This window comes from Syngnathus typhle, linkage group LG1, assembly GCF_033458585.1.
Source record: "Syngnathus typhle isolate RoL2023-S1 ecotype Sweden linkage group LG1, RoL_Styp_1.0, whole genome shotgun sequence".
NCBI classification, from domain to species: domain Eukaryota; kingdom Metazoa; phylum Chordata; class Actinopteri; order Syngnathiformes; family Syngnathidae; genus Syngnathus; species Syngnathus typhle.
In genome coordinates, this window is record NC_083738.1 from 5086594 (window position 1) to 5158682 (window position 72089).

A 72089-nucleotide genomic window follows, 5' to 3' on the forward strand; every position below is an offset into this window, starting at 1 on the left:
ACTCCCCAGCGCAGTCCTTCAGCGCTCGACCCGGGATGTTGTCAGGGCCCGCCGCCTTACGGATGTTGATAGCGGCAAGCGCCCTCCTCACGCTGTCGGCAGAGAGGCACAGGGGCAGCTCGTGTGAAGGGGGAGTGGCCTTCAGCGGGCAAGTGCTGTTCTGAGCGTCGAAGCGAGCAAAGAAGCGGTTAAGGTCATTGAGCAGACGGATGTCGCCTTCAAAGCTCTGCGGCGCGGGCTTGTAGTCCGTGATGGTCTGAATGCCGTGCCAAAGGCTCCGTGCGTCCCTGCTGTCCTTGAAGTGGGCGGTAAATTTGCAAGAGAACGCCCTCTTCGCTTCCTTGATGCCCCGGGACAGGTCGGCCCTCGCAGTCCTCAAGCCAGCCTCATCTCCCACTCTAAAGGCTTTGTCCCTGGCCCTCAGCAGCCTGAAGACAGCCCCTGTCAGCCATGGCTTCCGGTTAGCCCGAGTGACGATGGATTTTGAGTCACATCATTAATGCACTTCGTGATGTAGGAGGAAACAGAGTCAGTATACTCCTCAATATCTGTCCGATCGTCGCAAGTGGCAGTCCTCCTAAACATGTCCCAGTCAGTAGTGCCAAAGCAGTCACGAAGTGCATCAGAGGCACCCTCAGGCCACACCCGTACCCGCTTGTGAACCGGTCTGGATGCTCTCACCATTTGTCTGTATGCGGGCAAAAGCATAACAGTGATATGGTCAGAAAGTCCAAGATGGGGGAGGGGGGCGGCTTTGAAGGCTCCTTTAAGCGAAGAGTAGACCAGGTCTAGGAAGCTGTCGCCACGTGTCGGAAAATTAACATGCTGGTGAAACCTCGGAAAAACAGACTTCAGGTTAGCATGATTAAAATCCCCAGCGAAGATGGTGAAACCGTCAGGGTGCGCTGTCTGTTGTTCACTGACACCCTGGTACAGTTCACTAAGAGCCGCGATCCTGTCGCCTTCGATGTTGGAAGGCGGGATGTAAAGCACGACTAGCAGAAAATTTCCTTGGCAGGTAAAAAGGACGGCACTTAATGATCACAAACTCCGCCAGTGGCGAGCAGTGCTTGCATACCACTCCAGAGTCCCGGCACCGTTCGTCACGGATGTAGACGCATATTCCACCTCCTCGAGAATTTCCCCCTTGTACAATGGCCCGGTCCGCCCAATAGCACGCTAGCCGCTCCAGATGTACAGCAGAGTCCTGAATGTTGACGGTCAACCAAGTCTCAGTGAACACGAGCACACAGCAGTTACGCACTGTCCGGTTTGAAGATCTCAGCAGGCGAAAGTAATCCATTTTGTTGTCCAGCGATCGAACATTCGCCAGAAGATTGGAAGGCACGGCCGGGCGAGCTGGGTTGGCCGCCAGCCTGGCCCGGACGCCCCCGCGCCTGCCCCTCTTCAGCCTCCTCGCACACCGCTTCCTACACTTCCCAACCGGGGGAGGAATAGCAGACGAGTCCGGCGACGCTTTAGGACGTAGCAGTCCGAGCTCCTTTAATGTCCCCTGCATCAAAGTCCGGAAGTCTATGATATCTACCCCATGTTACTGAAAATCCTCTCAGGCGGATGTAGCCACAATGCAGAGTCCATTTTCATGACATGAGAACGTCTTGGATACACCACACCTGGGGTGGGGGGGTTGAAGCTCTAGTTACAAGGGGCGCTTCCACAAAAGCACATACCTCCAGGATTGAATCCGCTAACGGATTACGACAGCTGCTCAGAAGCCTGGAGACCTACAAGCAAATTATTTTGTTCAGACTATAAAAAATGTAAGTTGTTACCTGCTGACAGTTTCGACTGGTTCTCCAGTCTTCCTAAGACCCGCCATCTGACGTGCTGCTGTCATATCATTTATCCATTGGCCGGTTCAGCAGACCTGTCAGCCTTTGGTGGTCTTTAGAGAAGGGAATCCCAGGTGTGTGATAGGATGTACGCCCCCTCGTCTCTGTTGATGGTCCCGCTTGCTTGCTTCCGCATCTCTATGGCCTCCTTGATCCACCTCTTTAGTTTATTAGATTCTGCTGTTAGGATTATTGCCCTGTCCCAGTCCATGATGTGGTTGTTTCTTCTGCAGTGGTCTGTTATGGCCAATTTTAGATTTTCCTGTTCTGCTTTTACTTTTTGTGTCCGTGTAAATCACCCCGCTGTCTCCTTTTCGCATTCTTTTTGATGTTCCATTTTCCTTATGTTGTATGACCTGCCTGTTTCCCCAATGTATGTTTTGTTGCATGACTTGCATGGTATTTCATAGATAATGTTGGATTTTTGTTCCGGTGTTATTTTATCTTTGGGATGTACGAGTACTTGTTGGAGTTTGCTGTATGGTTTGATGTGTGTATTGATGTGATGCTTTTTCATCGCCCGTTGTATTGGATCAGTTATCCCTCGGATGTATGGCAAGATTACGATGTCTGGTGGTTTGTCAGTCTGTTGTGTGCGTTTTGTTTTCCTTTCCCTTGTCTTGTCCTCTTTGTTTTTGACTTGATGTTTTCCTTTGTTTATGGCCCATCTTGGATACTGGCAGAGTGTGAGTGCTTGTTCAATGTGTCGTTCAGGAATGAGAATGGCAAATGTGAAAAACCACGGAAAAGTAGCGGCGGGGGATATATATATATATATATATATATATACATATTACGTATATTGTTAGCATGTATATATATGTATATATATATATATATATACATATATATACATATATATACGTAATATAACGTAATATACGTAAAAAGAAATAGATTCAATTCAAACTGCCTGTAGCCACCTAAATGATACCAGCCACTGATCAGAAGCTCAACTGAAACTGCTGTGTACAAAAAAAGAACATTTAATGTGGAGCAGCACCAATATGCGTTATATATCTGGGAAGAGGTACAGAAGCCTGCGCTCCCGCACCACCAGACTCTCAAACAGCTTCATACTCCAGGCTGTCAGGATCCTGAACTCGCTTCCCCGTTCTGCTTAGCGTCCTGTACTTTTACTGTCTGTATGCACACTAGCTTTTATTCGTTGTGTTATCTATTTATTTATTATTTATTGTTACTCTTATTATTTATTGTTTGTCCCTTCTTGTTTTTTATATTGCGTCGTTTACTTGTATGTCTATCGTGTAATATGTCTTGTCACCGTGGGATAGGGAAAACGTAATTTCGATCTCTTTGTGTGTCTCGGCATGTGAAGATGTTGACAATAAAGCAGACTTTGACTTTGAATTGCAGAAGGCTTTAAGATATCGGCAAATATCGTATCGTAGTTCTTTGTATCGATATTATATCGTATCGTGACAAAACCCGCGATTTACGCCCCTAATATATACATATATACATATGAGTTTTAATCCCATAACAAAGTGATGGGCGTACTGTCAACGATTCACTCCGTTCAGTAGTAGGGTAGAGGTCTGCCATCTTTGATATCTAACTACGGCAACTACAGTAGGTCCGATTAGAAAAATTAATTGATGCATGCACAAATTTTGAGGTCAGAAATTTGTGTTATCCATCCATCCATCTTCTTCCGCTTATCCGGGGTCGGGTCGCGGGGGCAGCAGCTTCAGGAGGGACTCCCAGACTTCCCTCTCCCCAGCCACTTCATCTAGCTCATCCCGGGGGATCCCAAGGCGTTCCCAGGCCAGCTGAGAGACATAGTCTCTCCAGCGCGTCCTGAGTTGTCCCCGGGGTCTCCTACCGGAAATTTGTGTTAATTAGTTTAAAAAAAAAATACTCACTGATTTATGAATCAAATAATAAAACATTATTCATGTGTCAAAACTTTTCAAAAGATTTCATTCATTAAACTCATTCAAATGCAACACTGGATATAAATGTTAAGCAACCACCACACTGCTGTAAGTGCTTTTTTGTGTGGCTCTAACCCTGCTCAGTTGGAGTTTTACCAATGTGAGATGCACTCTGTGACACCTTTCCTATTGTTTTCTCTCAAGTAGAGAACTGTGTAATACATTTCTCTATTTATGCTCAAACATCTAATATTCCTGAACCAGCATCCTACTCTTACATTTTTTGCTTCTTTCAAAACATGCTGCACATTCATGTGTGAAAAAGACTTGAAATAAAATCTCTCAAACTTAAGTATCCCTCTTGAAGCGCTGAAGCCAGTGAGTCGGGACATTAAAAAAAATGTGAGTGAGCCCTGGAATCATCATCTAGCAGCACAACCACAAAATGTCTCGCAAAACACACAACCGAATGGAGAGATTACACTACCTTTTAGGGACATTAAGGAAAACCAAGTCTGATTCAAGTGATTTAATATTAGTTTCAAATCAAATTGAGTGGTTAGTTATCTCTTGGTTGTGTAAGCGTTATGGTATGTGGTGACACGGAATTGTGTCTAGCGCTTGAAGAAGGCAGAGTGAGGCAACGTACGAGTCCATTTACGACCAGCTAATCCGCTCGATAGCATTTACATTATCAAAAGTCCTAAATTATTTATTATATTAATTCACCCATTTTCCTACAGTATTTTGATTGCAGTTTTCTTCACAGTTTGGCCGGGGGTGTGATTTATACTCTGGAGCGATTTATGTGTGACATTATTAACACGTCATTTCACGTGTTATTTCTACACGTCAAGTCAAGTCAAGTTTATTTGTATAGCCCTAAATCACAAGCAGTCTCAAAGGGCTTCACATAGACAAAAATTGACAATTATTCTCAAAGCATCCCCTGATCTTAAACTCCCAAAAGGGCAAGGAAAAACTCAAAAAAAACCTACCGGGGGAAAATGAGAAACCTTGAGAAGGGACCACAGGTGGAAGGATCCCCCTGTCAGGATCACCAGGTACGATCCTACAAATCCTACGATACACCAAACCACTTGAGGGTGCTCTAATTTCAACACTTCAGTCTGACCTAAGCAACGTAAAAGAGGAAGCACTGCATCTTCTACCTAAACTATATATTCTCCCAAAGATCTGTGTAAATTTCCAGTAGCAACCGAGTCAATTTGCTTTTTGTGAATTACCATTTTACTGACAATCTACACAGACACATGTCCCAACTGGGTAATCCTAACTTTCCTGGGTCTGTGGAATATTGAATACCATCAGTCATCAAACAGTAACGTCAAGCAACACAAAATCGATGGGAGAAGACTAGAGACATAATATGCACAAGGCCAGATTAAGACACAGAGACTAAGTGATAGTGTTGCAGTGAGGAGACACTTCACACAGTAATTATAGAGCAGCATCTGGTAATTAGTAATGTTTCTGTGGCAGAGGACGTCGGCCCCATTTTCACCAGATGAGATTTATAGTGACAATCTCCCTCTGTGCATGGTTTTTAACTGCCTTGAAAGGCTCTCTATTGGAATACCTTTTGGAGCTATTTACTTTTTATGGCAAGGGTAGAGCATTTTGGGGTTTTTATGCATTGTTTTATGATTTGGTTCTTTGGTACAGACAAATAGAGGGTGAGTTGTGTCATAGTTGGTCCTCATTCAAGGGCAACTTTAACACTGGACCAAACATTATCCAGTAAAAAGCATTTTTGTGTGTGTAAAGTTAAAACTGTGGAGCTAAACAACTAATAAAAGAATGTTTTACAGCACAATGTTTAAAACAAGTAACTCATACACTCATACTTCATACACATACTTGAACTTTCAAACACAATTCTGCCATTTAATTTAGTTTTTGAATATGAGCAATATATTCTATTACCACGATTACAAGTGACGCCCAACAATCACAATGCCAAATAAGGGATGTCATATTTTGAGAAGTCAGTCTGACTGCTGTCATACAGTGGATGACCCCAATGTATCGGCAAGGACCTATTAAGCCCACAGCTGTCCCCAGAGATAACTAAAGAATACACTACAGTTAATACATACACAGGTATTGTTATTACTATTACCACTACAGGAATTGTGTGGCAGCTGTTCTCTACTGCGCTGCATTCCCTCCCTGGAAGCCATCAAACCTGCCAACGACGACCAAGAGATTGTTGGAGTTGGGGAAAAATTGAATAGCAAGTTGCTTGACGAGACGATAGACCGGCAGCTAAACCGGCTATCGTTAGCCGAAGTAACTGGGACCACATCGGGTACGTGCTTCCACTGCACGTGTAAAGATGGCTACTATCTGCGAAACAACATCAACTGTGTGGACAAGGTAGACGGGGATGACGGCCTCCAGAAGACTTCATTGTCCGGCGAGGACGCGCACAGGCTGCCCGCGCAGCTTGATGGGGACTTGGTAGCTGAGTCAGCCGCCTTCGGAACGAGGCAAACCAGGGAGAGATACGATGCGTCCGCAGTCACCACCGCTTCCTCTGCGAGAAAGCTCCACGCGGAACTGGACGGGTCCACAGGAAGATACCCAAAACCATGACCCCAGGGATCTACTCCGCCACCAATGCAAAAGTCATTTGGAGAGTTTTCAATAATTCTCTAAACCAGGGGTGTCCAAACCTTTTGCAAGGAGGGCCAGATTTGTTAAAGTGAAGGGCCCTGGGGCCAATAGTTTTTTCGGACATTTTTTAACTCCAAAAATGTCTTGCAAATACATACTGTGATAAAACAAATTTCATTGTCACAATTGTCTTTATTTTTCAAATGACAAAATAACCAAATATAAGCCACTCAGGCAGATGTAAACAACTCTAAAAATACAAATTCTGCCTTTCATTCATATCTGAAGAGTCAGATAACATTGAACAAACTGTATGAAATACCTTAAATTTACATAAGTTTAAACTTATTTTTGCCTCGTAAACATTTTAAACAGGAGTTATAAGTAATGCACAGTTGTCTGTTATTATTAAAACTTAAAACAAGTGAATTTAGCTCTTGTCATTTACAATATCTTTCAGAAAGTAACAGTTTGTGTCACGTCTACAGGTTCATAACATCAACAGTATTAACATGGCCACGTCGTAATATTTAATATTAAGTCATACTTACTTTTGATTTACTTTTGACTTCCAGCCCCGCGTGAAGAATCGCTGTTGTGATGCCAGTTCAGCTTGGAGCTGCTTGTCGTATGTGTTATGTGTTAGCATGTTTAGTCTGATAATGTCTCTTTAGGTTGAAATATTTAAACAAGGCAACCGTCTCTTTACAAATTAGACAAACACAATTGCCTTGATTTTCAGTGAATTTATTTATTTATTTTTATCCTGATAATATGCTGTAATTGTGTCTACCGGATGTGAGTAAACGCTGGCGCGACTTGCTGCCGCTGTTCTACTGTCATTTTTTATGCTGTTTTGTGTCTGTATGGCGACCTTGAGTGCCTTGAAAGGCACCTTATAAATAAAATGTATTATTATTGTCTTTATTATTATGTCCAACCACTCACAGTAAATTTAAGTCCAGAGCCAGAGTGGAGGTGAACCTGTTGAGAGCCAGTTGGAAATTCATTCACTCATAATGAAATGGGAGTTCTACAGCTGGATTGGTGCAACGTCTACTATGATCTAGATTTTGTGTCGTTCCGTTGTGGTAAAGGATATAAGCTGAAAAGCAAATTTCTCTATTCATTGGGCACTCTACCGTCCTACCCTCACCATATATGGACTGAAAGAATAAGCTAAAAATACACGCAGCCGAAATGAGTTTCCTTCAGAGGTTGTCTGAGCTTTCTCTTAGAGATAAAGTTAGAAGATTGGTCATCCAGAACAGTGGTACTCAACCCGTGGGCCGCGGACCGGTACCAGTCCGTGGCTCATTTGGTCCCAAGCCGCACAAGAAAGAATAGACAACTTGCATTATTTCAGTTTTATTTATCTGGGTCTGGACGATCTTTTATTCCTTACTCATTCCCCGCCCACCCCCAACTGTGCACCTGCGTCTGTTGTCTTCCGGGTTAGAGCAACGCTGACGTCTGGACTGTTGACTGCCGCTTCTGTTCCAGACCATGTCCGCTACTTGTTTGTCCGCTACTTGTTTGTCCGCTACTTGTTTGTCCGCTACTTGTTTTGCGTTTTCCCATTTTAAGTGCGCCCGTCTCTTCTTTTATTTTTCTTGTGTTGTCTCTCGTCCACCACGCATCGCCGCAGCTTCGCTCACACCTTTCTGTTCCCGCTCCCTCAGACATCCAGCTACGTTAGCCAGCTAGCCAAACCACCACCGGACCCTCCTGCCTTCCGTCTCTGAGCCTGTGGCCGCTTGCTCTGGACTCGGCAACAGCTTTGACCCAGCTCTCTGGGCACCCGGCCGGCGTCCTCAGGGGGAGCCTCCACTCACTGCAAGCTCACCAGCCGTGGCTCAGCTGTGTGCCACCATGGCACACTGGGGCTTGCTGTTTGTGCAGGTACAGTCGGGATCACCAACACCACCACCCGATTCACTGCTGCTTCCACACATCTCACTGACCACCAGCTTTTAGCTAACCAGTGACTAGCCACTGCTAGCATACTACCTGGACTATTCTCAGTTGCTCTCACGTATCATCTCATCCATGGACTATTACTTCTGCTACTCCGGGGTCCTACTCCACCAACTTCTAGCTCACTCATCTACACTTGTGCTGATCTTCATGGCCTCAACAATAACCACCATCTCCCTGCTGCTGCTGGTTCCACTGCCAGCAAGGGTGGTATCCTTCGCCAGCGCCGCTAAATTCACCGTAGCTCTGGACTGTCTTTGAACCGACACTTCCACGACGGCTCACCCATCCCCACTTTCTGGACTACCTCTCGCCCCCCGTCACTCCCACCTCCCATACTGCCAACCTCAACAACCTACCCCCCCCCCCCCACCCCGCTCCTCCATCCATCTCCTTTGCACTGCTGAACTGTCGCTCCCTCTCCAACAAATCATGTGTTATTTTTTAATTGCTCCTGGACAACAACTTGGATCTGCTCCTTCTCTGTGAAACATGGCAACATTCCCTGGATTTCTTGGCTCCCAACCAAGCCACTCCATCCAACGTCGCCAAACCCCGCCTCTCTGGGCGATGGGATGGTATTGCTGTCCTCCATTAGTCGTCCCTACCCATCACTGAACTGAACCTGAACCTCCCATCTATTTCATACTTTCTCCCTCCCCAGTTCTACTACTGCTGTTCTAATCTACCGTCCGCCAAAGTCACACCCGTCTTTTCTTTCTGAATTCACTGAACTCCTCACCATTGTATCCTCTGTCTCCTCCCGCCTCCGACTCACCAGTGACTTCAGCATCAACATCGACCAGCCAACTGCCCCACTGGCGTCCACACCAAAGGCCACCCCCCCCTTCCTCTTGCCTTTATATCACCATATCACCAGGAGATTATAATCCCATACAAACACTGAGTAAATCCATTGAACAAATCAATGACTGTATGTGCCAGAACTTTCTCCAATTAAACAAAGATAAAACTGAAGTAATTGTTTTTGTAGCGAAAGAGGAACAATTAAAAGACAGCGCTCAGCTTCAATCGGTGATGTCAAAGCCCGCAAACCAAGCTAGAAATCTTGGTGTAGTTATGGACTCAGACCTGAATTTCAACAGTCACATTAAAACCATTACAAAGTCAGCCTACTACCACCTGAAGAACATATCAAGCATTAAAGGCCTTATGTCTCAGCAAGATTTGGAAAAGCTTGTCCATGCTTTTGTTTTCAGTAGACTTGACTATTGTAACGGGGGTTTTATAGGCCTTTCTAAAAAGGCAATTAGACAGCTGCAGCTGATTCAAAATGCTGCCGCTCAAGTTTTCACTGAAACCAAAAAAATATATCATATAACTCCTGATCTGATGTCCTTACACTGGCTTCCTGTCTGCCAAATAATATATTTTAAAATACGTTTACTGGTTTGTAAAGCTCTGAATGGTCTAGGGCCCAAGTATATTTCTGACCTTTATGAACAATCTAGACCTCTCAGATCATCTGGCACAGGTCTGCTCTCTGTTCCCAGAGTCAGAACTAAACAGGGAGAAGCAGCGTTCAGCTTCTGTGATCCAAATATCTGGAACAAACTCAGACATGACATCTCAATCTCAATGTTTTTAAATCAGAGCTGAAGACTTTTTTGTTTGCTGCTGCCTATTGCTGATTTTATTTTTGATTTTACACTGCACTGTAACCCCATTCCTGTTTTATTTAGATTTTTACTGATTTTAATTTTAATCAATTGTCCTTAATTTTTTTATTTTTTTTTTAACTGTGCCCTGATGCTTTTAATGTTTTCTTTTTTTGATGCCTTTCATGTTTTGTGTGAAGCACTTTGTATTGCCTTGTTGCTGAAATGTGTTTTCAAATAGTCTTGCCTTGCCTCGTCTCACCTTGCCACTGTTAGATCATATCTGCATCCTCTTCTCCCCCCCTCTACCGTACCGTCGCCTCATAATCCCACAAAACACGCCATCTCATACCGCAACAGTAAAGACAGTATACCCACTCAAACTTTGCCAGCTCATATCCTCTGCCCTTCCCTCTGACCCCACCCCCTCTTCCCCTGATGACCTCGCCATCATGCTCAACAACATCCTCTCTGACTCCCTTGACTCCCTAGCCCCCTGGAAAACTTCCTCTGTCTCATTCACCAACTCTGCCCCCTGGTACCCCCCGAAACTCCGCTCCATGAAACAAACTGGCCGTCAACTTGCGATGATGAGGAATTCAGACAAAGGCATTGTTGTTCCACTTTATATAGACCACAACTGAATTATTAAAATGTAAAAAGGTACGATTTATAAGCATGATATGTCCATCCTAATTAAGCTCTTGCCCCTGCAACCCAACTTCTGATACTAAGTGGATGAGTTCATGGATGGATGAATGGACGGACAGATGGATGGGTTGGATGGATGGATAGACCTCACTCAAAATTCTAGGCTCTTTTCCACCAAGGTACCTGTACTCAACAGCCCTCTAATACACTCTGCATCTCACCCCAAACTTGATGAGTCCATGCGTGGAGAACATATGCGTTGTAGATACATAATGAGACTGCTTAACAATCCTTTTACTTGACTTGCTCTGATCTTTATTTTTAATAGCTCAGGTTGAGTTACCAGTGATTGATTGTAGCGTAATGACAGTATAACAGCACATCATACACATTAATTGAATTTTAATGAACCAGAAAACCATTAATGGGGTGTTCCAACCAAGTCTAATGCAGCAAATTCAAGCAAGACAATTTTTTTAATATAGAGTATTCTTCCTCCCCTTTATCATTTGCATCCGATTAAACATACATCATTTTTGCATTTTAAACTGAAGCAAAATTCAGTATGTGCCGAATGTTATAAATACGTATATATTGACCTGATTGACATGAAAACTTCTACCTATGAGACAATTTTCTTTTTCAAGTATCTTAAGCCTTAAGATACAACTACTAATTGACTCCCACCGATTAGTGTTTCTTTTTAGGAAAACCATTTATTGTGCTAAAGTATGGAAAAAGATAATTGAATTTAAAATAAAATAATTTCCAAATATTAAGTCAGCAAAGTACAAGGATTTGGCAACTTTTGAAATTCCAGTGAAATGTATTTTACAAATGATCGCTCTCATCAATTGTTAATAACATTAAATATGCATATGTGCTGAAATCGTTAATCATTCGCACCAGCAATCTAAATCTCTCATGGACAGCTACATCTTCAGTATTTCCCACAGACTATGAACACTTATTCATGGAAAGGTCATAAGTAGTTGGAGTCTTTTCTAGCCGAAATAGGGCAAGAGGCAGTGTTGGCGCCTACATTCATAACCGCATGAAATTCAAAACTTCCAATTAACCCGTGACTGTGAAAACGCTGGTGAATGAAGCCGGAAGGGTCACCTGCTTTGTCTCTACTGACTGGGAAATGTTTAAGCAGGCGGTCACTTGCAACGATCGGACAGACGTAGAGGAGTATACTGACTCTTTTTCCTCTTACATCGCGAAGTGCATTGATGATGTGACCCACCCGAAATTCATCGTCACTCGGGCTTACGAAGCCATGGCTGACAGGGGCTGTCCTCAGGCTGCTGAGGGCCAGGGACAAAGCCTCCAGAGCAGGGGATGAGGCTGGCTTGAGGACAGCGAGGGCCGACCTGTCCCAGGGCATCAAGGAGGCGAAAAGGGCGTTCTCTTGCAAGATTACCGGCCACTTCAAGGACAGCAGGGACGCACGGAGCCTTTGGCAGGGCATTCAGACCATCACGGACTACAAGCCCGCACCGCAGAGCTGTGAGGGTGACATATGTCTGCTCAACGATCTTAACCGCTTCTTTGCTCGCTTCGACGCTCAGAACAGAATTTGCCCCGCTCACTCTTTGTTTGATCTTCTGCCCTCTGGGAAGAAGTACAGGAGCCTGTGCTCCCGCACCACTAGACTCACCAACAGCTTCATACTCCAGGCTGTTAGGGTCCTGAACTCTCTCCCCCCTTCTGCGTAGCGTCCTGTACTTTTGCGCTATATTTTGACTGTCTGCTGTATGCACACTTGCTCCATTTTTGCTCTTCTTATTTATTATGTTATTTGTTTATTTATTATTTATTCATCACTCTTATTCATTTATTGTTTGTGCCTTCTTGTTTTTATTTTTTGTGTTGTTTACTTGTATGTATATTGTGTACTATGTCTTGTCACCGTGGAATAGTGGGAACATCATTTTGATTTCTTTGTGTCTTGGCACGTGAAGAAATTGACAATAAAGCAGACTTTGACTTTGATATATATAAAAAAATTCCCCTCTCACCCTCCGCGGGTGGTCTCCCACTCCAAGCTCGGGTCCTCTACCAGAGGCCTGTGAGCTTGAGGGTTCTGCGCAGTATTTTGGCTGTTCCTAGCACTGCACTCTTCTGGACTGAGATGTCTGATGTTGTTCCTGGAATCTGCTGTAGCCACTTCTCCAGTTTGGGGGTCACTGCCCCAAGTGCCCCAATGACCACGGGCACCACCGAGGCCTTCACTTTCCAGGCCTTCTCAAGCTCTTCTTTGAGGCCCTGGTATTTCTCTAGCTTCTCAAGTTCTTTTTTCCTGATGTTGCCATCGCTTGGTATTGCTATATCCACTACAACGGCCTTCTTCTGCTGTTTGTCCACCACCACAATGTCCGGTTGGTTCGCCATCACCATCTTGTCAGTCTGGATCTGGAAGTCCCACAGGATCTTGGCTCGCCCGTTCTCTGCCACCTTAGGGGGTGCTTCCCACTTTGAACTTGGGGCTTCCAGTCCATACTCTGCACAGATGTTCCTGTACACTATGCCAGCCACTTGGTTATGACGTTCCATGTATGCTTTCCCTGCTAACATCTTACACCCTGCTGTTATGTGCTGGACTGTCTCAGGGGCCTCTTTGCACAGCCTACACCTTGGGTCTTGTCTGGTGTGGTAGATCTTGGCCTCTATTGCTCTGGTGTTCAGAGCCTGTTCCTGTGCAGCCATGATGAGTGCCTCTGTGCTGTCCTTCAGTCCAGCTTTTTCCAGCCATTGGTAGGATTTCTTGATGTCAGCCACTTCACTTATCTGCCGATGGTTCATCCCATGTAGGGGTTTGTCCTCCCATGATGGTGTCTCTAGCCACTCTTCCTCTGTTTGCCATTGTCTGAGACATTCACTGAGCACGTCATCCGTTCGGGCCTTTTCCTTGATGTACTCATGGATCTTGGCTGTTTCATCCCGAACAGTGGCTCTCACACTCAGTAGTCCTCGGCCTCCTTCTTTACGGCTAGTGTACAGTCTCAGGGTACTGGACTTAGGGTGGAACCCTCCGTGCATGGTTAGAAGCTTCCGTGTCTTGACATCTGTGGTCTGCGTCTCTTCCTTTGGCCATCTTATTATTCCTGCAGGGTATCTGATGACTGGCAGGGCGTAGCTGTTCATTGCCCGGATCTTGTTCTTGCCATTTAGCTGACTTCTGAGGACTTGCCTTACTCGTTGTAGGTATTTGGCTGTGGCTCCTCTCCTTGTGGCTTCATCGAGGTTGCCATTTGCTTGTGGGTACTTGTAGCTTTCCTCAATGTCTGTTATTGTTCCTTCTGGGAGTGAGACCCCTTCTGTATGGACTACCTTCCCTCTCTTTGTCACCATGCGACCGCACTTCTCTAGTCCGAATGACATTCCAATGTCTGTGCTGTAGATCCTGGTTGTGTGGATCAGTGAATCGATGTCTCGCTCGCTCTTGGCATACAACTTTATGTCATCCATGTATAGGAGGTGACTGATGGTGGCCCCATTTTTGAGTCGGTATCCGTAGCCAGTCTTGTTGATTATTTGGCTGAGGGGGTTCAGACCTATGCAGAACAGCAGTGGGGACAGAGCATCTCCTTTGTATATGCCACATTTGATGGAGACTTGTGCAATTGGCTTGTAATTGGCCTCAAGGGTTGTTTTCCACAGTCCCATCGAGTTTGCAATGAAGGCTCTCAGGTTCCTGTTGATGTTGTACAGTTCCAAGCATTCAGTGATCCACGAGTGTGGCATGGAGTCGTAGGCTTTCTTGTAATCAATCCAGGCAGTGCACAGGTTGGTGTGTCGAGTCTTGCAGTCTCGGGCGACTGTTCCGTCAACCAGCAGCTGGTGTTTGGCTCCTCTGGTATTGCTGCCTATGCCTTTCTGTGTTGTGCTCATGTATTGAGCCATGTGTACACTTATCTTAGCCGCTATGATGCCTGACATGATCTTCCATGTTGTAGGGAGACAGGTTATTGCCCGATAGTTGGATGGGACTGTACCCTTTGTGGGATCCTTCAGGATCAGGATTGTGCGTCTTTCAGTCAACCATTCGGGGTGAGTTCCAACTTTTAGTAGCTGGTTCATTTGTTCTGCTAGGCGCTCATGGAGTGCAGTGGGCTTCTTAATCCAGTAGGCATGGATCATATCTGGCCCGGGTGCTGTCCAGTTCTCCATACCTGAGACTCTCTCTTGGATGTCTGCCACAGTGATGGTAACTGGGTTCTGCTCAGGGTGGTTGCTGTGGTCTTCTCTTAGAGAGACTAGCCATTGTGCCTCACTGTTGTGTGATGTGTCCTTCTCCCATATGCCCTTCCAGTATTGCTCAGTATCCAGCCTTGGTGGGTCTGTTCTGCTGTTGTTACCCTGCCATTGAGAGTACACTTTTCCTGGTTGGGTTGTGAAGAGCCTGTTTATTCGCCTGGCTTCACTTTCTCTTGTGTATCTCTTTAGGCGACTGGACAGGGCTAGGAGCTTCTGTTTGGCAGTCTCCAGTGCTTCAGGTACGGTCATCTGGCTGTACTTCTTGGGTGCTGGTTTCTTCATTGCACCTTTCTGGATCTCTGATAGTTGGCTCACGTCTCTCCGCACTGTCTTGATCTTAGCCTCCAACCTTCTTTTCCATGGTGGGTCTTGTATCTCATGCTTGATATTGCTCTTGTAACCAAGCATCTCCAGGATCACTGTTGCTGAAGTGTATATCAACTCATTGGTTTCAGTGATGGTGGTTGTAGGGATTGCTCTCAGTGCTGCATTCAGATCTTCAACCAGACTTTCTGGTGGTGCTTCACTTAGCTTTGTAGTTGGCGTCGGGGTTGGCCGCTGTTCATCTGAGTCGTGATCTTATCTTTCAGGTCAGTTGCTGTCTTGTTCAGGCTTGCATATCCTCTTGGGGCTGTGTACCCAATTTCTTGGGCAGTTGATGTTGACTCCCCTCTGACCTGGGATTCGGGTTCCCGTTTGTCTTGGCATCTGTGTTGTACCTCGTCAATCTCAAGTTGTGATATCAACTGCCGTTTCTGGATATTGGAGCACTGAGTCACTAGTTGTTTAGTGGTTAGTGTTGAGTGTGGATATCGCTCTTTCCATTCCTCCCACATTCTCTTCATGTACCCCCTCTGTACATATATATATATATATGCAGGACTGTCTCAGAAAGTTTGAATATTGTGATAAAGTTCTTTATTTTCTGTAATGCAATTAAAAAACCATAAATATCATACATTCTGGATTCATTACAAATCAACTGAAATATTGCAAGCCTTTTATTATTTTAATATTTTTAATATTATGGCATACAGTTTAAGAAAACTCAAATATCCTATCCCAAAATATTAGAATATCATGAAAAGTTATTCTAGTAGGGTATTCAACTAATCACTTGAATCGTCTAATGAACTCGAAACACCTGCAAGGGTTTCCTGAGCCTTGAAAAACACTCAGCTTGGTTCAGTAAACTAAATCACAAGTATGGGGAAGACTGCTGATCTGACTGCTATCCAGAGAACCATCATTGACACCCTCCATTAGGAGGGTAAGACACAAAAAGACATTTCTCAAAGAGCAAGCTGTTCACAGAGTGCAGTTTCAAAGCACATCCACAAAAAGTCTGTTGGAAGGGGGAAATGTGGCAGGAAACGCTGCACAACCAAGAGAGATGACCGCAGCCTTAACATAATTGTGAAGAAGAGTCACTTCCAGAATTTGGGGGAGCTTCAAAGACAGTGGACTGAAGCTGGAGTCCAGGTATCAAAAGCCACTGTTCTCAGACGTTTCCGGGAAATGGGCTACAATAGCCGTATTCCTATGGTCAAGCCACTTCTGAACTCAAGACAACGGAAGTAGCGTCTGACTTGCGCTATGGAAAAGTCCTCTTTTCAGACGAAAGCAAGTTTTGTATTTCATTTGGAAGTCAAGGCAACAGAGTCTGAAGAAAAGGCTGGAGAGGAGCAAAATCCAAGTTGCTTGAAATCCAGTGTGAAGTGACCACTAAAAAAAAAACGCCTTTTTAAATAATTTTTTCATTTGCGCATTTATGTCCGATCGCGCAATTGTAGCGCACCGCTGAACGCCCAACCGTAGCGTACCGCCGACCGTGCAACTGTACCGCACTGGTCGCATTATGGTAACAGAGCCGTCACTGAAATTTAGTAAACATTTTTATAGTCCTGATGTACTTTACAAAATATAAGTGGACCTCAGTGCGCAGGGAGCTTAATTTGGTCCGATCGCGCAACCGCAGCACGTCGGGCGCTCACTGTTGCATTGCTTTCAGAGCGTCTTTTTGTTTTAGGATGGCTTTACTGCTCCCACTTGCTTTTTTTGGACTGATAAGTGGGGTGGAGGTGGACTTTTTTTGAAGCGAACTAACTGGTCTTTGAGGGCCAGAATTATTGCTGATTTTCAGATGTTCAAATACTTATTTGCAGCATTAACACAAATAAATTATTTAAAAGTCCTACATTTTGATTTCTGGATTCTTTATTTTTTTATTATTTCTCTCACAGTGGACATGCAGCTAAGATGAACATTTCAGACCCCTCCATGATTTCTGAATGGGAGAAATTGCAAATTGGCAGGGTGTCCAAATATATACTTATTCCGCGCACTTTGACTCAAAAAACATTTATCATATTTGTCCATCCCTCACTTGTTCCCCACTACTGCTGCTGCCCTTGTTCATAGCCTCATCGCCTTTCGTCTGAATTACTGCAACTTTCTCTGGCATGGTCTCTCGCATAAGTCACTTTACAAAACCCAGCTTCTACAGAATTCTGCTACCCACATTGTCACCATATCATATCACTCCTGTCATGCAACAACTCCACTAGCTGCCTGTCCAGAACATATTCAAAACAAAAATACTGATTGCCACCTTGAAGGCAAGTGCTCCCTCCCTTCCATAGCCTTCTGAGCTCCAATATTTTACCATAGCATCCTACTCTCTTAGCTGTTCATCCTCATTTTCCCTTCCGAACATGTTCTCTACTGTAGCATACAGATGATTCAGCAGAGACCCTGAATCCGTTGCCAGCACACAGAGACAAACAACCATCCGTGTACCAAAACCAATCATAATTAATTGTTTTTACTCTGTTGTTTTAGGCTCATGCTTACTGAGATTTTAAATGGAATCTTCATCTTTTTAATTACTGTCAAAACACATGATCTTGATGAATATGCTTTTCTGATGGCATATGTTGACATCAGGGGCATGATACGTAAATGGATAGACACGATAGTACAAAATGTAACTCGAGAACCAAGGTATATCAAGTGTTTCCTCATCTTTCGGGTCGCAAAGATGCCAACTGTAGTCTAATTGATTGATTGATCAATAACAGAAAAGTGGAGAAAAGGAGGTGGAGGTGATATGAGGAGAGGCTGGGAGAACAAGATTGATATTACATTAGTCTGAAAGGATTGCAGCCAGCAAGGGAAGGATTGGAAGACAATGTAGCCGATGATTGATTGACTTGCTAGGAGATGAACTACAAGGTGGGAGTGCCATAACAGACTGATGAGAGAGAGAGAGAGAGAGAGAGAGAGAGAGAGAGAGAGAGTTCTCCTTCTGCCCAGCTTGTGCGATAATGTCTGACCTTGCAGTCCTGAGATCAACTCACGTTTGTGCAAAGAGGGTCATAGAGAAGGGAAAGCCAGTGAAAGCAAGAGAAAGATCAGAGCAAGATAACTGCATAGCTCAGGCTACCTCGCTAATCACATGTGCCAATGTGCCAGTTTGTTCACTAAAGAAACGAGAGTTCTTTGTCACAGCTGTTTACTGTGATCTTAATTTGTTGATGTCACAGCCACACCGTAGAACTGGTGACAACACATATATATGCTTAGATATACAAAACATACACATCAAATACAAAAGTAAAAGTAAAACATACACACCACTTTGGCCTGCCAGTGAACAACTGGGTACTTTACTTAAACTGTTTTAACTTAGTAGCTTCGCGATGACGCATCCTAGGTCAGCCGTTAACTATTGTGCTGTTGCATCACGTCAACTTCACGCTTCATTTCCTCTCGGTTGAAAATGCACAAAATGCAAAGGCCCATTCATTTACTTTTGGGCTTTGGCCGGAGGGCGACACTCCCACAGCGGCGCTCCAACAGGAGCGAAATGACCGCGCTCAATGGCCGATCGGACGGTCGCACAAAACGAAGTGTGCGGCTTGGAGCGGCCGTTGCACGTGGCCGTTGCGATCGGCCATTGCGCGCGACTTTTCCATTGGCCATTGCGCGCGGCAATTTCGATCGGCAATTGCAGTTTCGACCGAGAGGAAGTGTGCGGCTTTGAAGAGGCCGTTGCGCGCAGTCGTTAGGCACTGCCGTTCCGAGTGGCCATTGCGTGTGGCCATTGCACGTGGTCGTTGCGCGCAGCCGTTCCGATCCGACCACGCGGTCCACCAACGCAACTGTAGCGCGCCGGACTCATTATTGTCATAGCGCCGTCGCAGACACTTGTAGAAATATTTCCAAAATTTGGGTTGATCTCCAAGCTGGAGAGGCTGATTTTTCATCATTTCTGTCCCACAGCACCGTTGCAGACACTTAGAAAATATTTCAAATTGGGGTGGAACTCCGTGTGCACGAGACTGATTTTTCGTCATTTCTGCCCGACCGAGGAACAGCAGCGCGACGCCCGAGTGCACCTCCACGTGTTCGTCTTGATTTTTTTCGCCTTCATCGGTCAGACTTTGTGCATCTTCAAAGACGAGGGTAGGGGACGTTTTCAGCGGTGCACGGAGTGTGAACGAGGTGGATTTTTCGTCATTTCTGCCCGAACGGAGAACCATAGCGGCCGTTACAATCGGCCATTGCGTGCATCCGTTCCGATCGGCCATTGCCCACGATCGTTCTGATCGGCCATTGCGCGCGGTAGTTGCGCGCGGCCATTCCGATCGGCCATTGCGCGCGGTCATTGCGCTCCCGTTGGAGCGCCGCTGTGGGAACGTCGCCCTCCAGCCAAAGCCCAAAAGTAAATGAATGGGCCTTCGCACTTTGTGCAATTCCAACCGAGAGGAAGTGTGCAACTTGTGAGCGGCCATTGCGCGCGGCCGTTTCGATCGGCCATTGCGCGCGGCCGTTCTGATCAGCCATGGTGTCAGGTTCGGGAGTGAAAGATGGAGCAGGGCGACCAAGTGCAGCTTGGACCAGGGTTTATTGCAGGAACTTACAGACAGACTCGGTAAACAGACATAACTAACCAAACCAACAACAGAAACTGAACGAGATGTGAGACAAAGGGACCGGGTGACATTAGCAATGAACCGACAGGGGAGTGACACGGAGACAGGACTTAAATACAAGACTGGAAATGAGAGGCAGGTGAGAATGATCACACTGATCCTTGGAACACAGGAGGGGAGGGGCGAGCACACGGACAGACACTATCACAATTAGGACATGATTGGGGCGAGTCGTGACACATGGCGCGCAGTCGTTGCGCTCCTGTTGGAGCGTCGCTTTGGGAATGTCGCCCTCCGGCCAAAGCCCAAAAATAAATGAATGGGCCTTCGCACTTTGTGCAATTCCAACCAAGAGAAGTGTGCAACTTGTGAGCGGCCGTTGCGCGCGGCCGTTGCGATCTGCCACTGTGCGCAGCCGTTCCAATCGGCCATGGGGTGCAGTCGTTGCGCGCGGCCGTTCCAATGGGCCATTCTGCGCGGTCGTTGCACGCGGCCGTTTCGATTGGCCATTGCGTGCAGCCGTTGCGATCGGCCATTGCGCGCGGTCGTTACGCGCGGCTGTTCTGATCAACCATTACGCGCGGCCGTTGCAATCGGCTATTGCACGCGGCCGTTCCAATCCGACCACGCGATCCGACCACGCAACTGTAGCATGCCGGACTCATTATTGTCATAGCAACGTCGCAGACAAATTTGAGTTAATCCCCAGGCTAGAGAGGCTGATTTTTGTCATTTCCGTCCCACCGCGCAACCGCAGGATGCATTATTGTGACAGCGCCGTCAAATACACTTGGAAAATATTTTTTTCGGTTTCATCGGTCGGACTTTGTGCATTTTGCAAGAGGAGGGAAGGGGAGTTATTTAGCGGCCCTCCGGCTGACGAAATAAAGTGTCACGTACGGGTGCCACCTGTGACAGGACCACGCCCCCCTATCAGCGGAATTGCCGCCACCTGCCACAGCCTCATGGACAGCGCTATATATCAACGCCGCCAGCGCAGACCCGAGTGTCCGTCTGTCCAGTGATATTGTTTTACCCTCCGGTCCACGACAAACCGAAGTCCGTGAAGAATCGAAGAGGCAGCAGAACAGCTTGTTTTTCCCAGCCTGATCGCCCGCAATAAAGTCTCTATCGCTACGCACTTGGCTGCACTCTCCATTCCCTTACAGTAGAGACGGACCAACGCTATGCAGCCAGCGAACGAAGAGACGGCATTCGCCCGGCTGGAGTGGGCCGAGACCCCCATTAGCAGCCTATCCGCCGACATCCGGAACCTAATCGAGGTGGGGCAACGGCAGCAGGAGATGGCCCAAGCCCTCCAGAGTTTGTCAGTGGCTGCACCCCCGGCTGTCACGGCACCCCCGCCCCGCCCGTCGACCGAGGCCAGGATACTCGCGGACGTTCCCGAGCCCCGCCTCGGCAACATCGAAAGATTCAGCGGAGATCCCAAACACGTGAGGGCGTTCGTGACTAACTGCTGTATAATGTTTGATCTCCAGCCCATCACGTTTGCATCGGAGGCTGCCAAAGTCGGGTTCGCCCTAACCAACCTCACGGACAAGGCGCGGCTGTGGGGGCTGGCCGAATACGAGAGGGGGGCCCCGGCTTGTGACACGTTCGACGCATTCGCGGAGGAATTGCTCTGCTTGTTCGACCTGGGCTCTGCCGCCGAAGACGGCGCCGAGGAACTGGCGACGCTGCGTCAAGGTAGCCGATCGGTCGCAGATTACGCCCTCAAATTCCGGACCCTGGCCGGCAGCAGCGGGTGGAACGAGCCGGCGCTCGTCAGCACATTCCTCAACGGTCTCGCCGAGTACATGAAGGACGAGCTAGTTTCCCGCGATCGGCCGCGAACCCTGATGGACGCGATGAACTTGGCTGGATCTGGGAGGGGGGTCATCGAGTGACGGGGTGCCCATCAGGAGGCCGGGGCTCACGCGGCGTGGGGGGATCCGCGTGAGCTCGACCAGCACAGGCTCTCCCAGTCCCAGTACGCTCACGTTACAGAAACGTGTCCAGCTTGCGGCGGGCGACCGGAACGTGGCTGCCCTGGTGGATTCCGGGGCGGAGGGTAACCTCATGGACAGTTGCCTGGCACGCCAGTGGGGGATTAACTTCCTGCCTCTGAGCCTGCCCATTCCCGCACGCGCCATCGATGGCCGTCTGATCGGCGAGGTAGCCTTCGTGACAGAGCCAGTCAAGGTACTGCTCTCCGGCAATCACCACGAGACCATCCAGTTTTTTCTTCTTCCCCTCCCAGGACAGCAGCTCATTGTGGGGCACCCTTGGCTGCGGCAGCACAACCCGGTACTGGACTGGGAGGTGGGTGTGATTCGGCAGTGGAGCGAACGCTGCCATCGAACGTGGCTGAGGGCGGCCACCAGCCACCGGCCACCAGTGGTACCGGCGGTTTACCACAAACTCAAAGTGGTTTTTAGTAAGGCCAGGGCCACCTTCCCTTCCTCCCCACCTGTCTTACGATTGCGCCATCGACCTGCTGCCCGGCACCTTCCCCCCCAAGGGACGCGTCTACTCCCTGTCCGCTCCTGAGCACCGGGGCATGGAGGAATACATCCGGGAGTCCCTGGCGGCCGGCATCATACGGCCGTCCTCATCACCTGCGGGAGCGGGGTTCTTCTTCGTGGAGAAGGAGGGCACGCTCCGCCCGTGCATCGACTACCGGGGAGTAAACGCGATAACAGTTAAGAACCGATACCCCCTGCCTCTTCTGTCTTCCGCCTTCGAGTGCCTTCAGGGTGCCACCGTCTTCACTAAGCTAGACCTTCGCAACGCCTACCACCTGATCCGCATCCGGGAGGGAGACGAGTGGAAGACGGCTTTCAACACCCCGAGCGGCCACTACGAGTACTTGGTGGTTCCGTTTGGGCTCACCAATGCCCCAGCGGTTTTCCAGTCCTTAATAAACGATGTGCTACGAGACATGCTGGACAAGTTCGTGTTCGTTTATTTGGACGACATCCTCATCTTCTCCCGCTCGCTCCCTGAACACATCAAGCATGTTCGGACGGGGCTACGCCGCCTCCTGGAAAATTCGCTCTACGTAAAGGCAGAGAAGTGCGAGTTCCACGCCTCCTCTGTCAAGTTCCTCGGCTACGTGGTGCGCGAGGGATCCGTCGAGATGGACCCAGAGAAAGTGCAAGCGGTCACGTCATGGCCTGTCCCCGAGACACGCAAGCGGCTGCAACAATTCTTGGGGTTCGCGAACTTCTATCGCCGTTTCATCCGTGGGTACAGCACGGTGGCCGCGCCCCTCACCGCCCTCACCAGCCCCGCCTGACCGTACAAATGGACGGAACGGGCAGAACAGGCGTTTCAGGAGCTCAAGAGGAGGTTCACGTCCGCTCCCATCCTCCGAGTCCCCGATCCTGACCGGCAGTTAGTGGTCGAGGTGGACACCTCGAACGTGGGTGTTGGGGCGGTGCTGTCCCAACGCAGCTGCCAGGACGATCGCCTCCACCCGTGCGCCTTTTTTTCTCGCCGCTTGTCGGCCTCGGAGCGGAACTATGAACTATCGGCAACCGGGAGCTCCTCGCCATCAAGTTGGCCTTGGAGGAGTGGCGGCATTGGCTGGAGGGCGCCACCACGCCGTTCATCGTCTGGACCGACCACCGCAACCTGGAGTACATGAGATCGGCCAAGAGGCTGAACGCGAGGCAAGCAAGGTGGGCTCTGTTCTTTGACCGGTTTGAGTTCACTCTCTCCTACAGGCCGGGTTCCCGCAATGCGAAGGCGGATGCCCTGTCGCGTTCGTTTCCTGGCGGGGAGGAGGGACGGGGTCCGCCTCCCACTATTCTCCCGAGCTCGGTGCGGGTGGCGGCGCTGTCATGGGAGATTGAACGCCAAGTGGAAGCCGCATCACGCGATCAACCCGGCCCCAGCAACTGCCCGGAAGGTCGCCTGTTCGTCCCTGAGGACCTGCGCTCGTCCGTGCTGCAATGGGCACACGACTCACGCCTGGCCTGTCATCCCGGAGCTGCGCGCAAGAGGTACGTGGTGGCAAAGCGTTTCTGGTGGCCCACCTGGCAAGTGGACACCAGCAATTATGTCAGAGCCTGCTCAATATGTAACCGCTGTAAGACCTCCACTCGTCCTCCGGCCGGGCAACTCCAACCCTTGCCGGTTCCCCGGCGTCCCTGGTCTCACCTGTCCGTCGACTTTGTCACGGGCCTTCCCCCCCTTGGAGGGGAACACGGTGGTCCTCACGGTGGTGGACCGGTTCAGCAAAACGACGCACTTCATCCCTCTGCCTAAGCTTCCGTCCACGAAGCAGACTGCGTCCATCATGGTGCGGGAGGTGTTTTGTCGCCACGGCTTCCCACAGGACATCGTCTCGGACCGTGGCCCGCAGTTCGCGTCCACCTTCTGCGCGGAGTTCTGCCGACTCCTCGGCGCTACGGCCAGCCTCTCGTCGGGGTTTCACCCTCAGTCCAACGGTCAAGCGGAGCGTCTGAACCAGGAGCTGGGCAGGTCCCTCCGATGCATGGCCGCCGGGGACCAGTGTGGGTGGGTCCAACAGCTGCCTTGGGTGGAGTACGCCCACAATTTCCTCCCCAGCTCGGCTGCAGGACTGTTGCCCTTCCACTGCGTCTTTGGGTACAGCCACCCTTGTTCGCCCACCAGGAACGTGACACGACGTGCCCGTCGGCCCAGGCTTGTGTCCGCCGTTGTCGTCGTGCCTGGGCGAGGGCCCGGACCGCTCTTCTCCGTTCTGTTTCAGGCTACGCCCGCCAGGCAAACAAGCGCCGGTCGCCGGCCCCAGAGTACAGAGTGGGCCAGCGGGTGTGGCTCTCGACGCAGGATTTGCCGCAGCGAAAGGGATCCCGCAAGCTGGCGCCGCGCTTTGTTGGGCCGCTTCCCATCCAGAAGATGATCAGCCCGTCCGCCGTCCGTCTCCTCCTTCCGGAGTCCATGAAGGTACACCCCACGTTCCACGTGTCCCGTGTGCGGCCCGTCTTTGAGAGCGCATTGGCCCCAGCTCGTCGAGGGGGGCCCGGCTTACGGCGTCCGCTCCCTGCTCCGATCGCGGCGGCGCGGTCGTGGCTTTCAATACCTGGTGGATTGGGAGGGCTATGATGAAGGCGGCCTTGTCCGCCGGTGCCGGAGTCTTCTGCCCCTGCGTCCGTCGATCCTGCGTCCGACGAGGAATCGGACGTTTCGACGGAGTACTAACAGGTGAGACCAGGGACGCCGGGGAACCGGCAAGGGTTGGAGTAGCCCGGCGGGAGGACGAGTGGAGGTCTTACAGCGGTTACATATTGAGCCTGGTCGTCCGTGGGGTTGCCTTCCTCTGCCTTCTGATTTTTTTGTGTTTTAGTGCTATGGGGACGTCAGGAGCCGTCCCTTGTGGGGGGGGGGGGGGTTCTGTCACCCGTGACAGGACCACGCCCCCATATCAGCGGAATTGCCGCCACCTGCCACAGCCTCATGGACAGCGCTATATCAACGCCGCCAGCGCAGACCCGAGTGTCCGTCTGTCCAGTGATATTGTTTCGCCCTCCGGTCCACGACAAACCAAAGTCCGTGAAGAATCGAAGAGGCAGCAGAACAGCTTGTTTTTCCCAGCCTGATCGCCCGCAATAAAGTCTCTATTGCTACGCACTTGGCTGCACTCTCCATTCCCTTACATAAAGTAAATACGCCTCCCCTGACATCATGAAAAGGGGAAAAACAAATCCAATTGTTTTTATTATAAAGTCATTTTCCTTTTAATCACAATAATTTTGTATAATTTTGAACCAAAATCGCTAAATTTGTCTAGTTATTTTAAAACCGAAGACGATTCGCTCGGAGGAGCCATCCTGTCTAGCCTCCTCTGAGCAGTGGCGTAGCCAACCCGAGGCGAGCCGGGGCGGCGCCCCGGGTAGGACTCCCTGCGCCCCGGTTGAAAATAATCTAGCTTTTTCGATTCTTCATTTTCATGCCGTTTTTTTCTTTTGGTCTTGCGCGAATGTGCTTGCTCTATTCTATGTGCGCGATATTATCCATTCACCATTTGCCTCCTGGACCCGGATGTTGTTTTAGCGATCAGCGAACGGCGTGGGTGATGTTTGATTTTTTCATCCTGTGGGCGCGCGCCCCTACTGGAAAAATTCCTGGCTACGCCACTGCCTCTGAGGATAACGTAATCACACGGCTGCCGATGTTGACAGGCTATGCAGTTAGACTGAACTGCTCTCTGTCTTTATGTCGTTTAAATGTTCAAACACTGTGTCTATATTAATTAATTTCCATAGTTAAACTGGTGTGTATATAGTAGCTTGTATTTTTTGTCATCTGTCTGTAACGTCGTGTTTCTTTAGATCAGTGCTTCTCAATTATTTCCTGTAACGCCCCCCCCCTAGGAAGAAGAAAACATTTTGCGCCCCCCCATGTTATTAACATTAAAGGAAAAACAAAAAATAAATAAAAAAGAAAGATCAACTTACAATAAAGAATAACTTTATTAATAACAGTGTTTTTAGTCTGTAACAGAACAGATTCAAAGTGCTGCCGTAGAGCAAATACTCTTCCAGTGATACCGCCACCCCCACCTACTGCAGTGGATGTGTAATTACCCTTTAATCTAATACAGCCAAAAGAAAAACATGTTCCCGCGCCCCCCTTGGTATCGCACTACGCCCCCCCAGGGGGGCCCGCCCCACTATTTGAGAAGCACTGCTTTAGATGAACAAAACGGCTTTGAAAAGAGACTTTGCGGAGGCAACGAAAAGATGGTTCTCCAGCCTTATGGCAGGGGGCGCTAGTGATCCCGGGATGCTTCATGCGCCCACCTGTATAATAAGTGATCTCCAGTTCAAATTTACAGTGAACAACTGAGTAGCAGTCGTCAATTTATTTCGTTTTACATTCGGTCATTTTTTTCGTTTTTACATTTCGTTTTGCAATGGAGGATTACAAATCCAACCGATGTTCAACTATGGATTTTCGGTTGAAGCAGGATCTCATCAGTAAAGGAAGAGCAACTCCGGAGTTAAAAAGTTTGATTCGGACAACGAGACTTCGGAGCATGTCTTTTCAAACAGAGTGGTTTGCACGATCGAAAACAAGTTTTTGATTCCATGAGATTTATTGAGTGTTTTTATGAGTGAAGACTGCTGACATGGGATTTTAATTAAAATAGTGTGAGACGCTTAGGTGCTTAAGTTTGGGTCAGCTTTTAAAGGATAGTGATCTGGCAAAAGCCCATGACTACCACATGAGACTCAAGTCATAATTTGTCTCCCATGCGTACATACTGTCAGGTAGTCAATGATCTATGCTCTCAGGTAGTGATGGGAAAATTAGGTTTTATGAACCAGTTGTTGTATTCTTTGGCTCCTCTAGATAGCAATGTTGGTTTAAAGTGAGGGGTTTTAAGAAATGGCAAGTCAGTGGAATTTCATCTCTTCGGTGAAAAGAGTGCCATCTAGAGGACTAAGTAAACGCAACAACGGGTTCATGAATCATCTTGAAGCTTCATTTGCCCATCGAAAGCCATCCAAAGTGCCATTCTTTGGCTCTTCTAGATATAGCAATGTTGGTTTAATGCGAGGGGTTTTAAGAAATAGCAAGTCAGTGGAGTTTCAGCTCTTCGGTGAAAAGAGTGCCATCTAGAGGTCTAAGTAAACACAACAACAGGTTCATGAATCATCTTGAAGCTTGATTTGCTCATCATTAGTTTTCAGCTCTTTGGTGAACAGAGTGCCATCTAGAGGTCTAAGTAAACACAACAATGGGGTTATGAATCATCTTTAAGCTTCATTTGCCCGTCATTACCAATTGGTAAGAGAATTGCCTGCTCTTCAACAACCACATAAAGCTTACATCCACAGTGAAATTTGAACCAAACCTGAAGTAATAAATTCAGAACGCATGGACGTCCCTGGGTGGACTCAACCACCAACCTTTCGGTTTACAGCTGAATGCGCTAACCGATTGCGCCACAGAGACTTTTACAGTAGGCTCGATTCAGTTTTTAAAGGATAGTGATCTGGCAAAATCCCATGGAAAACATTACCACATGAGATTCAACTCTTAATTTTCTCCAATGCGCACATATTGTCATGTAGTCAATGATCTATGCTATCAGGTAGTGATGGGAAATGAAGTTTTATGAAACAGTTGTTGTATTCTTTGGCTCTTCTAGATAGCAATGTTGGTTTAAAGCGAGGGGTTTTAAGAAATGACAAGTCAGTATAATTTCAGCTCTTCGGTGAAAAGAGTGCCATGTAGAGGTCTAAGTAAACACAACAACGGGTTCATGAATCATCTTGAAGCTTCATTTGCCCATTATTAGGTTTCAGCTCTTTGGGGAACAGAGTGCCATCTAGAGGCCTGAGTAAACACAACAACTGGGTTGTGAATCATCTTTAAGCTTCATTTGCCCGTCATTACCAATTGGAAAGAGAATTGCCTGCTTTTCAACAACCACATATAGCTTCCATCTACGGGGAAATTTGAACCAAACATGAAGTAATAATTTCAGAAAGCATGGACGTCCCTGCTGGGGCTCGAACCATTTACCTTTCTGTTAACAGAACTTAGTACTCTGAGTTTGATTTAGCTTTTAAATGATAGTGATCTGGTAATATCCAATGCACGCGAGATTCAACTCATTAAATGTCTGATTCACAAAAGCTTGTAAAGAACAGTCAAAGTCAAAGTCTGCTTTATTGTCAATTTCTTCACATGCCAAGACACACAAAGAAATCAAAATTACGTTCCCACTATCCCACGGTGACAAGACATAGTACACAATATACATACAAGTAAACAACACAAACAAATAAAAACAAGAAGGCACAAACAGTGTATAAATAAGAGTGATGAATAAATAATAAATAAACAAATAACAATAAATAAGAGGAGCAAAAATGGAGCAAGTGTGCATACAGCATACAGTCACATAGCGCAAAAGTACAGGACGCTACACAGAAGGGGGGAGAGAGTTCAGGATCCTAACAGCCTGGAGTATGAAGCTATTGGTGAGCCTGGTGCTGCGGGAGCGCAGGCTCCTGTACCTCTTCCCAGAGAGCAGAAGATCAAACAAAGAGTGAGCGGGGTGACTCACATCGCTCACAATCGTGGTCGCTTTGCGGGTGAGATGGGAGGTATAATTGTCCTTCAGGGAGGGGAGTGAACCACCAATAATCTTACCAGCCGTGTTCACTATGCGCTGCAGGGTCTTCCTGTTGTATTCAGTGCAGCTACCACCCCAAACAGCGATACAATTGGAGAGGACCCTCTCAATGGTGCCACGGTAGAATGTAGTCATGACGGCCGGAGGAGCACTAGCTCGCCTGAGCTTCCGCAGGAAGTACAGGCGGCGCTGAGCTTTCTTCGCCCAACACCGTGTTGGTGGACCAGGAGAGATCCTCACTGATGTGCACCCCCAGGAACCTGGTGCTGCTCACTCTCTCCACCACAGCACCGTCGATGGTCAGCAGCAGGTGTTGGGTGTGACCCTTCCGGAAGTCAACAACAATCTCCTTGGTCTTGTTGACGTTCAGCAGGAGGTTGTTGTCCCTGCACCACGCGGTCAGAAGGTCAACCTCCAACCTGTACTGAGTCTCGTTGCCCTTGGTGATGAGACTCACCAGAGTCGTGTCGTCAGCAAACTTCACTATGCGGTTGTTGCTGTAGGTTGCAGTGCAGTCATGCATCAGCAGGGTGAAGAGCAGCGGACTGAGCACGCAGCCTTGGGGGCCCCCGTGCTCAGCGTGATGCTGGCGGAGATTTTGTCGCCAACACGTACCACCTGAGGCCTCTGACAGAGGAAGTCCAGTAGCCAGTTGCAGACGTAGGTACTGAGGCCCAGCTTGTCGAGTTTGCAGATGAGTTGTTGCGGCACAATGGTGTTGAAGGCAGAACTGAAGTCCCAGTTGTTAGGGGTTACAGATTATCTTGATTGCATGATTATGTTGGAATGTAACCTGTAATAAATAACCTAGCTATATTAGTTTTATGCTTATGTTGGAATGTAACCTGTAATAATTAACCTAGCTTGTCCTGTCCTACACAACATCGTAAAACACCCCATGCTATGCTTTGACTAGAGGTCAAGGGCTTCAACTCCATCTTGTCCATTCTCACCCCCACCCTGTTTCGCTCAATGAAAATGCTCTTGCACGAGGCCTGAGTCAGACCTCATTCGATCATTGCTGTACACAGCGACGGATGACTCTCCATTTGCAAGTGCTTAAAAAGGGCATACTGTCTCCCGTGTGGTTCTTGCAAGAATAAGTTAGAGTGAGCACCACTCTAACATTTTGGTGCCGAAACCCAGGACCCCTCATACCCGCCATCTGGCTGATGGAGGATGACACGCTGTACACCGTCGACGGGCCTTCGTCTGACAGAGGTGGATTGACGGGATCCGGCAGTGCAACGAACCAGGGGACAAGTAAGTTAAAGCCCTAAAGTTGTGTGATTGTGTTGTGAAACGCGTAAAAAGTTAAAGGTGCACGAGAGATACGGCTTTGGTTTGTCCGAGCTATGAGATATACGGCTTTGGTTTGTCCGAGCTATGAGATATACGGCTTTAGTTTGTCCGAGCTATGAGACATACGGCTTTGGTTTGTCCGAGCTATGAGAAATACGGCTTTGGTGTGTCCGAGCTATGAGATACGGCTTTAGTTTTTCCAAGCCAAGAAACAGCTGGGATTCTAGTCCCAGTGGAAGGAACGGCCTAAGAAAAAACAGAGCTTCTTTTTCCTAATTGAAGAAGGGCTTAGATTCTTCTTTTTGTCCCTTTTTTCCAAGCTGTGTGGGAGGGTTTTACACTTCTTTTTAGGCATGATAGGCCTAAAAATAAAAAAGCGCTGGAGTTTGTGTGGTTGAGTGTGAGTGGTAGGATAAATGGGCTACAAAGAGAATTTGTTGAAAGGTCAATTTAAACCTGCATTGAGGATCCTCAAAGAAAAAAAAACTTGAAAAAGAAGTTGTAAAAACTAAAACTACTAAAATTAAGATGGGAAATAGGAACAATACATCTCGAGCTCTAGCATCTCTAGATCTCTAGAAGGAGATGAGAAGTTCATGGCGAGTAGATTTCTTAATTGTATGCAAAACATGCCGAAGTGGAAGAAACAGTATGGATTAGAAGGAAAGTTGAAAGTTGAAATGTGGAATGTTGTGGTAGAACCTTTGGAGGAGAGTGTGGCTAGGAAGCCAAAGGGATTGAGAAAGGAAAGAGCGAGAAGTGCATTGTACGAGAGTGTGGTCGAAAGCTTCACAAAGAGATGAGAACAAATTCTTGAACAAAACATAGAAAGATGAAAACTAATGAGGTCAGAAGTGTTTGTCAGACCAGAACACAATACGGCCCCAGTGCACAGGTGCAAGGCCGCTGCTCAAGCCACGGCTCAAGCAAAGGGACAAGAGGCGCTTCCGCTCCTATGCAAATCATGTATCCAAATTTAAAGGACCTGAAGCCTCCCCCATATGACAGCAAAATATATATATATTTTTTAGATTATTAGAGCTCCTGTCCATACAAGAAGTATGACAATGCTGTTTGTATGCCCAATGACAAATGACCAGAGATCAAATTGTGTGCACACCAAAGTTAAAATTTGCAAATCAAGTGGTAAATAAATGCAACTTGCTTCTAGAAGATAAATAAAAAAATAGAATGTGCTGTCCTCGTGTGCGTGGGAGGGACCAACTCATGATCGACTGCAGGAAATGGCCAGCCTGTGATGAATCATTGGTGCTGGGACCTACCTTTCGCGCGCGAGAGCTGTGCATGTGTTAAAATGATGAAAATTGGCTAAACTTTTAGTGTAAAGAAATTTGCTAGACGGTGGTCTATCCAATTTGCACCGCAGAACAGAAATGATTTTGAAAGATAAAAATGAGAGGAAGAGAGAGAAATCTGTTTGCAAGCAGAAACTGATCCACACTAGTGCATGTTGGTGTCAAGCCCTCATGAGAAATTCGGAAAAAAAAACGACAGAACATGCTTTCAAGAATTGGAAGAAGCAAAATTGTGAATTTAAGACATTGCAATGCTACATTTAATAGGAATAATTGACTGGTTGTGTTATAAGATAAGACAAACTTCTATATGCGAGCTAAATCTGAGCGATTGAGTTATTTAAATTTAAAAACAAAGAAAAAATTCTGATTAATTTGCCAGCAGTGTTTTTTGTGTTGAGTTTTTTTTGGGATTGGTGGATTGTTCTATCAGAAACCTTGAGTTGAAAATGGTATATGAATGTTGTGTGGGGGACTTGGATAAATTGGGACCAATGTGATGGCAAGACTCCTTTTTGGAGACTGTGTGTGAGATGCAAATGAGCATTGATGAATGATTGCCTCAATGAAAGGAAAATACAGGTTGAATGGTTGAAGTTGTTGGCGACTACTATGGAAAATTAGTAGAGCGACTTTGAAGAAAGAGTGATTTTAAGTAAGTTAAATGCTAAGGAAAAAAAAGAGGTTGCTTTTGGATTGATAATTAACTAGAGAACAAACTGGAGAACCAGTAACACATGCACAAGATGTGTGAACTGGGAAATTGAAAAGCGTTTTGGAAAGAAAGTCAAATTAAATGACGATTAAATCATATGTAGTAAAGAACACATCTTCCAAAAAAGTTGAAAATGGCATATGAATGTTGTGTGGGGGGCTTGGACAAATTGGGCCCAATGTGATGGCAAGACTCATTTTTGGAGACTGTGAGATGCAAATGAGCATTGATGAATGATTGCCTGAATGAAAGGAAAATACAGGTTGAATGGTTGAAGTTGTTGGCGACTACTATGGAAAATTAATAAAGCGACTTCGAAGAAAGAGTGATTTTAAGTAAGTTAAATGCTAAGAAAAAAAAAGAGGTTGCTTTTGGATTGATAATTAACTACAGAAAAAACTGGAGAACCAGTAACACATGAAGAAGATGTGTGAACTGGGAAATTGAAAAGCGTTTTGGAAAGAAAGTCAAATTAAACGATGATAGAATCATATGTAGTAAAGAACACATCTTCCAAAAAAGTTTGACAAAGTGTGAGGCATGGGCGTTGCCAAGCCTCAGAAGGAGTGAGTAGGACAGATAGTGAAAGATAGTAATAATACAACACTTTACGACATAGGGATTCTCTAATACATTTGGTGTCATACTGTAGTAATTTTTTATTCTGGTATCATGCAATGTATATTTCACTAGTGAGCCTAAGTGTGACCGGGTCATCTTCGGGTCAGGTTCGTGCGGGATTGTTTGGGGCTTGGTCCTGGAACGTAGACTCATTGGCACCAGACACATCTGGTTTCCATTAGCAACTGACAAGATATACACTGTGTAGAGTTGGGGAGGCTGACTGGGGGGTCATAGATCATCCAACAGCCCCGTGTGCGCGTACCCGAGTGAAGGGAAGCATGGGGTTTTAGGGCCAGAGTAGACAAAGGGACTCGACATCTTGGCTATGGCGCGAGACACTTCTCTCTGACATCGCTTGAATAAAAATATCAAAAGTATCATGACAATTGCCTAACATTAGCTTACCGTTTTTTTTCATGTATAATGCGCAAAATTTAACTAATTTATTGTCCTAAAATCTGGGGTGCGCATTATATATGGGTACAATTATTATTTTTTTTTTTTTGAAGAAACTCTCCCTCGAAATAAAACTTGAAATCACCTTTCTTCTTGTTTGTTATCAATCGCGCATCGCATTCAGCCATCCTGCCCAACACACTTAGTCAGTAAAGTTCATAATTGACGACACATCGTTTGATGCGATGGTGCAATCCTTGATGGTGTGTTATTGTCAAATATTGTTTGTTTTTTAATCTCCATCGCAAACCGGATATCATACGGAGGCCGCCATTACAGATGCGCAGAACGGATGCGCAAGACACGTCAGCTATATAAAGAGCGAGACTTCAGTTCTCTACCTAAATGCGTATACTTTATTTCACAACACTTTGCCTTGTTCCTTTCTTCTCTGCTGTTCACTTCAAACACGCTCCATACGAACACAATGCTCTCGTATCAGACGCTTGCGCGATCACCTGCTCGTTTGCTGTCACAATGTACCCGACACAAATCCGAAACATTTCTTCGCTATCGAGTTTGCTAGCGCATGCGCAGTGATACTGACCGGGAGAATAACATCCGGTTGTTCCCAAAGATGATATTTTTTCTGAAATAATTTTACGTTTACGGACTTAAGTAGGAGTCAAAATTTGGGTGCGTATTATACATGGGTACAGGCTTTTTTCCAGCATCGACATGCCATTTTTAGTGTGCGTATTATACATGGGGCCGCATTATACATAGAAAAAAACGGTACATGTAACATCATGTTACTTTCTAAACCCACATGCTTCTAAAAGTAAAAACGTACCTTCTGTTTCAGTGCATCTCATAGTTTCATGGCCAAAAGTACATGATGGAAGAACTAAATAAGATAGAAGAACTAAAAAAAAAATACCTCGAAAGATGATAAGGAATCACCGGGCCCTTACAGGGAGTTACTCATTTCATCAATGGAAGCCATCAGTGACGTGCAGTGAGGTTCATGACTGGAGAGGCACTGACATCACCCCCCAATCCCAGGTTGAATTTGTCCGTGTCACCTAACCGTGTCACAAAAAAGGTTGAGGAACGCTGCTTGAGAGTCGGTAAATATTTTCGCGGACCGGCCTTAATATAAATAAATAAATAATACATTCATATAAATAAATAATACATTTATTATAAATATATAAATACAATGAAATAAAATGATACGACTGGCATAAAAACAAGTATAAATGACTTCAAAAACTCACCATTACGTTGAATTAGTGGGAGCACTGAGGTTGTTTCTCAGAAACGAACCGGTCCCATCTCGGCGTAATCGGAGACAATGACACCCGAAGTGGTTAAGGTTTGTCTTTTAATACAGGATGCTTGGTCTCCAATGTGCCGAAGCAGTTTTGAAGGCTTCATTGCCTCGTTAGCTAGCCTGTTGCTTGGCGCGTCAGAGCCAACTGTGGCGATAAATCCATATTTTAAGTAGGACTCCAGAAATTTTCTTTTAAATGCAGCTTTCCTTTTCTTAGAAGTCAAGCCTCTTCTTCCGTCTCCTCAATGAGCTTTTTTCCCTTTCCGAAGAAGCTTTCCAAACATTTCTTGCTCATATTTGCTTGCTAACTGAGGTGACATGTCACGTGACCGATACAAGCGTCTTGACCTGAAACGACGATTGTAATTGGGAGAGAATCGCCAATTTTTTTTATATTTTTCAAAATAAATTCTTACTCATTGTTGCTAGCTTTGCGGACTCGACTGGGGAAACATAACACGTGACCGGCACGAGCGTCTCAAACTGAATTAACTGATCGTCGATACATATATATATTTTTTTCTGTGCGGCTTGGCGGCCCGGTACCAAGTGACCCATGGACCGGTAAACAACGCCGCGTGTGTGCTTTGCCGATGACGTCGGACTCGTCGTCAATTGCAGTTCAAATTATTCCACAGTCCCATATAATCATAAACAACAATTTTATCAAACAATCTCTGTCACTCCAAGTCATTAAATCCCGTGATCGAATCCTTTGTCCTTTATGTAAAACACGCCGCGTGTGTGCCACGCCACTGACGTCAATTCCAGTTCAAATTACAGTAATCCCTTGCTTTATTGCGGTTCGTGTATCGCGGTTTCACTACATTGCGGATTTTTTAATTTTTCCCATTACAAATAAGGGAAAAAATGAATCCGTTCCAAGACAAAAAAAACCCCGCCTTTTTTAAGCATTTTTTCATTTGCGCATTTTTGTCTAATCGCGCAACTGCAGCGCACCGCCGAATGCGCAACCGAAGCGCTCCGCCGACCGCACAACTACACCGCGCTGGTCGCATTATTGTGACAGAGCCGTCGCTAAAATTTTGAAAATATTTTTAAAGTCCTGATCTACTTTCCAAAATCTAAGTGGACCTCAGTGCGCAGGGAGCTTAATTTGGTCCGATCGCGCAACTGCAGTGCGCCGGGCACTCACTGTCACATTGCTTTAAGAGCGTCTTTGTGTTTTAGGATGACTTTACTGCTCCCACTTGCTTTCTTTGGAGGCATGATTAGGGGTTAATACAATCCACAAAGTAATGAAAATACGATAACGAACGGAGGCAGTCGGCATCCGGGCCGCGCGGTCGGGTTTTCTCCTGTCCTTTCGGCTCATCTCGTGAGGTTCGACCTCCGAATTTTGTTCGACAACCGAAGCAAAAATCTCGAATTTTTCGTTCGAATTCCGATTTGTTCGAAAACCGGGCCGTTCGAAAACCGAGGTTTGACTGTAATAATTTTTATTCATAATTTGTAATATACTGATTAGAAAGCTGTGTCGGATTGGTGGCAAGGACTTGAGGACTTGCACAAACAAGATCATGGACAGGTTTGAATACACATTCAAGCTTAAGACATACTATACCGTATATTGGAACAGACAACAGTGGACGGTAACAACGTGGCAGTTTTCTTTCTCCTGTTGCAGACTCTTCCCTAATGATGTAATGTCACATTTCAATATGCATGGTGCATGGCATCATGGTAAGATGGCCTTTAAAAAGACTGCCTTCTATGAGATCGTCAAAGGTCCATCCATCCATTCATTTTCTGAACCGCTTAGTCCCCACGGGGGTCGCGGGCGTGCTGGAGCCTATCTCAGCTGTCACCGGGCAGTAGGCGGGGGACTCCCTGAACCGGTTGCCAGCCAATCGCAGGGCACACAGAGACAAACAACCATTCGCACTTGCACTCACACTCACACCTAGGGACAATTTGGAGTCTTCAATCGGCCTACCAAGCATGTTTTTGGGATGTGGGAGGAAACCGGAGTGCCCGGAGAAAACCCACGCGGGCCCGGGGAGAACATACAAACTCCACACAGGGAGGGCCTTAGGTGGAAGTGGACCCGCACCCTCCTGACTGTGAGGCGGACGTGCTACCCAGTGCTCCACCGAGCCGCCTATCGTCAAAGGTCATTTTAAAAAAATAAACAGTTCAGTTGTTATTTGAGGATTATGCTATGTTAGTGTGACTGATGTTGCATGTTTTTTGAGATGTACATTGTTGAGCAAGGAAAACAAAGATGTGGAGTAACATTTGACTCTTTATTGGCAAGATCTTGGGTTGTTTAATGGCGGCTAGTACATGAGGCACGGCAGCAGATAAAACAACAATCCCCATTCTCTAACTCAGAAGGTTTTATACTGTACAGAAAAGGCGGAAAACGTCACCTGACCATTTGGTGCCTATGTGTATTGGGAGGTTACGTATGTGTGCGTGTGTGCATGTGTGGATGTGCGTGCGTGTGTGTGTTTCTGTGTGTGTGCGTGTGTCTGTGTGGATGTGTGTGTCTGTGTGTGTGTCTGTGTGTGTTTGTTTGTGTGCACGTGTGCTAGTTTGTGCGTGCATGTGCATTTGTGTGAGAGAGAGAGAAAGAGAGAGAGAGAAAGAGAGAGAGAGAGAGAGAGAGAGAGAGAGAGAGAGAGAGAGAGAGAGAGAGAGAGAGAGAGAGAGAGAGAGAGAGAGAGAGAGAGAGAGAGAGAGAGAAAGAAAGAGAGAAAGAGCAGTCCAAAAGATTACATTTAACATTGCGGTAAGGTGAACATTATCTATCAATTCATTTATTTTTGTTATTTATTGATTGATTAATTTATTTTTTGCAGGATCATGATTTAGTTAATTCAAAATGTATGGAAACATTTTTTACTGCTATTGCAAATTACATTTCTGAATTGATCAACTGTATCCGTGATTTTTTGTTGCACCATTTCTAAAACTCATTTATTGCGAAACCACTCACAAAGTTTGTTAAATTATTAGGACAAAAACTGCTTAGTACTGAATTTTAAATCTTATAGTACACACATCGAGTGCTATGCACTTTTTGAAGAATAGTAACCACAAGTTACTGCTTATATTCAACTTCCAAACGGTCAATGCACTCCATGCAAAATTATCCACATGTATGGATGGCTATTAATTATGCTATCATGTGACTGTCTAACCACACTTTTGCAGGTGAAAACGATGTTTATTAGTTCACTTTGTACGAAACTTGCAATTAACCTGAGCAGTAGAAAAAAAAAAACGTAGAGAACAGTGGAGGGAGCAGGCAGAGTGAAGAAGATACCAAGGTGAGGAAGCAAGAGGGAAAGGAAGATGAGGACCGTCATCCTCACCTAAACAAAGATTTGAAGAGTTAAGCAAATTTTTTTTTCTATTTTTGTGATGGGTTTTGCAAAATTTGGCCAATAGTTACTGTACCAAAAAATCGGCTTAAGCCATTCGAAAAAATTGTCGGCAAAGACAGTCACCACAAATATCGTTCAAAAGATTCATTCATCGTTTTCCTGGGGCCTGCGTGGGTTTTCTCCAGGTATGCAGGTTTCCTCCCAAATTCAAAAAACATGCACAGTAGGTTAATCGAGCAGTCAAAATTGTCCAAAGGTGTGATTATGAATGTAAAAGTTTGTATGTCTATGTGTGCTCTGTGATTTGCTCGCGAGCAGTCCAGGGTGTACCCCACCTACAGTCAGTCCAAAAGACTGCTGGGAAAGGCTCTGGCATCCTGTGACCCTTGTGAGAAAGATTTTATTTTCTTTAATTAAATTCAGTTAAATTATTATTAAATTGAAATACATTTGATTTTATTAGACTTACAGTAAGACAATTGTAGTCGTCACCTGGTACAGCATCTGTGTGACGAGCTATTTAAAACAGAGCATAATGTTGCTACCGTTTTTTTCCATGTATAATGCGCCCCCATGTATAATACGCACCTTAAAAAGGGCGTGTTGATGCTGGAAAAAAGCCTGTACCCATGTATAATACGCACCCAAATTTTGACTCTTACTTAACTCCGTAAACGTAAAATTATTTCAGAAAAAAGTTCATCTTTGGGAACAACCGGATGTGATGTTATTCTGCCGGTCAGTATCACTGCGCATGCGCTAGCAAACTCAATAGCGAAGAAATGTTTTGGATTTGTGTAGGGTACATTGTGACAGCAAACGAGCAGGTGATCGAGCAAGCGTCTGATACGAGAGCATTGCGTTCGTATGGAGCGTGTTTGAAGTGAACAGCAGAGAAGAAAGCGCATCTGTAATGGCGGCCTCCGTATGATATCCGGATTAAAAAAAAAGAAAAAAAATTGTACCCATGTATAATGCGCACCCCAGATTTTAGGACAATAATTTAGTTAAATTTTGCGCATTATACATGGAAAAAACGGTATATTATAATCAGGAGATCTGTGTTTTGGATTTAAAGGTGTGAAGCTGCAGGGTTGAGTGGAGCCGTGGAGGTGTGTGGCTAAATTTATTTGCTCTTGAACGTAACCGCTGCGATACAATCATTTAATAATGTGTTACTGATCTGATTCACTGCTCCCTCTTTTCATTCACTCTCTATCTCGCTGCACCCGGTCACACAGTGTGCTGTGTAGCGTATGAATGAGTAACTTAGTTTGCAACCTTTACAGAATCATTTATTATCCGCAAGGCCTTTCAGGTGAAGTGAATCAATTTGCATTTTTGGAAGGTGGGTAGAGGTAGTCTGAGTCTTACTTTGATTCAAGCAAAACCCATCTGTTCCAAGTGCAAGTGACAGCATGTTGAAACCCACTGAAGGTGTGTTACTACTGCATTACTCATTTTAGCATTCTAGTCTAGTATTCAAAGATTAATGTGTTTTTTTGGTAACAAAACTAAGTAGGAAAAATGTTCAACTGTAGAATGTTCATCTTCAGGAAAGATAATCAGGAAATAAACAATTACCAATAGGCTTCAGCAGTAAGCAACATGAAGCACAAGTAATTGATTACCACACCAAATACACAATAACAATATTTCAGCCTTGATACTATACCTGCATGAAATACCGCGATTCCATTACTGAAACATGTCTACTGTCATTAACAGGACAGGACGATCAAATGGGACGCAAACAGTTTTATTGAGGTCGGTCAAAACTCCTCAGAGAGAGTTGGCATCCATAGCGTCGTCATTGGACGGCTCTATAGACTTTGCCTTGTCCTCTGAAGCAGTGTCGGACGGCAGTACTGAGTCGGGTTCCAGGCCGGGGTCGGGTGTGGACGCAGGCCCTGAGGAGAATATAGAGACAGGCACAGGAACAAGAGGGAGCATTGGGTCGCTCGACGAGCAGTCCATTCCCGCACGCGCCATTGATGGCCGTCTGATCGGCGAGGTGGCTTTCGTGACGGAACCAGTTAAGTTACTGCTCTCCGGCAATCACCACGAGACCATCCAGTTTTTTCTTCTTTCCCTCCCGGGACAGCAGCTCATTCTGGGGCACCCTTGGTTGCGGCAGCACATCCCGGTGCTGGACTGGGAGGTGGGGGTTGTTCGGCAGTAGAGTGAACGCTGCCATCGGACGTGCCTGAGGGCGGCCACCAGCCCACTCGGTAGAGCCCCGCCCAGGTACAGTCCCGACATCTCCACTGTACCAGCAGTGTATCACGAACTCAAAGAAGTTTTTAGTTAAGCCAGGGCCACTTCTCTTCCTCCACACCGGTCTTACGATCGCCATCGACCTGTTGCCCGGCACCTTCCCTCCCAAGGGACGCGTCTACTCCCTGTCCGCTCATGAGCGCCGAGCTTTGGAGGAATACTTCCGGGAGTCCCTGGCGGCCGGTATCATACGGCCGTCCTGTTCACCTGCGGGAGCGGGGTTTTTCTTCGTGAAGAAGAAGGAGGGCACGCTCCGCCCGTGCGTCGACTACCGGGGAATAAACAAGATCACTGTGAAGAACCGATACCCTCTGCCTCTTCTTTCTTCCACCTTCGAGAGCCTTCAGGGTGCCACCATCTTCACGAAGCTGGATCTTCGCAACGCCTACCACCTGATCCGCATCCGGGAGGGAGATGAGGGAAAGACTACGAGTACTTGGTGGTTCCGTTTGGGCTCACCAACGCCCCAGCGGTTTTCCAGTCCTTGATAAATAAAGTGCTACGAGACATGCTGGACAAATTTGTTTATTTGGACGACATCCTCATCTTCTCCTGTTCGCTCCCTGAGCACATCAAGCATGTTCGGGCGGTGCTGCGCCGCCTCCTGGAGAATTCGCTCTACGTGAAGGCAGAGAAGTGCGAGTTCCACGCCTCCGCTGTCAGATTCCTCGGCTACGTGGCGCGTGAGGAATCCATCGAAATGGACCCTGGGAAGGTGCAAGCGGTCACGCCATGGCCTGTTCCCGAAACACGCAAGCGGCTGCAACAGTTCTTGGGTTTCGCGAACTTCTATTGCCGTTTTATCCGTGGATACCGCACGGTGGCCGCGCCCCTCACTGCCCTTACCAGCCCCGCCTCCCCGTACAAATGGACGGAACGGGCAGAACAGGCATTTCAGGCGCCACCACTCCGTTCATTGCCTGGACCGACCACCGCAACTTGGAGTATCTGAGATCGGCCAAGAGGCTGAACGCGAGGCAAGCACGGTGGGCTCTGTTCTTTGACCGGTTTGAGTTCTCTCTTTCCTACAGACCGGGTTCCCGTAACGCGAAGGCAGACGCCCTGTCGCGTTTGTTTACTGGTGGGGAGGAGGGACAGGATCCGCCTCCCACTATCCTCCCGAGCTTGGTTCGGATGGCGGCTCTGTCTTTGGACATTGAACGCCAAGTGGAAGCCGCATCACGCGATCAACCCGGCCCCAGCAACTACCCGGAGGGTCGCCTGTTCGTCCCTGAGGGCCTGCGGTCGTCCGTCCTGCGCACGACTCACGCCTGGCCTGTCATCCCGGAGCTGCACGCATACCTTGAGTTGGAAATGGTATATGAATGTTGTGTGGAGAGCTTGGATGAATTGGGACCAATGTGATAGAAAGACTCCTTTTTGGAGGCTGTGTGTGAGATGCAAATGAGCATTGATGACTGAATGCGGTTCCAAGACCTGCGTCTTGTGGTTTGTCATTTGTAACGTTTGGCTGTTGTGATCCTCCCAAACAGACATAAGTGATTTGTGCTTTTGTTGTTTGTTGTAATTCGTTTGTGGGAGGGCTGCAGGGGCTTGCTCCTTCGGTGTCTCACCTGTGCCTTCCTGCCTTCCATTGTCTCCACTGAGACTGGACTGTGGAGGGGGGAGTGTGGTATTGTGGTGTGGAAAGGGTGTAGGAGCCGGCTCCTGTGGTGATTGATATTGTAATTTGATTGTGGGGGAGACTGATGTAGGTGTGGGGCTCTGGACTCTGCGGGTAGCTGTTTGCTGGGTTGGCGCGGGTGGGGAACGACGGCATTGATTGTCCCAGTACTGGCCAGGCTGGGATAAATCAGTATGAAAATGCCAGGCCCCCCCCTCTTGGTTCCCTTGCTGTGGCTGCGCGCGGAGTGGGGTCGTACCCACTCCAGGGGTGTGCTGAGTGCGTGGTGGCAAGTGATATTGAAGCAGGGTGATGCCTAGGGAAGGTGTGACGATAGTCGCACGAAGGATAAAAGGCACTGAGGAAAGAAAAAAGAAAAAGTACAACCAAAACGTCAAAAAAAAAAGAAGAAAAGAAAAAGGATGGCGTTTGCGCAGCGTTGTTTGTTGGTATTGTTTGTGAGCTGTGTCTCTGCTGTTTTTGTGTTGTCTGTGTGTTGTAAGTGTTATGTGTTTAAAGGATGAAATTGGCTAATATAGGTGCACTTTAGAATTTATTAGTCTGTAGTCTATCTGATTTGCACCGCAAAACAAAACGATTTTGTAAAGATAGGGGAAAAAAAAAGGCGAGCAATTTGTTTATGGGCAGAAACTGGTCCACGCTCCTTTAATGCCTAGCCTTGGTTAGACAAAATTTGAGAGATGGAAAGAACTTGCTTTCTGGAATTGGATGATGTACAATTATGAAATACTGACATTTCAAAGCTAAATTTAAAATTTGAGAATAAGAGAGCGATTGAGTTAGTTAAAGTTAAGAAACTACAACAGTTAATTATTATATTACTTTACCAGCAGTAATTTTGTTGATTTTTTTAATTTTTTTTCTTCGATTGGTGGATTGGGTTGTCACGTTGAGAAAGGAAAAGAAACGATACAAATGGGCAGCTGTATTGAGCCATGGTGTTGTCACGTGCCGTTGACACCTGGCTCAACAGGGGGGATGGAAGGGCAGTTCAGTCAGCTTTATACAACGTATGAATTTGATTCATATTCAAAACGTTTATAAAAAAAATTTGTAGAGCTTGTTTAACATGTGCTAAACACAATCCACAGGGTTATAATGCCTGGTCATAATAGATGCATTCTCAAAATGGATTGAATTGGCTTCAAAATATACACTGAATGCCTTAACAGTGGCAAAAACGTTATGTAAAGAAATAATACCTTGTCAACAACTGCTGTAGATGTTAAAGGATGGAATCACTATCTCTAAAATGAATGTGGATAGTTTGTTTTAGGTGACTATAAGAGTAACTGGTAAAATAAACAATTGATTGCTAATGGCAAAACAAGCTGCAAAGACAGGAAAAATAATGAATGTCATGTGTATGGGTTTACGACCAATTCTTTATTTTGTACCGTTGCCATTGATAAAAGATTGTGTGAAATCTGTCACGTCTACTGATTGTGAAATGTGCGACAGAGTGTTCTATATAATATCCTTTGGAAAAAAAAATAAAGAAAAGAAACCATTTCTTTTAGAGAATGTAGTCAACCAAAATTGTATATGTACCGACATGCCTAGATCTGGGAAAAAGCTGGAAAAAACAAACACATAATATCTTTAAATTTGAGAGGCGGCGATGATCTGACTGAAATTGATGCAATTAGAGTCCCCAGAGGAGTTCCTGATTAATAAGAATTAATTGACCAAATTGCAGCGGGATGGGAGTCCTCCATTTGCTGCTGGTGTACGATGAACAAGAACGTTGACAGGATAAATTACATCCATTACAACATGCAGAAATTGGGCAAACGGACGCAAGCGGGACTTGAGGCAGTGCACGAACAGCTAGCCACGCCTTCCCTAATGTCAATCCAGAACCGCAATGCTCTTGTTATGTTGTTGTCTGGGAAAAGAAGGGTCTGCGCAATGTTCAGGGAACAATGCAGCACCTTCATCCAGAATGACACCGCCCCTGATGGGAGCCTGACGAAGGTGATTGCAAGCTTGCAATCCCTCAAAACGAGGATGAAAGAGCACAAGTGGATCCTTTATACTTCCTTTTGGGAAGTATAAAGCCCTTGTGTCCTCAATTACTGCTATACTCACCTTGTTTGGATGTTGTTGTATTCCATGTCTCCGTGCTCTGTTTAATCGTCGTATCACTACAGCAATCTCGCCCATGGACGACGAGATGGCCCGGGTATGCCTAATGTCTGAACGGCAGCATGTTGATGATAACGATGATGATGATGCAATTTTTGCACTTGAGTTTACAGACTTTTTCCCAGATCTGTGTTTCCGAATGATGATGTCGCAACATTTATCCTTTTTGGTGGAAATATTTGTGCTCATACTTGTGATCCGACAACTGAAGAGCAAGAGAAGTGGTTGTCAGGGTTTTCCAAAACTATCTTGATCATATGATTATGTTGGAATGTATGTAACCAGTAATGAATGACCTTGGTAGATTAGTTTTATGCTTATGTTGGTGTGTAACCAGTAATAAATAACCTAGCTTGTTCCATCTTACACAATGTCGTAAAACATCCCCTGCTCTGCTAATCTAGAGGTCAAGGGCTTTTTTAACTTGTCTATTCAGTCTACTGTCACCCCCACCCTTTTTCTCTTAATAAAGATGGTCTTGTGGGAAGCGAGAGTCAGACGTCATTCGATCATTGCTGTACGCACAGTGACGAATGGACTCTCCGCCTGCAGGTGCCCAAAACGACTAACTTGTCTCCGTGTGGTTCTTGCAAAATAAGTTAGAGTGAGCACCACCCTAACAGTGGTTGTTTTTGGGAATGTAAAAATTGAGCAAATGTGTGATAAACAGGAGGGAAATGTTGGAATAATTTAAGTGAAGCCTTGGCCTGCCAGACCTGTAGGCCTTGTCTTTACGAGTTTATGGCTTTCCTTTTATCTACGTTCTTCCTCTTTAGTGACAGGGATGTCTTTCGATCCCTGTCAGCCATATTTGGTACAGACACAATCTTCCCTCCCTTTGGTGTAGCAACACCTCTGTAACCAGGGCAACCAAAACAGTGATAAAAGGAGCAGAAGAAACATCTCAAATGACTAATGCAAAGGTTGCAGAAAAGGTGCTGTTTTTCGCTGTTTTCCGGACGTGCTGCTGTTCTTTCGGTGGCGGATCCAGATCGGGATTTGCTCAGCAAACTACTGCGGATACGGAAGCAAAGACCGAGGTCCAGATCACCCCAACGTTCTGGCTGAAGGTCCCAAGAAGGAGGGGGACGGAGCCTGCGTCGACTGGACCCTATAAATTGGTGGAGCGCATCTCACATGCCGTCCGGCTGGCCGGCAAAGGAGATTTGTGGTATCACCTGTCCCAGTGCGCCCCAGTGAAGGGTTCCTGCAAGGAACCAGATCAGCCATCGACAGTCCCCGCACCAGTTCATACAGAGGCAGAATAATCCTCTTCCCCCTTGGTGGCCAGTTAGTCCACCCTGAGCCACTGAAGACAACGACCACGCAGCAGATATTTCCAAGTTCTCCCCGGACGGAGCAGAGCTGCGAAGGGGGTGAGAATCGTGCTCACCCTCCACCAGTGGGCGTGCCAAGCCCCCAACGGCTGAACAATCACAAGCAATTTTTATCTTGATCTATAACATTCTGGTCGCCTAGGGCAGAGGGACCGTGTAACTCTTTTCCTGCATTTAATCTGGCCGCAGGTTTTTAAGTTACACACATACTTTGGACTGGAGTATTGAGGGAAAACCTCATCTTCACTGGAAGTTATTGCTTTTATTGTATTCTCTTACTTATGTTTGACTGATCGGGGTTGACATAATCATATGATAAAACAGGAGGGATATGTTTGGGTTTGCAGAATATCTTCATCGTATGATTATGTTGGAATGTAACCTGTAATAATTTAACCAGCTTGTCCTGTCTTAACAAAAGTAGTAGACCAAAGTGCTAAGATCTTTTCAACTTATTGACTAGCTGCAGAGGAAGCAATCAAAGTTGCTTTGTTTACAGAACGTCGTAAAAGGCCCCCTGCTATGCTTTGATCAGCAGGGGAGCGGCTTCACCACATCCTGTGTGTTCCCACACCCTCACTTTCAACCCCACTCTGTTTCTCTCAATCAATATGCACCTGAAAAGGCCTGAGTCAGACTTCATCCCACCATCGCTGTAAGCACAGCGACGGGTGAACGCTCCGCCTGCAGGTGTCTGAAACGACTAACTTGTCTCCAGTGTGGTTCTTGCAAAATAAGTTAGAGTGAGCACCACCCTAAAAGTCGTTGTCACTGATGAGGCCCACCACCGTTGTGTCGTCTGCAAACTTCACGATGTGATTGGTGGTGAACCTGGGGACGCAGTCGTGTGTCATCAGGGTGAACAGCAGGGGGCTCAGGACGCAGCCCTGAGGGGAGCCTGTGCTGAGGGTGATGACATCTGAGGTGTTCTGTCCGACCCGGACTGACTGAGGTCTGTTGGTGAGGAAGTCTAGCAGCCAGTTTCGAAGGGGGGTGCTGAAGCCCAGGTGTTCCAGTTTTCCCACCAGATGCTGTGGAATGATGGTGGTAAACGCTGAACTGAAGTCCAGGAACAAAAGTCAAAGTCAGCTTTATTGTCAATCTCTTCACATGTCAAGACACACAAAGAAACCGAAATTACGTTTTCTCTATCCCACGGTGACGAGACATATGACACGATAGACATACAAGTAAACAACACAGTATAAAAACAAGAAGGCACAAACAATAAATAATAAGAGTGATGAATACATAATAAATAAACAGACAACACAATAAATAAGAGGAGCAAAACGGAGCCAGTGTGCATACAGCAGACAGTAAGCATAGCGCAAAAGTACAGGACGCTATGCAGAAAGGGGAAGCGAGTTCAGGATCCTAACAGCCTGGAGTATGAAGCTGTTGTTGAGTCTGGTGGTGCGGGAGCGCAGGCTCCTATACCTCTTCCCAGAGGGCAGAAGATCAAACAAAGAGTGAGCGGGGTGACTCACATCACTCACAATCGTGGTCGCCTTGCGGGTGAGATGGGAGATGTAAATGTCTTTCAAGGAGGGGAGTGAAGCACCAAATATCTTACCAGCTGTGTTCACTATGCGCTGCAAGGCCTTCAAGTTGTAGTCAGTGCAGCCGCCACCCCAAACAGCAATACAGCTGGAGAGGACGCTCTCAATGTTGCCACGGTAAAACGTAGTCATGACGGCCGGAGGAGCGCTCGCTCGCCTGAGTTTCCGCAGGAAGTACAGGCGGCGCTGGGCCTTCTTCGCCAGTGATGCGGTGTTGGTGGACCGGGAGAGATCCTCACTGATGTGCACCCCCAGGAACCTGGTGCTGCTCACTCTCTCCACCGTCGATGGTCAGCGGCAGGTGTTGGGTGTGACCCTTCCGGAAGTCAACAACAATCTCCTTGGTCTTGTCGACGTTCAGCAGGAGGTTGTTGTCTCTGCACCACGTGGTCAGAAGGTCAACCTCCAGCCTGTATTGAGTCTCGTCTCCCTTGGTGATGAGACCCACCAGAGTCGTGTCGTCAGCAAACTTCACTATGCGGTTGTCGCTGTGGGTTACAGTGCAGTCATGCGTCAGGAGGGTGAAGAGTAGCGGACTGAGCACGCAGCCTTGGGGGGCCGTTGTGCTCAGCGTGATGCTCGCGAAGATTTTGTCGCCAACACGTACCACCTGTGGCCTCTGACAGAGGAAGTCCACTAGCCAGTTGCAGAGGTAGGTACTGAGGCCCAGCTTGTCAAGTTTGCCGATGAGACGTTGTGGCACAATGTTGTTGAAGGCAGAACTGAAGTCCACAAACAGCAACCGCACGTGGGTGTTCCTCTCCTCCAGGTGAGGCAGGCTCAGGTGAAGAACAGTGGAGATGGCATCCTCAGTAGAGCGGTTCTTCCGGTAGGCAAACTGGAAGGGGTCGAATGTTGGGGGGAGTCTGGAGACAATGTGTTATTTGAGCAGCCTTTCGAAGCACTTCATCATGATGGGAGTCAGTGCCACAGGTCTGTAGTCATTAAATGAGGTGATTTGAGGTTTCTTCGGCACCGGAATGATGGAGGCAGCCTTGAAGCATACAGGCACTGTGGCTTGGCCCAGCGAGATGTTAAAAATGTCTGTGATGACACCAGCCAGCTGACCTGCACATTCCTTGAACACCCACCCAGGTATGTTGTCAGGGCCTGGGGCCTTACATGGGTTGACTCTTCTCAGAGTCTTCAACACGTCGGCTGAGTCAAGGCAGAGTGCCTCCTCTTCCTGATGGGGAACAGATTTAACTACCAGAGTGCTGTTCAGTGCCTCAAACCGCCCAAAGAAGTTATTTAGACCATTTAGGAAGTCAGCATCAACCTCACCCACCGGGGCGGAGGGTAAGTTGTAGTCAGTAATCGCCCGTATGCCTTGCCACTTGCTCCTGGTGTTATTGGCGTCGTAGAAAAAATCCTGAATTTTTCAACTGTGGCTTCGCTTCGCGAACCTGATGGCACGGTTCAAGTTGGCTCTCGCTGTCCTCAGTGCCTCCTTGTCGCCAGACTTGAAGGCTGCGTTCCGTGCTCGCAGCGTATGACGTACCTCCTCAGTCATCCAGGGTTGTTGGTTGGCTCGGGTGATGATGTTCTTACTGGTGCTGACGTCCTCGGTGCATTTGTTGATGTAGGCTGACACAGTCATGGCGTACTCATCAATGTCGATCTGATTGTCATATGTTGCTACTTATCTGAACATGTCCCAGTCAGAGCACTCAAAGCAGTCCTGGAGCGCCTCCATGGCCCCCTCAGACCACACCCTCACCTGCTTCACTGTAGGTTTTGCTCTGATCAGCGGGGGCCTGTAAGCAGGGATTAGCATAACAGATAGGTGGTCTGAAGAGCCGAGGTGGGGGCGGGGGGCTGCTCTGAATGCATCTTTTATATTGGTGTAACCCAAGTCTAGAGTGTTCTCTCCTCGAGTTGGAAAATCCACGTGTTAGTAAAAATGAGGGAGAATAGTCTTCATGTTAGCTTGGTTGAAGTCCCCAGCAATGATGAAAACATCCTCTGTGTGCATGGATTGCAGCTCACCGATTGTTCGATAGAGAACGCTCATGGCCTCTTTAGTATTAGCGCTAGGAGGGACATACACAGCCGTGATGCTAACAACAGTAAACTCCCTGGGCAGGTAGAAGGGTCTGCAGTTAACAGTCAACAGCTCGAAGTCCGAAGAGCAGAAGCTGGCGACAGATCTAGCATTTTTGCACAAGCTGTTGATGTAGATACACAGCCCACCTCCTCGGGATTTACCGCTTAGTTCGCTGTTTCTGTCGGCGCGGAATTCAGCTAGCCCCTCCAGGCTAACGGCGTTGTCCGGTATTGATGAGTTCAGCCATGTCTCCGTCAGGATGAAAGCGCAGCAGTTTCTAACCTCCCTCTTTGAAGAGAGTTCTAGTTGTAGATGGTCCATTTTATTATCCAGTGACGTTGGAGAGGAAGATGGATGGAAGCGGCGGTTTGTAGGGGTTAGCCTTTAGTTTAGCCGTTAGCCCACCTCGAGAGCCGCGCTTCCGCCGCCGGTCACACCGCCTCCGCTTACTCCTCCTCCAGCGTGTGCTGCCCGGCGAGCCTGTTGCATCGTGAGCTTCCGGGGCTAGGGGCCGAAGCACTCGAGGCAGCGTAAACAGACTAGGGTAGTTGTGTCTACGAGTCCAAAAACACTTGATGACCTTACCTCCAGCAGGCGCTGGCGATCATATACTAACCTACTGGATGGATAACCTAAACTTTGTGTTGTATGTAGTGCCCTAGGCCAGTGGTCCCCAACCTTTTTTGCGCCACGGACCGGTTACATGTCAGAAATATTTTCGCTGACCGGCATTTATATAAATAAATAATACATTTATATAAATAAATAAATAAATAATACATTTATATAAATAAATAAATAATACATTTATAATAGATATATAAATACGATGAAATAAAATGATAAGACTGACATAAAAAGTACAAATGACAAAAATAGGCGGCATATTATGTGAAAATGCGTCGAGAGCCGTAGCAGCCGCAGCCGACTGGGGCGCCGCCATCTTCAGGATCTATTGACCTGTCTACACAACGTGGACCAGAAAACGTGCAAATAACATCTCTACAGACCCTTCTCACCCAGGTTGCAGTCTGTTTGAACTACTCCCCTCCGGATGGCGTTCGGTACGCCAAAACCAGCAGTCACAGAGACAGCTTCTTCCCCCAGGCTGTTGCTCTGATGAACTCACACAACTCTTAGAGTCTCAGAGTCATTACTGTGCAATAACATCCTGCTCTCCAAACCTTTTTGGAATTGTCTACACTGTTTGTACTGTGTCCTCTCTGCATCCATTGCAGCCTGGTCATCCTGGAAGAGGGACCCTCCCATCTGTGGTCTCTTCTCAAGGTTTCTCATTTCCCCTAGCAGCTAGGGCCTAGCTGGAGTTTTGAGTTTTTCCTTGCCCTTTTGGGAGTATAAGATCAGGGGATGTTTGAGAATATTTGCCATTTTTCACATGTCCTGAGTGTTGTTAGTCACCTAAATGTTGAACAGAGGCTGTGATTTACTGAAGTCAAATTCCTTGTTTGGCACGCTCAAACATGGCGAATAAAAAAACTCTTGACTCTTGACAAGCCCAGCACAGAGACTGCTGAGCAGGAGGACCAGGACTCTGCTTGCCATAAAGCAGGAGTGTCAAACTCACACAGGGGGCCAAAATTCAAAACACACTTCAGGTTGCGGGCCGAACAGAGCAAACATTTATTGAACACACTAAAACTAACTTTTAACATAAATATAAATACAAACGGACAAGAATGTTATTCAGGAATAAATACCGTTTTTTTCCGTGTATAGTGCGCAAAATTTAACTAATTTATTGTCCTAAAATCTGGGGTGCGCATTATACATGGGTACAAATTTTTTTTTTTTTTTTTTTTAAGTCCCAATGATCGTCACACACGCAGGGATGCAATGGGTCCCATTTTTATAGTCTTTGGTATGGTCTTAACTAGGCTGGATGTAATCTTTTTTGTTTGCGTTGATTTCTCCGACTGCCCGTAAACGCACCACCGCGCTCCGTGCGGACGTGAAAAAGGCGGCTCTGTATGGGAGAGACGTTGAAGAGGAATAAAAACACCCTTGGAAACCAAAACTTGCCCCTCGTCGTGACTCGGAGCCGCAACAAATGTTTCGGATTTGTGTAGGGTACATTGTGACAGACAGCAAACGAGCAGGTGATCGAGCAAGCGTCTGATACGAGAGCATTGCGGTCGCATGGAGCGTGTTTGAAGTGAACAGCAGAGAAGAAAGGAACAAGGCAAAGTGTTGTGAAATAAAATATTACCTGTAATACGCATTTTGTTATTTGCTGATTGAAACTGCTAATTAAACTGTGAATTGAAACTAATAGGAAGAAAACATATCTCGCTCTTAATATAGCTGACGTGTCTTGCGCATACGTTCTGCGCATCTGTAATGGCGGCCTCCGTATGACGTCCGGTCCGCGATGGAGATTAAAAACAAACAATATTTGACAATAACACACCAGCAAGGATTGCACCATCGCATCAAACGATGTGTCGTCAATTATGGATTTTTTTGACTAAGTGTGTTGGGCACGATGGCTGAATGCGATGCGCGATTGACAACAAACAAGAAGAAAGGTGAGTTTTATTTCGGGGGAGATTTGTCATGTCTCGTCCCCAGTTTTGCTATGTGTCTAGGTTGCCATAGTTTCTGTTCGCGTCGCCCCTCTCTTCCTGTGTCACCTCAATCGTATCCGGTTTGCGTGTGTGCGTGTGTGCGCGTGTGTGCGAGAGCGAGAGAGAGCGAGAGAGAGAGCGCGAGAGAGAATGCTCAACCGTAGCGCGCCGCCGACCGCCCAACTGCACCGCGCTCGTCGCATTATTGTGACAGAGCCGTCGCTGAAATTTAGAAGATATTTTTAAAGTCCTGATGTACTTTCTAAAATTTAAGTGGACCTCAGTGCGCACTGCGCAGGGAGCTTAATTTGGTGCGGTCGCGCAACCGCAGCGCGCCGGGCGCTCACTGTCGCATTGCTTAAAGAGCGCCTTTGTGTTTTAGGATGAACAGCGGAGACCAAAGGAACAAGGCAAAGTGTTGTGAAATAAAATATTACCTGTAATACGCATTTTGTTATTTGCTGATTGAAACTGCTAATTAAACTGTGAATTGAAACTAATAGGAAGAAAACAACTCTCGCTCTTTATATAGCTGACGTGTCTTGCGCATCCGTTCTGTGCATTTTATTTCACAACACTTTGCCTTGTTCCTTTCTTCTCTGCTGTTCACTTCAAACACGCTCCATGCGACCGCAATGCTCTCGTATCAGACGCTTGCTCGATCACCTGCTCGTTTGCCGTCACAATGTACCCTACACAAATCCGAAACATTTGCGGTGGTGCGTTTATGGGCAGTCGGAGAAATCAACGCCAACAAAAAAATTACATCCAGCCTAGTTAAGACCATACCAAAGACTATAAAAATGGGACCCATTGCCTCCCTGCGTGTGTGACGATCATTGGGACTTAAAAAAAAAAAAAAAAATTGGGTGCGTATTATACATGGGTACAGGCTTTTTTCCAGCATCAGCATGCCATTTTTAGGGTGCGTATTATACATGGGGGCGCACTATACACGGAAAAAAACGGTAAACTTAAACTTTAAATAACTTGGTCTCCATAAAAATATATCCAGTTAAAATTATACAAGTTAGAAATTGGAACATGCTGCAAAAAAAAAATCGCCTGAAAAAATAAATTAAAATGGTGACAGTGCTTGTACTTCAAGTAAACATTAAAATAATAAATCAAAACGTTTGATTTTCTTTGCTTTTATGTCATTTTAAATAAAAAAAAACTAAATTTTAAATATCCCAAATGATTTTACTCTCCATAAAAATATCTCCTGTCAAAATTATACAAGATAGAAATATGAACATGCTGCAAAACAAAACCTGGAAATAACCAGCAATAACAAATAATGAATCAAAACATTCAGTTTTCTTTGGTCTTATGCCATTTTATCAGAGCCGGATGATTGGCATCTTTTGTTGGCAACAAGTTGGTTTATGTTTGGTGTGAGGTCCCGTGTTGTGGAGACTCTCAGGATGGACTGAAGGTGCTCATCAGTGAGACGACTCCTGTTGCTGTTTTGTTTGTCTTCATCACTGAGAACAGCTTCTCACACACGTATGTGCTACCAAACATGCACAAGGTTCGAGCCACATGTAGACGGAGTTGGGACATTGCTGTGGGAATGGAGTGAATAAACTCTGTGGGCCCTGCAGTGTCGTACTTTGACTTTAGCGTCCCATTACACTCCAGCTCAATCAGCTCCTTCTGAATCTGAACAGGTGCAGATTCCACGTTGACGGCAAATGGGTTGCGAAACAACTCGAAATTCTTCTTTTGTTCCTCAAAATGACCAAAGCGCCGTGCGAACTCCGTGCGCAGTGCGCTCAGTTTAACAGCAAAGTGCGTATTTGGGAACACCGTTGTGCCGACTTGGTTCAGCATTACTTGGCAACAGGGAAAGTGGGACAAGTTGCACTGAAGCATTTGTGTCTCCCATAAAATCAGCTTCACTTGAAATGCCTTCACTGCATCATACATGTCAGTGATCATGCAGTCACGTCCCTGGAGCTGGAGGTTTAAGGCATTGAGATGTGCGGTTATGTCAGCTAGAAACGCCAACTCACATTTCTACTTTTCATCCCGTAAAACGGTGGAGTCTTTGCCTTTACTGTCCATTAACTGACAGATTTCGTTGCTGAGCTCAAACACTGTTGAGAACTTTCCCCCGACTTAGCCAACGCACCTCTTATGATAAGGAATGTCGGCAAACTCTGAATCTATACTCCGCATAAAGGACTGAAATTGCCGGTGATTTAAACCTCTACTTCGGATAAAGTTTACGGTTTGCGTTACAGTGCTCATTACATGGTCCATCTTCAGGACTTTGCCACACAGTGCTTCCTGGTGTATGATGCAGTGGTATGTTGTTAACTCACCAGTACAGTTCTCCTCCTGCATCTTTTCTTGCATCCTTCCTACTAGTCCACTTTTCTCACCGCACATAGCCGGTGCTCCATCCAGAGGCGTAGCCAGGAATTTCTCCAGTAGGGGCGCGCGCACACAGAAAAAAAAATCAAACATCACCCACGCCGTTCGCTGATCGCTAAAACAGCATCCGGGTCCGGGAGGCAAACGGTGAATGGATAACATCGCGCACATAGAATAGCGCAAGCACATTCGCGCAAGACCGAAAGAAAAAAACGGCATGAAAATGAAGAATCGAAAAAGCTCGATTTATTTCAACCGGGGCGCCGGCTCGCCCCGGCTTGGCTACGCCTCTGGCTCCATCAGTCCCAGGGCAGTTTTATGTCGGTTACACTTTGACATACGTTTTCAAAAATGTCCTTTCCGGTCGTTGTCCCGTGCATCGGTTTAATGTCCAATATTTCCTCAGTAACATGCAAATCGGAGTCCACCCCACGGATGAAGATGGCTAGCTCTGCAGTGTCAGTCATGTCAGTACTTTCATCTACAGCAAGAGAGTATGCCATAAAGTCTTTGCTTCTTTTATTCAACTGTGTTCTTAAATCAGTGGCCATCTCACAAACTCGATCAGCAACCGTATTTCTACTCAGGCTTACATTTGCCAGCATCTGCTTTTTGTCTGGACATATGATGTCGCACACCTTGACCATGCAGCTCTTCAGAAATGCTTTGGCGATCTCCTCTGCCATGATAAAACTTGCTTTCACAGCAGCTTCACCTTGTGATTTTGCACGGGTGAAAAACGTCTGCTGGAATGTCAGCTCCTTCTTTAACTCTTCTACCTTCTGTATCTTCTGCTCTGCATTCAGGTCCTTCAGGTTATCCAGATGTTTTGTTTCATAGTGCCGTCTTAGATTAAACTCTTTCAATACAGCCACATTAGCGCCACAAATGACACAAACAGGCTTACCGGCAACGTCAGTAAACATATACTCAACCTCCCATCGATTTTTAAAGGCTCTGTTTTCAGAATCAACTTTTCTCTTCGGCATCATGAGGGGGTAGCTTTGCAATAACTTGCAGCAACAAGCACTTGACCTGATTGCCGCGGAAAAACGCTCGGCAAGGCAGCGAAAGCACTGCATTATGGGATCTGTAGTTTATTGTATTATCATTGCTTCATATCGTCGGGCCATTAGTAACAATAATATAAAATGATCTCGCGGGCCGGCTATAATTGCATGCCGGGCCGGATGTGGCCCGCGGGCCTTGAGTTTGACACATATGCCATAAAGGACACACTGCTGGAACCTGAGGTAACACATAACGACCAGGGACTGAAAAACAACAGAGAGAGACAAGAAAAATACTACAACCGCACGGCGAAAGACATGGACACTCTTACGAATGGTGACAATGTAAGAGTACAGCCCTATGACACACACAGGAACTGGAAACCAGGGAAGGCTGTTCAGCAAGTGAGCCACAGATCGTATCAGGTGGAATTAGACTCAGGCGGAGTCCTGAGAAGGAATCGTCGCCACCTCAGACACGCAGCATACGCAGCGACCTCTCTCTGTCCCGCCCAAACGGTGTTTTGTCCGTCTAATGAGTGTTTGTCCGGCAGTTTTTTTTGTTCGTCTCGTCGTACTGAGTCGTGCTACAAGTATGGCAGGCAGGTTCTGCTTGACATCGGCAAAAGCGAGTTTTGTCGAGTTCTGGACTTTGATGCGGGAACATCAAAGGAGCTCGGACTGCTACGTCCTGAAGCGTCGCCGGGCTCGTCTGCTATTCCTCCCCCGGTTGGGAAGCGTCGAAAGCGGTGTGCGGGGGCGTCCGGGCCAGGCTGGCGGCCAGCCCTGCTCGCCTGGCCGTGCCTTCCATTCTTCTGGCGAATGTTCGATCGCTGGACAACAAAATGGATTACATTCGCCTGCTGCAATCTACAAACCGGACAGTTGTGTGCTCGTGTTCACTGAGACTTGGTTGACTGTCAACATTCCGGACTCTGCCGTACATCTGGAGCGGCTAGCGTGCTATCGGGCGGACCGGGCCATTGTACAAGGGGGGAAATCTCGTGGAGGTGGAATATGCGTCTACATCCGTGACGAATGGTGCCGGGACTCTGTAGTGGTATGCAAGCACTGCTCGCCACTGGCGGAGTTCGTGATCATTAAGTGCCGTCCTTTTTACCTGCCAAGGGAATTTACCGCGATTCTGCTAGTCGCGGTTTACATCCCGCCTTCCAACATCGAAGGCGACAGGGTCGCGGCTCTTAGTGAACTGTACCAGGCTGTCAGTGAACAAGAGACAGTGCACCCTGACGGTTTCACCATCTTCGCTGGGGATTTTAATCATGCTAACCTGAAGTCTGTTTTTCCGAGGCTTCACCAGCATGTTAATTTTCCTACGCGTGGCGACAGCTTCCTGGACCGGGTCTACTCTTCGCATAAAGGAGCTTTCAAAGCCGCCCCCCTCCCCCATCTTGGACTTTCTGACCATATCACTGTTATGCTTTTGCCCGCATACAGACAAATGGTGAGAGCGTCCAGGCCGGTTCGCAAGCAGGTACGGGTGTGGCCTGAGGGTGCCTCTGATGCACTGCGTGACTGCTTTGGCTCTACTGACTGGGACATGTTTAGGAGGGCTGCCACTTGCGACGATCGGACAGACATTGAGGAGTATACTGACTCTGTTTCCTCCTACATCAGGAAGTGTATTGATGATGTGACTCTCTCAAAATCCATCGTCACTCGGGCTAACCGGAAGCCATGGCTGACAGGGGCTGTCTTCAGGCTGCTGAGGGCCAGGGACAAAGCCTTTAGAGCAGGGGATGAGGCTGGCTTGAGGACTGCGAGGGCCGACCTGTCCCGGGGCATCAAAGAAGCAAAGAGGGCGTTCTCGTGCAAAATTACCACCCACTTCAAGGACAGCAGGGACGCACGGAGCCTTTGGCAGGGCATTAAGACCATCACGGATTACAAGCCCGCGCCGCAGAGCTGTGAAGGCGACGTCCGTCTGCTCAATGACCTCAACCGCTTCTTTGCTCGCTTCGACGCTCAGAACAGCACTTGCCCGCTGAAGGCCACTCCCCCTTCACACGAGCTGCCCCTGTGCCTCTCCGCCGACAGCGTGAGGAGGGCGCTTGCCGCCATCAACATCCGTAAGGCGGCGGGCCCTGACAACATCCCGGGTCGGGCGCTGAAGGACTGCGCTGGTGAGCTGACGGATGTCTTCACGGACATCTTTAACACTTCCCTGCAGCAGGCCATCGTCCCGTCGTGTTTCAAAGCTGCCACCATCGTACCTGTGCCGAAGAAACCCGCTCCGTCCTGCTTCAATGACTACCGCCCCGTGGCACTTACGCCCATCATCATGAAGTGCTTTGAGCGGCTTGTCATGGAGCACATCCGATCCGTTCTCCCCCCCACCATTGACCCCTTCCAGTTTGCGTACCGAGCCAAGCGGTCTTCGGAGGATGCCATCTGCTCTGCCCTCCACTCGGCCCTCACCCACCTGGAGAGGAGGGACTCGTATGTAAGATTGCTGTTTGTGGACTTCAGTTCTGCCTTCAACACCATTGTGCCACAACGCCTCGTCAGCAAACTTGACGCGCTGGGCCTCAGTACCTACCTCTGCAACTGGCTACTGGACTTCCTCTGTCAGAGGCCACAGGTGGTACGTGTTGGCGACAAAATCTCCGCCAGCATCACGCTGAGCACGGGGGCCCCCCAAGGCTGCGTGCTCAGTCCGCTGCTCTTCACCCTCCTGACGCATGACTGCACTGCAACCTACAGCGACAACCGTATCGTGAAGTTTGCTGACGACACGACTCTGGTGGGTCTCATCACCAAGGGAGACGAGACTCAATACAGGCTGGAGGTTGACCTTCTGACCACGTGGTGCAGGGACAACAACCTCCTGCTGAACGTCGACAAGACCAAGGAGATTGTTGTGGACTTCCGGAAGGGTCACACCCAACACCTGCCGCTGACCATCGACGGTGCTGTGGTGGAGCGAGTGAGCAGCGCCAAGTTCCTGGGGGTGCACATCAGTGAGGATCTCTCCTGGTCCACCAACACCGCATGACTGGCAAAGAAAGCCCAGCGCCGCCTGTACTTCCTGCGGAAACTCAGGCGAGCGAGCGCTCCTCCGGCCGTCATGACTGCATTTTACCGCGGCACCATTGAGAGCGTCCTCTCCAGCTGTATTGCTGTTTGGGGTGGCGGCTGCACTGACTACAACTTGAAGGCCCTGCAGCGCATAGTGAACACTGCTGGCAAGATTGCTGGTGCTTCGCTCCCCTCCTTGAAGAACATTTACACCTCCCATCTCACCCGCAAGGCGACCACGATTGTGAGTGATGCGAGTCACCCCGCTCACTCTTTGTTCGAGCTTCTGCCCTCTGGGAAGAGGTACAGAAGCCTGCGCTCCCGCACCTCCAGACTCTCAAACAGCTTCATACTCCAGGCTGTTAGGATCCTGAACTCGCTCCCCCGTTCTGCGTAGTGTCCTGTACTTTTACTGTCTGAACTGTCTGAATGCACACTGGCTCTTATTATTTATTATTTGTTATTACTCTTATTTATTGTTTGTGCCTTTTTGTTTATGATGTTTTTTACTTTTGCGCTATGCTTGCTGGCTCCGTTATTTATTGTGTTATCTGTTTATTTATTATTTATTCATCACTCTTACTATTGATTGTTTGAATTTTTGCCTTCTTGTTTTTATATTGTGTTGCGTACATGTATGTCTATCGTGTTATGTGTCTCGTCACCGTGGGATAGAGAAAAACGTAATTTCTGTCTCTTTGTGTGTTGTGACATGTGGAGAGATTGACAATAAAGCTGACTTTGACTTTGATATTGCCCCCAGGTGGCCACACCAGTAAGAGCAACACAATGTCCATTCAAAGGATGCATTGCGATGCATTGCGACCAAGTCGCACAGGATGTTCTCCAACACAAGAGGCAGCCACGTAGGGGGCCACATCATTGGATACCCCAGCAGGGGAACAAGGGTCACACACCAGATCGGGTCGGCAAGTTATCAGACCCCACAACCTGAAATACTATACAGTATGAAAAAAAGAAGTGTTTTATACGTTGGAAATGTTGTGGTTACACTTCTGAAATGTAATGTGTTTTGAACTCTGAGCCTAGTATTGCTTGTGTTTCTATAGATGTGTTCTTTTAGGCTTGTTGTTGCACTCAATGCCCTACGTTCAAAGGAAGACCTTAACTTGAATAAAGAAAAATAAAGACGTAACAATTGGATTGTTTATTTGTGAGCATTGTGTTCCATGGGGACCACTTTAAGTGGGACACGGTCCGTTACAAAAGTGTGACCGGACTGTAACCTGTAGCATCTTGACAGAGGAATAAAGAAAGACATTTAAGTAAGCAAGAACAACTGCTTTAAACTTCCATTATGTACAGTCGGGAACAGAACATAATGTAACAGAGGGAGGCCATGGCACTTAATGTAACTGCCTTAAAAGCTGGTGAGTCAATGTGAAAAACCTATACGAAGGTTGTTGGAGAAAGAAGTGAGAACATGTGTCAAAAATTAAGAGTTCATTACGATAGCGACGGACAAGGTGATGGCAAGGCCTGAAGGGTAGGAGAGAGATTTGGAATGAAGCCAGCGTAACGAAGTGAGGATGGTGATGATGTAAGCAGAATGCTCTGTGACAGTTCCTGAATGAATGTATGCATTTGTAATGACCAAGGTGACCATTAAGCACAAGTGACAGTACTCTGTGTGGAACACACTGTAATGAAGAAGTAGTGCAGTGCGCATCCCTAGTCTGTTTGTATGTAGATGACAGGGCATACATGAGCAATATTCCAGAAGTAATAAAAGGAGGTCAGCTTTATGTTATGCGGTTTCACACTTGGTCCGTTTTAGCTGTCAACAAAGTGTTTTGAAGGCATTTTTAGTGAGTATATAAACATTCTTAACAAACTCAGACTCACACCTCGGATGTACGTGTAAGTGAAGATGGAGCACCCTAGTTTGTCTTTGTAGTGTGTACTATTGAATTTGCGACAAGTACTAGTAGATCTTAAAAAAAGAGATACATTTTTGGGATTCACAAATAGACATTACTTTAAAGTTCACTACTTTTACTAACAAATAAAATTCTGAAAATCTGTTGTTAAAAACCCTGCCCTTCTACCTGAAGAGGATTGTTTGGTTCATTTAAAAGGGATTCTGTGTGACAACACCTGTTTTCAAAAAAAAAAAAAAGAGGAAAGACATTTCTGACAAAATAATAATAATAATAATTGTCACGTCTCGTCCCCGGTTGTTTTATTATGTGCATATTGTCTTGGTTTCTGTCCGTGTGCCTGTGCGGTCGCCCCTCCCCTCCTGTGTGCCCATGATTAGAGTGATCATTCTCACCTGCCTCTTGTTACCTGTCGTGTATTTAAGTCCTGGCTGCTCCTCGCTTCCAGTTGGATCATTGTTGTCGTCATGTCTTGATGTATGTAGTCTTCTTGTCTCATGGCCCAGTCACTCCAGTTATTGTTTTAAGTTGTGTCAGTTTGCCTTTTGAGTTTGCTCAATAAACCCTGGTCTAAGCTGCAGTTGGTCGCCCCTGCTCTATCCGCTCCGTGACAAATAATAATACATTTAATTTAGAAGCGCCTTTCAGGTCACTCAAGGTCACTTTACAAGAGTTAAAAAGTTAAAACAAGTTAAAAACAAAATCTTAACATTAACATCAGTATGACATAAGCGAAAAGTACTCTTCCTGTATTCATCATTGGAGTTTATTTTAAGACAAATGGCGATGGTTTGCATTCACACATGAGAAATTGTATTGGAGAGTTATCTAGATGTTGCAGGACAGCATTACATAAATGAGCATTAGTAAAATGCTGTCTAGGGATGGGCGATACCAATGATTTTTGAATCGATCCGATACCAAGTATTTCCTACCCAAAATACCCGATATTCGATCCGATATCGATACCGGAAGTGTAATTTCCCGCCAAAAAAACAATTTAAATGCAGTGGCATTCTTGCTCTTGGAGAGTCATCTATTGAATTTTGTAGAAAAAAGTATTACGTCATGTACATGAATTATTAACCTTTTTAGACATCAGTGGAAGATGCATATTAATAGTATAACTTTAATAAAAAGGAGCTATTCTTTACTTTTTTCTCTCTCTCTCTCTGTTGTTGGGAAAAAGTTTAGTCTTTTAGTATAATCTAAAAAGAGACATGGTACCAACAGAGATGCAGGGCTTAATCGTCATGAGCAGCAAAACTATCAATTTGTAAAGCCACTGGATACTTACATTTAATATTGTAATACTTTAGTGTTGTTTATAGGAAGTGGAGTTACAAATAAAACGTATGGCGTTCGACCACAAATTGAAAAGGGGAAAACTTTATTTATAAATGACTGACTAAAGCGTAGTAATTATTGCTTCAAATAGCACATCAACCACAAATGCTTACGACTTTTGGTTAGCACCTGATACCTGGATATGTCTTGCCTTTCTGAAACGCTGCTTCTAAGGTACTTTGGTACCTTAGCCTCGGTGTGGCTGCAGGGTTTTCCGTCGCTGCCTTAGTGTCTGCGGCACGTTTCAACTGCAGCTCTTCATGAACCGTGGGGTGAATTTTGCTTAAATGTTTTGTCAAGTTAGTGGTGTTGCCACAATATTTAATTGTTTTGTGACATATTTCACATTTTGCCTCGTTGTTATTAAGTAAAATATAATATCCCCAAACCAGACTTCTGTTGCGTTCGGACTGGGCCGCCGCCGTGGCCATGCTTGTTTGTGTTTGTTTGGATTGGAACGGGGGGCGGAGGAGGAGGGCTTGGCTTGTGAGAAAAGGGGGCGGGAGCAGAGCAGAGCAGAGCAGGACACGCCGGTGCAGCAGGCGGAAGGAAAAGTAGTGCTAGCATGAGTGCAAGTCGTCAAATTGGAGCAGAAAAAAATGAGGAAAAATATAATTAAATAATTGTAAGTATCGATATTTTAGATAGGGAGATCGATACTCACAAATGAGCAGCCTGGATCGATATATCGATATTTTGGTATCGATCCGCCCATCCCTAATGCTGTCTTGATTTTCTAGTTTTACATCAAAGAGCTCCAGGAAAATAAGGCATCATGGGAAGTAATTAACAAGTGAAGAAAGACCTTGTGCTAACTTGTATTTTGCCCCCTACGTTTCTCCAAATTGAAAGCAAGACTTTTAAAACCTTGTTACTGCAAATGACACAAAGTTTCACAGTTTTATTAGCAAAATAATGAAGGAATATGGAAAAGCAGAAAATTTGTCACGTCCGTGCCACAGGACACTGAGCCGGAAAACATTCCTTAGCCACACCCATCATGACCAGAATGACTATCACCTTCTCCCTCTTGTTACCTCACATATTTAAACCTTCCCCGTGTGTTTCTCCCTGCCGGGGTCTATTGTTGCTTCCCGTCTGTGTCTGCGCCTGTTGTTCCTGCCGTCTTCCCCAATTCCCCCCCGTCTTGTGTGGAGGCTCGCGGTCAGAACCTGTTCCGTATCTGTTCCTGGTCCAAGTGGACTTCTGTTTCCTGCCCGCTGTGCGTGAGCCTCTGTTCCGCCTGTGTCCATGTTCGCCTACCCCCTTCCCTTCAATAAACCCTGGTCCAAACAGCATTTGGTCACCCTGCTTCACTTATCCCTGACGAGATTAGATTAATTAACAAGTCAAGGTCCCTTCAACTTGAAAATCCATTCCACTGAAGTAGTGACTTATAAGCAGAGGTGCATACAACAAATTTGGTGTCAGTAGCTTTTTTTCTTTCTTCCCTGTCCCCTTATTATGTCACGAGTAACTTCAACACTCGAAGTCTAACCTCTGGGTCCTAACAAAAGCTACTATAATTACTGCATAAAGATAAAATATGAAAAAATAAGAATGCTCCCATTGAAGTGGGTGAAACAGCAACATGTACATATTTTGTAAAGTTAGACAAACCCATATACTTTTTCAAGTTCATATGTGTGCAAATCTTATTACCGTTTTTTCCATGTATAATGCACCCCCATGTATAAGACGCACCCTAAAAATGGCATGTCGATGCTGGAAAAAAGCCTGTACCCATGTATAATACGCACCCAAATTTCGACTTTTATTTTTTATTTTTCAAAGTCCCAATGATCGTCACACACGCATCTGGGTGTGGTGAAATTTGTCCTCTGCATTTGACCCGTCACCGTGTGATTTTGATCCATCCCCTGGGTGAGAGGGAAGCAGTGAGCAGCAGCGGCGCCGCGCTCGGGAATCATATGGTGATCTAATCCCCCAATTCCAACCCTTAATGCTGAGTGCCAAGCAGGGAGGCAATGGGTCCCATTTTTATAGTCTTTGGTATGACCCGGCCGGGTTACTTAAGTCCGTAAACGTAAAATTATTTCAGAAAAAAGATCATCTTTGGGAACCATGTGCAGCTTGGACCAGGGTTTATTGTAACAAACTCAAAAAGACTAGGCAAACTGACGTGACTAACCAACAGACTAACAAGACTAACAGACTAAATTGTGACACAAAAGACAGGAACAAAACCAACCGTGACCGTGAGACATGCATTGTCCACGTGTTACACACACAATGCTCCGACGGGGAGTGACACTCAAAACAGAACTTAAATACAACACAGGTAACGAGAGGCAGGTGCATGTGATTACTCTAAACAAGGGCACACAGGAAGGGAGGGGCGAGCACACTGACACAGAGATGACAAATAACCAAAACTGGGGACGAGGCATGACAGAACCCCCCCCCACAAGGGACGGCTCCCGACGTCCCAAAAATCCAATCCCTCACGACGGCACGCGGGAGGGCGGGTGGGCAGAGAGCCGCACTCGGGCGGCGACTAGGGGCAGAGAGCCGCACTCGGGGGGCGGCGACTAGGGACAGAGAGCCGCACTCGGGCGGCGGCGACTAGGGGCAGAGAGCCGCACTCGGGCGGCGGCGACTAGGGGTAGAGAGCCGCACTCGGGGGCGACTTGGGGGACAGAACTGCACTCAGCGGAGGTCAGGGGCCCAGGGCCACACTCGCGGCACACACTGGGGGCCTGACGCGCAATCGGCAGGAACTTGGGGAACAGAACTGCACTCAGCGGAGGTCAGGGGCCCAGGGCCACACTCGCGGCACACACTGGGGGCCTGACGCGCAATCGGCAGGAACTTGGGGAACAGAACTGCACTCAGCGGAGGTCAGGGGCCCAGGGCCACACTCGCGGCACACACTGGGGGCCTGACGCGCACTCGGCAGGAACTTGGGGAACCGGACCACAACCACACTTGGGCGGCAACTCACACAACCAAGAACCGCACTCTGGCGGCAACTCACACAACCATGAACCGCACTCTGGCGGAAACTCACAACCATGAACCGCACTCTGGCAGAAACTCACACAACCATGAACCGCACTCTGGCGGCAACTCACACAAACCTGAACCACACTCTGGTGGCATTCACACAAACTCGGGGGACATGAACCGCACTCCGCGGAAACTCGGGGAACGGAACCGTGCTCGGCGGAAACTTGAAAAATCAGAGCTGCAATTGGTGGCAGTTTGAAGTCCGGACCGCAATCAGCGGCAATTGGAAGGCGGTGCTGTGCGCAGCGGCAAGAGTCAGCACGCGCTGCAGCAGTGGGGTGGGGGCCATGGACGATCGTGGGTCCGGCGCAGCTGGCGTGAATCTGGCCACGGCCGTGGGTCCTGCAACGCTGAGGTGGAGCCCGATGGCGACCGCTAGTCTGACGCCGGGAGGCATTCCGATGGTGGCCGCGTGTCCGGCGTCGCGGCATCAAAGGCCGATGACTGTCGCAGCCGATGGCGCCGGGAGGAACTCCGAAGGCGGCCGCGAGTCCGGCGTTGCTGGAGCAAGGTCCCGATGCCGGGCGTGGAGCCGATGTCGCTGGAGCGAAGTCCGATGGTGACAACGGAGCCGATCGCGCTGGAACATGCTTGGACGACGGACGTGGATCGGGCGTCGCGGACGGGAGCTGATGGTGGAGTTGGTCCAAGCGCTGGTCGCTGTGATGGTCGGAGCATTCTGTCACGAACGGTGTGGAAATGGAGCAGAGCGACCATGTGCAGCTTGGACCAGGGTTTATTGTAACAAACTCAAAAAGACTAGGCAAACTGACGTGACTAACCAACAGACTAACAGACTAAATTGTGACACAAAAGACAGGAACAAAACCAACCGTGACCGTGAGACATGCATTGTCCACGTGTTACACACACAATGCTCCGACGGGGAGTGACACTCAAACAGAACTTAAATACAACACAGGTAACGAGAGGCAGGTGCGTGTGATTACTCTAAACAAGGGCACACAGGAAGGGAGGGGCGAGCACACTGACACAGAAACGATGACAAATAACCAAAACTGGGGACGAGGCATGACACTGGGCAGGTAGAAGGGTCTGCAGTTGAAAGTCAAAAGCTCGATGTCCGAAGAGCAGAAGCTGGCGACAAATCTAGCATTTTTGCACCAGCTGTTGTTGATGTAGACACACAGCCCTCCTCCTCGGGATTTACCGCTTAGTTCGCTGTTTCTGTCGGCGCGGAATGTAGCTAGCCCCTCCAGGCTAACGGCGGAGTCCGGAATCGATGAGTTCAGCCATGTCTCCGTCAGGATGAAAGCGCAGCAGTCTCTAACCTCCCTCTTTGAAGAGAGTTCTAGTTGTTTTGCTAATAATTACCAGTAGTTTGATTTTGATCAATTCACACAGTTTGGAAAATATGAAGTGTGCAACTATAAGCTGGATTTCAATTTAAAAATGATTGATTAATTTAAAAACGAACAGCTGAAGTATCATTTATTTACTACAGATCGGAGTGAAGCCTATTCAGCAGGTAGGCAAGGACTAAAAGTTTTCAGTGCTTGCGACAAAAGCAAAAGGATAAACCCTCTCACTGACAGCCTCAAAGTGTAAAATGTATACAACAGAGAACAAACAAGTGCCAAATTTCCCAATAACTAATTAATAGCAGCAGCTAGTTAACAGTTCTATAACCAAAAATATTGAACTTTTTGAATACATTCTATCAATACATTTGAATTTATCTGAAAGTTTTGAATGTAGACACAAAACTTAATCTTTGTAAAAAAAAATTAAATGATGGATCTTAAATTAAATTATGGCTTGAAACTTCTCCACATCACTCTTGGAGGTTTTCAATTTAATGAGATTTTAATTAAGACAACATTAACATGTAGTCATCTAGTGTGTTTAAAACTACTGAGATCATTCACATTTAGAAAAATAAATAAATTCATACCTTTCTCTTCCGAAGTCCCATCTGTGTCAACTGTCTCTAAAATGGTAATGAGATAAATTTGAAGAGATTTGTTTAATAGAACAAATAAAATACTCAAGAACCAATTCCACAAAACGTAGGAAACCATAAAGAGTACTGAAAAAGCATATTTTCTTTTTTTTTTGCCTCAAACCAAATCAGTTAAAGCAAACATTTTTATGTAAAGCCTAAACAATACTATTTTAACTAATACTGTTTGTTCATCCTTAATAAAACATACTCTCCTACATAAATGTCACAATTTCATGAATCTATTCTTAAATATGAAGGTTAGTAGCTTCAATTTTCCTAGAATTAAAGTGTCAAATGTTAATACATCAAGGTGGATTTCATTCAGACTCTTCCCCTTTTACTCTCCTAGACGTCCTTGTTCCAATGCAAGGAGAACTTTGCTGATTTTTGCTCACTGCGTGATAGGCGATAGTGCTTTCTGTGAACAGCAATGTTATGCCCAAGAAAATCTGCCAACTGGTCAAATTCTTTGGTCTTGAGGTTCCAAACAGTTGACATTGTAGCAATGTGCTTCCTGAGCTTTGTTGAGGTGAGTGCTGTAGGGTTTTTGAGGCCACTGCATTCACTCACAAACTGCCTTATACAATCCGAACCCCTGAGGTAATAGACAGAATTCGGCAATGCAAACAGGTATTGATTTTCTTTCAGGACTCCACATTTTTCCCGCTTTTCAGTAAGAGCATTGACGGATTCCTTCATCGACGGACTCAGTAGAACAGGAACATTTCTTCCTCTCTTTCCCACTATAGTTATCCGGACAAAATACTTGCAAAGCCTTTGTTCAAGTGCTGTGAGGGCCAGGTTAACATCCTCATGTGTTTCTGATGTGACCTTTGATAAGTAAAGTGACAAATGTAGAACGAACTTGTGCCAAAGTCACGTTGCCAAGATCCTTCCAGCTGGACTGTGAGGCCTCTTCTTTCAAAGCATCAAAACATTCCTCTTGTTTCACTGACAAATGGTTGTGAAGAATCAGGACATCCTGTGTGAAAGGTAATAGTAGAGGTGCATTCCACTTTTTCAATCTGAGTTAAAGCTTGGCTTGCAATGTCATATTTCCAACTTTCTTGATATAGTTGTGCAAACTCCTCTGCATTTTGGACAGTTTCCTTATCCTTCATCTTCAGTCCTTCGGTCTTAATAAACATAGCTAAAGAATGCATGTTATGACCAATTTTTCTAGCAAGAGATGGTCGTTGAAATGTGCCACTTTCTTCATTGAACCTAGCTAGACGTTTTGCAGCAGCGACAAGTTCAGCATACTTTTCAGGCTTTATGAGATCTTTAAGACTCTTCACAGGAGCAGCATTTCTTGCTTCAAGTAGCAGTCTGCCAAGCTCTCTTAGCTTTTGACGGATGTATGGGAGCTGGCTGACTACCTTCTCATTATTGTAGAACAATCTGTATCCAAACTCCAGTATGTAATGATCACTCTTACATGCAACTGTAATCTCATTTTGATGCAGTATGATTCACTGAACTCTGGTGGAACTGGTTCAGCAAATGCACACAATGCTTGAACTCTTGTTTTCCCCTTTTTGGAAGACTGATCTTGAGGCTTGAATTTGCAGGTTTGGAAATGTCGCCACATGGGCTTTTTTTTTTAACAGCCCAAAGCAGTACAAACAATGTTTGAATGTTTCTACTTCTGTTTTCTTCTTTGGTTGTTTCCATGCAATGAGCTTCCCTCGGTTACTTTCTAAAGCTTCATTGTTGTGCTCAAAGTTTCCCTTATTTTGTATATAATCCAACTGCTGTCGTCTTTGTTTAGATTTTTTGGGGAAACTATAAGCTTTTGCAACCTCTACTTTATCCATGTGTTTGCGCAGCAGATGTCTTGACATTTTCTGAACAAGTAAACCACAATACACACAGTGGTGCTTCTTGTTATATCTTCTGGATCCATCTTCCTTCTTCAAAACAGGAACAACATAAACAGATGCTTCCTCCAGGGGTGCCCTTTCTTGTACATGTAGTGGATCTGGAATTATGACTTTCAAAGCTTGTACTCTGACTGGACTCACCCTTGCCTTGCCTCTGAAACTTGCTTCTGTTTCGACTGAATGACACAGTGGACCTTTTTCCATAGAGAATTTCATGCTGGCTTCACTGTCTGAGCTTTCTCCACAGGTTTCTGGAATATATTCTTCTTCACTATCTTCACTTGTCTCATCTAACCCTGCCAAGCTTCTCTAAATCATTTAGAGAAAGGAGAGAAGAATCAAGTTAGCATTTGTTTTCCTATTAGAAATTAATAAAACATTTTGGGATTTCTTTACCTGTGAGCCATAATTATCTAAATACAAGATATAAAAGCTTGAAACAATCTACTCAATGTGCAATAAATAAAACAAACAAACAATTGTTTCACTTGTGACAAATAACTGGCAAGAAATATTGAACTTTTAAGCAATTTTCTAAAATAATTTTTCACTGCACCTGTATAAGAGTGCTTGGTCAAATTTAGATCCAAACAGATACAGTAAAATGCAATGTTAAGGAGAATATCTAGAAAAATAAAAATATATATATGGAAAAATTTAGGCCAATTAACAAAAAAATGTGTCAACTGAAAGAGTGTTAAATGAATTAGTAAAACATGAACACTAGCCCTTTATTAAAAGCAATCGAATCAAAAGTATACTCTGGCATTACTCTTTTAAATGACAGTGATTCATGAGGCTTACAGAGAAGGAAGTTCCTCAATCAAAACTGCAGAAAAGATCACTGGAATCAACCTCCCATCTATCCAAGACCTGTACCTGTCCAAGACCAGGAATCGGGCAAGGGACATCTCTACAGACCCTTCTCACCCAGGTTGCAGTCTGTTTGAACTACTCCCCTCCGGACGGCGTTATAGAGCTCGGTACGCCAAAACCAGCAGACACAGAGACAGCTTCTTCCCCCAGGCTGTTGCTCTGATAAACTCACACCACTCATAGAGTCTCAGAGACATAACTGTGCAATAACATTCTGCTCTTCACACCTTTTTGAATTTGTCTACACTGTTTTTGCCGTTATTCACATGTCCTGAATGATGTTAGTCACCTAAATGTTGAACAGAGGGTGTGTTTTTACCGAAGTCAAATTCCTTGTTTGGCCCGCCCAAACATGGTGAATAAAAACTCTTGAATCTTGAATATTATAGGCCTTTGTGAATCCATTGACAGTGAGGTTGAAGGGTATTCCACAGTCATTACTGGAATTGTAGATAGCATCAGAAAAACTTGGAACTTTATTCATCTGTTAAAAAATTACATTAAGCTTTAATTATTCAATTCCTGTGATTGTACTTGCAGAGACAGTTATTTTAAAAATATATAATTTCCTATGACGTTTTAGAATATATGTCAGACAATTGTATTATTTTACCATTATTGATTTTCTTTTTAAATCCTTTTGCAGAGGTACAGAGCACTCCTTTTGGGAATCATTGTCAGTATCGTCACTGTTTGAGTAGTCCACTAGAGAAACTCCTTTGTTAATTCATAGCTATATGGAGGGAATTAAAAGATGTTTTGTTAGTTTATGCAAGCTACTCTTATATGCTGTATAAATATTAAGACTGGAATTTCTTCGCTCAAAATAATTGAAATTTCTGTCCAATATCTTAACTGGTCAATGACCAGTGCTGTACACATCCTCTGAAATATGCCAAAACCTTATATCAAGTGGGTTCATACAAGGACACATTCAATGCACAGGAAGTTTTACATAGAAAACAAGGAAAAGGCTCCAAAATTTACAACAAAGACAAATTGGACTATAGCTGTAATATAATTAGCCTCCATAATGTCCGTAACCAAAAGTATGACCTAAAAACATAAGACAAACTTCGATCCATACCAGTAGCCATATTTCAGAAATCTGTTATGTGTGTGTGAATGATTGGATTGGTTGGAATAACCAAAAGTATGAACTAAAAACATAAGACAACCTTAGATCCATACGGCGGGCCCCACAAGTAGCCATATTTCAGAAATCTGTGATTATGTGTCTGTGAATGATTGGCTTGGTTGGACCCCACATGGACGCACGTTTCAACAATCCATCTATAGGTGTGTGTGCCACTGGTTTGTTGAGGCTCCATGAGGAGAACCACTAAAACCATGTGATCAAATGGTTGGCTGAATGCTGTTTAAGGTACCTTCTGACTAAAGGACAGCTTTCCAACTAAAAGCTGTAAACTAAGAGAACAAAAAAAGGTCTACAAGGTTTATTTCTTACAACAAAGTCTAACTGAATGTTACCTGCACGCTGGGATCCTGTTTGATGCTATCATCAGGACAAGAGTCCTGCAAAGTTCTGGCTGGTTCAAGCAGCGCACCATCAACAAGAGCCTGAGAGCATGTCACCTGGAATTAAACCCACAAATAACTTACCAACATCATACAGACAACATAAATGACAGACTCAAGACCTGTATAGTTAAATCATGTGAAGGTAGTCCCCAAAACCAAACAAGCCCTTCTAACTGAAGTATTCCAGTCAGTTCTGGATGTCTCATCAAGTCCTATAACAGCAACTTTATGGATGTAGTGGAGCATCATTCAGCATGACACTTTAGCCGTTTAGCTGTTGAGGATGTGTGGAACTATAGCTGTAATATAATCAGACTCCATAATGCCCATAACCTTTGATCCATACAGAGGGCCCCACAAGTAGCCATATTTCAGGAATTTTGTGTGTGTGAATGATTAGCTTGGTTGCCCCCTGCTATGCTTTGATCAGCAGGGAAGCAGCTTCACCCCATCCTGTTTTCCCACAGCCCCACTTTCAACCCCACTCTGTTTCTCTCAATAAATATGCACCTGATGAGGCCTGAGTCAGACTTCATTCGACCATCGCTGTAAGCACAGCGACGAGTGAACTCTCCACCTGCAGGTGTCTGAAACGACTAACTTGTCTCCAGTGTGGTTCTTGCAAAATAAGTTAGAGTGAGCATCACCCTAACAATTCCAACGTGCATACTTGATCTTACTGACTTACTTTTTCACGCCATGGCCATTTAGAATCACCATAGTTGTAATTGATTTCAGTTCCCATTTCTAGGTTTTTGATGCCAAAAAGGCACAAATGGGGCTCATCCTTTTACTATTATTTTTTTCTAGGTCCAGTTTGGAGACTTTTGGTTGTCATTCACTAATCTTCCAAGAGAGCCATCCTCTGTTGATGCGTCAATACCAGGGAAGAAAAAAGAAATCAAACATTTTGTATAATATAACTCGTCTTTTAGTAAAATAAAAATTAGCTTACAGAAATAAAAACCTACAACATTTCAGAAGAAAAGTTGTGAGGGAAACAAAATGTCTTTTTGAACGTCATAGCACTAAATTAAAAAATTGTTAATGTCACAATCCTGATGTGTTATTGAAATATTGCTTCTGAGTGACTCACTAATTTAGGGTATTTCATTCCAGTCTCTTTCTAGAGTTCATAATTCTTGTATAGAAAATATTTGGACAAACATACCACCAGTAATGATTCTGCCATTCAAAGTCAAAGAGAAATGTACTCTCCTTTTCAGAGTACTTGCTTGTTTTTCATTTTTCTGCTGACAGAAGTTGACCCCTGTATTCTAAGATGAAATCTCCTTGTTCAAAGGGCTGGGTAGCAAACACGCCTCTTCCTGCAAGGACATTTTATATAAAACCATTGGTTATGAGAAAATATTTCTTTAAGATACATCTTTAACCAAATAATTGTGGTGTTATCTTACAATTTTAATACTAAGTTCTCGCTTAGGAACAGAAATACAACCACCAATCTGAATTTGATTGTTTTTTGTCATTTT

The 72089-nt window shown here is 46.1% G+C and overlaps 1 non-coding gene and 1 pseudogene across 1 annotated transcript; one reads left to right on the forward strand and one right to left on the reverse strand.

The window, feature by feature from the left end:
• Positions 1-21025: 21025 nt before the first annotated feature.
• LOC133163372 (uncharacterized) lies at positions 21026-41342 on the forward strand (annotated as a pseudogene).
• Positions 27716-27788, reverse strand: trnay-gua (transfer RNA tyrosine (anticodon GUA)). Its single transcript has one exon. It is a non-coding gene; the product is annotated as a tRNA-Tyr (tRNA).
• Positions 41343-72089: the final 30747 nt, after the last annotated feature.